This window comes from Felis catus, chromosome C2, assembly GCF_018350175.1.
Source record: "Felis catus isolate Fca126 chromosome C2, F.catus_Fca126_mat1.0, whole genome shotgun sequence".
Taxonomy (NCBI): Eukaryota; Metazoa; Chordata; class Mammalia; order Carnivora; family Felidae; genus Felis; species Felis catus.
The window spans coordinates 108,003,188-108,075,276 of record NC_058376.1 but is presented as its reverse complement, the minus strand read 5'-3'; the positions used below and the strand labels follow the sequence as shown (position 1 = coordinate 108,075,276).

At 40.3% G+C, this 72,089-nt stretch overlaps 2 long non-coding RNA genes across 6 annotated transcripts in view; one reads left to right on the top strand and one right to left on the bottom strand.

The window, feature by feature from the left end:
- Nucleotides 1-5,063, top strand: part of LOC109491422 — a 37,080-nt gene extending 32,017 nt beyond the window's left edge. Inside the window, exons 5-6 of one of the 2 annotated variants that reach the window (XR_006585369.1) lie at nt 3,498-3,563; nt 3,913-5,063. This is a non-coding gene — a long non-coding RNA (uncharacterized LOC109491422). The remainder of the gene's footprint in view (nt 1-3,497; nt 3,564-3,912) is intronic. The other variant, XR_002144759.3, reaches the window with a different exon arrangement.
- Nucleotides 5,064-35,430: 30,367 nt separating this feature from the next.
- On the bottom strand, nt 35,431-69,662 carry LOC111562282. 4 transcript variants are annotated; one of them, XR_006585368.1, is made up of 5 exons: nt 68,811-69,662; nt 43,394-44,746; nt 41,882-42,004; nt 41,136-41,169; nt 35,431-35,486 (listed from the first exon to the last, which is right to left on the bottom strand). It is a non-coding gene; the product is annotated as an uncharacterized LOC111562282 (long non-coding RNA). The 4 variants fall into 4 exon arrangements; XR_002745388.2 differs by lacking the exon at nt 35,431-35,486 and having other exon boundaries at nt 41,004-41,169; nt 43,394-43,468; nt 44,638-44,746; XR_006585366.1 differs by lacking the exon at nt 35,431-35,486 and having other exon boundaries at nt 41,004-41,169.
- Between the last annotated feature and the right edge of the window lie 2,427 nt (nt 69,663-72,089).

Genomic DNA, 72,089 nt, shown 5'->3' with positions numbered 1-72,089 from the left:
CAGCACCCAGAGGATGCTGGCGCTGCTGATGCCAGATCACATTTGGAGCAGCAAGGTTACAGAGCGTAAGTGCAAGTATAAAGTCATATCAATAATACTACCTACTACCTCTTCACTTCCGCTATGTACTGGGTACTCTTCTAGGTGTTTGACAGATGTTAAATTTATCAATGTTCACAAAAATCCTGCAAGGTAATTACTAATATCTCCACTTGACAAATGAAAATGTAAAAATCAGAATTGGCTCAACGTTTAGTCCTAAATTTTTCCCCCCACAAAGCAAGACACGCGGGCCAAAAAGAAGTAATATTGCTGTCTTTATTTGCATTATCATTTCTATGAAACAAAATAAATCAAGTTTGAGGGACCTAAACCACTGCTCAGCATTGGCCAGGGCAGGTTCTCGGTGCTTGTTCTATTCACATGTCCTCTCTGTGGCCTCATTGTGAGTCAGAAAGTAATCTGGTCCAGGGATCAAAGCCTGAAACATTTTCCCATTTCCTTCCCCACATTCAAAACAAAACAGCTCTGGGCAAGGGATGCATTTCCGTCCCATGGTTATTTGATGAAGACAAAAAAAAAAAAACCCGACTAAAACCCAATTTGGAACAAAAAAGCATTCCTAAAGCAAATACCAATTACCTATGGTAAAATAAATACATACACACATATACATATGCATGCTAATATGTACAATGGTTTCAGCTGCCATTAGGGGAGTTATGTTGATGTCTCAAGTTAATACTACTAATTTATTTCCACATGGAAAATACTGTGAGATAAATACTGAAATATATATATTATATATATAATATATATGAGATGATATCCAGAGAATTGAATTACTCTTTTTAATTACATACACACACACACACACACACACACACATACATATAGTAAAGATTCCAAAGCACCTCATTACGAATAAACCCAAGACAAAATAATTAAAAGCCAGGTTTCTTTTTCAGAGGGTCCGGGGCCCTTTGAGGTACAGGAGAGGGAGATCTATTGCTACAGATCACCAAGATGCCTTAGGTGACTTCAAAGGGGAACTTTATTCCTTTTCTGTCTAAACGGTAGATTTCAGAAAACTGAAGGTTTAGGGCTCAATCTGGTCTGCTCAGTCTGGCCTGGTTTTTTGTTGTTGTTTAATCTGGAAGTGTCCATGTAAGTGCAGATACCTGACTTCTTTTGACAATGGAGAGACTTGGGTTGCCTGGGTGGCTCAGTCGATTAAGTGTCCGACTTCTGCTGAGGTCATGATCTCGTGGTTCGTAGGTTTGAGCCCTGCGTCCAGCTTTGTGCTGACAGCATGGAGTCTGCTTCAGATTCCCTGTCCCCCTCTCTCTGACCCTCCCCTGCTTGTTCGCTCTCTCTCCAAAATACATAAACTTCGAAAGAAAGAAAAATCTAAGTGGAAGGACTCGACAAGACTGGACCTACATTCTGACGTTAGCTTCGGCTATTTGGGGTGGAGGAGTGCCTGTCCCTCTTGACCATGTCAGCAAGTTTCACTCATGGCCATTACCTGCCTGACCCTGTAAGCTTTTGAATTAGGAATTCCTGGTTTATAAGTAGGGTTTATAAACAGCCAACATTTGCTCATCATTATCCTGGGAGAAAATCTGGCCCAGGACGTTGGAACACTGAAAAACAGTTTCCTTTTGACAAAGTGAAAGCAGCTGGTTCGCACAAAGATTTATTCATTGAGTCTGTGGATGCCAGTGTGCCCGGTTTAAACACTTTATATAACTCAGATATGCCAGTGACAAATCTTCCATGTTCCCCCCTGCAGCGCAGCTGGTGGTCAGTTGGCCTACTCCTGGCTCACTTTCAATGAACTTCATTTTAAGCACTACAAGTGACTGTAGAGATGGCTCAATAATTTTCCCATGTGGTTTTCTGGTCAGTAGGAGGTGGACTTCCCGAGGGTCTTAAGAGTCAATAGAATGAGGGGAGATTTTCATATATGGTGGAGACAGACGCTATCCAGAGAATTGAGCGACTCTTTCTAAAAAAGCCAACCCTTTTTCAATTTACTTTGTAACTTTTCAACTTGTTAAATTTAGAGGATAGAGAACATCACAGTCATCTGGCTTTTGATCCGTTCCGTAAATATTTACTAAGCACCAACTTTGTTGCCACATACTGTGCTAAACCGAGGACACAATGGTGAATGAGACCGGGTCCCCTGCCCTGGAAAAGCTCAGTCTGGAGGCGGTCATCCAAATATTTATACCCTGATGGCAACTTGCGAGGAGACTGGTGCTGTCACTCAGGTGGAGCAAAGACCTGTCCATCGGGATCCCCAAAGAGATCCCACAACATTCCCATCTGTTTGCTTCCCGACAGACACAGATATATTTGCCTTGAAACGGGTTTTCCAAAGGTCTTACTGTCCCCCACCTCCAAGACATCTCCAACCGATACAAACACCTTTCACAAGAGCGAAACCTCAAAAGCCTCCGGGGCGGGGTAGCGGCCAACCAAGTGGGCTGTGGTGATCTGTAGAGAAGTGGCCACTGCTCAGGTACTGCCAACTGTTGGTAAAACCAGAAACGCTGCCCCAGCGTTGCCAGAACGTCAGGGTTTGTGAGGGAAGCCAGAAATTGCTTGTATTTATTTTATTTATTTATTTATTTATTTATTTATTTATTTATTTATTTACTAGTGTAACATCTTTTTGAGAGTTAGAATTCAAATTTATTTTTGAACCCAGTTTGGGTCATCAAAAATGGGTTTGCAGGAAGGTTTCGGTTAGTGGCCCCCCCCCCCCCCACCCCAGTGTGATCTCCGATTCCAGGAACCCGATGCTCCACCCCCTCGTCGTATTTAAGAGGGAAACGTACCAAGAACTGGCAACCCGGAATTTGCCTTTTCTAGGAAGTCCCACTGGGTCGCTCCTGTTTTTGAGAATCCAACCCAGGGCACTATTCAGACTTCCTGGATCTTTCTCTTTTCTCTCTCTCTCTCTCAATATTTCTCTTTCTCTACTATTCTACCAATAAATACTTATTCTATGAAGGAGCAGAACTTGATTACATTTGTTGATCAGTACAAGTTACGCTTTAAGAGTAATCTTCGTACCCTAAAAATAAATAAATAAATAAATAAATAAATAAATAATTGGAAGGGTCAGAGAATGATTTCCCTAAAATAATCTTTTAAAAAATTTAAAGAGTAATCTTTGTAAGCTATATATAAGATAATAACATAATTTGGTTCTCCTGACACGAATCCTTAACTTTTCATATTCGTGTCATTCTGGTTTGGAATCAAAGTCCTCACCTGGGCCCTTGTCCTTTACTTCTGGCCCCGTCTTGAGCTAAAAAGTCTGAGTGCCTTACCTTTCAGTGCCTACAAAGACTTCATTCTCTACCATCCCCAGGTGTTCTATTAGCCCTGCCTAGATTGTATAAGCTAATTACATGAGAGATTTTGTTTTGCTTTTTCCATCTGCCTGTTCTCAGAGCTGTTTTCTTTTTATCCAACTGCAGTTCAAGAGAAGCAGGATAGAACTGAGAGTGCAAAAGCCTCCCTGATTTTGTTTTTGTTCAGAGAAGGTATTTTCAATCTTTAATTATTTTACTGCAGTTTCTCACCTCATTAGGACCTACTTTAGGCACAATAAGTGGAATTCACTTTAATTAGCAATCCTGGACCGTGAACTTGCCTTAGCAACATCTCAGAAGAGGCCTCAACTTTAAGAAGGCTTCAGATCCCCTGCGTTTCTAAAACTGTATTATAAAAAGCAAAAACAGAACAGATATACAAAGCACTGTCCCTAACACAATATATTTGTTCAAAACGTTTTAACCACCTTGGGATAGTTATTTATAATAATTTAAGAACCTTGGGATGCTTTGACTAATGTTTGGTCTTTTTTTTTTTTTCTTTTAAATCTCCTCATAGTTGCCACAAAAGAGTATGTGTTGCATATAGCCAAACGCTGATTCTTCTCTGGAAATACCTGCCCCTCGGGTGCTTAAAAATGAGCATTTCATCATCGTGACTTCAAACTGAGGCCTCAGTAGTTAGTAATGCCTAAACGTGACCTCATTTTCTGAGAACGAGGAAAGTGACTACAGGACGCAAGACAATAATAACAGCTGGCAGTTTTAACGCGTTTTAAGTGCTTGCTGCCCGCCAGCATTGTTCAGATCACTCTGCCTGAGTCAGCTTATTGAATTCCTATTATCACCCCGTTCTTCCAGGTGGCATAGCTGAGACAGAGAGAGGCAATGTATCTCGCCCAACGTCACAGAGGTAGGAGCAGAGCACGGACTTAAACCCACACCCTCTGGCCCCAGAGTCTGTGGCCTTGACCCCTCGGCTGCCCTGCCTCTTGGGCTTGAAGAAAACAGAGCAGAGACACGGTTAAAGTTGATGGTATTTTCCTTATAAGTTTGCCTTTGGTAGCTTTCGTTCCTCCACTTGTCCCCAGTTCTTCATTTGTAAATCCCGACAGTGTATTTACCAGGATGTTGTGGCAACTCGTTGTTTAAATGTATTCATGGTTCCTTGCGTCTTGGAAGAAAGGCTACATAAATATTACAGAACCATTTAAAAAAATATATGAAATGTATCCACCTGAACATATGACAACTGAATTTCTTACCGTACATAAATAAAGGGGTGCTGACTTTCTAACCAAGTCTTGAGGACGTGGTTGCTCTGGGTCACTCTGCATAGTTCACCATGCAGACTGTTGGGGCTACAGGCCTAAAGATCAGATTCTACGTGAGGCCTCAGGAAACTGCATCCCAGGCAGTGGCTAGGCCTCCGTGTGCCTTTTTCTTCAAACCTTCTACTATACTAAATGCCATAAGAGGAATTTGAGAAGAAGCAATTGAATGGATAGTGATACATTCATATAGTGGAATACTACTCAGCAAGGAAAAAATGAACTAAATACACATACAACATGGATGAATTTCACAGGCATTTATTTATGTTGAAAGGAGGTAGACATACTGTATAGTTTTTTTTTCATGTAGAGTTTAAGAATAGGCCAAACCTATTCCTAGACTAGGAAGGGGCACAAGGGAAACTTACGGAGTGGGGAAAATGTTTCGTGTCTTCCCCTAGGTATGGTTACACACAGCTATATAAATGTGTACACATCATAAGGTTGTGCACTTGTGATTAGTTCACTTTATGCATGTTATACCTTAATAAAAAATAAAATGAAATAAGGGGCGCCTGGGTGGCGCAGTCGGTTAAGCGTCCGACTTCAGCCAGGTCACAATCTCGCGGTCCGGGAGTTCGAGCCCTGCGTCAGGCTCTGGGCTGATGGCTCGGAGCCTGGAGCCTGTTTCCGATTCTGTGTCTCCCTCTCTCTCTGCCCCTCCCCCGTTCATGCTCTGTCTCTCTCTGTCCCAAAAATAAAATAAACTTTGAAAAAAAAAAAAAAGCACGTACATAGAAGACTGTTGAGCTGCAAATACGTGGTGGGATCGGCAGCCTGAGCTGAAGGCAGGCACCAGCTTGTACTTCAAGCTGAGGGCTTGCCCTTTATTCAGTAAGCCCAGGGGCCTCTTGAAGAAGCGACCTGATCAGTTCGGAGTGTTGAAAGCTCAGTCAGCATCACTCTGCGTAGAGAGAGAACTGCAGCTGGGCAAAACAGAAAGCAGGGAGAGAAGATCACCTTCAACAGTCCTCATGCAAGAAAACTAATTCTGTTTCTATCAACTTGGTGAGGGCACACTTTCTGTAAATACAAAGCATCCACCCTTGGGGCTGGGGAAGGAGGCGGTGCTATGTGGATCCGCCTGCCACACCAGGCATGCAGACAATTCAAAAATGGCTTTTCTGTGGCTGCTGAGCCACCGTGGGCTCCCAGGGCAGGCCTTCCTGGCTCGCTGCCCTTCTCAGCTTCTCCTACTTCCCCACCCCCAGCTCCCATCACGGTCACAGTTTTCTTCTCTTAGCGGCATTTGCATAGAGGAGGAGGAGGTCGTCGCTGCTGTCCACACTGACCTAAATAAAATGCAGTGGTCACAGGGTCATTTCCATGGGGAGTGTGTATAATTTGCACATTCTCATGCAGGCATGCTGTCAAGATGCAAGGAATTTTCCGTATAACAATTAAACGTTGCAGAAGAAGGTCAGCATTTTTAAAAAACTGAATTGAACGTAGATGATATTTAATGTGTCTGCATCACAGCTGCAAGTCTTTTAATTTTTAATATTTGTGTCGAGCTCTTCCTACATATTCAATAAACATTTTTGAGACAGATAGAGAGCGAGCACTCACACGTGTGTGGAGGAGGGCAGAGGGAGAGAGAGAGAGAGAGAGAGAGAGAGAGAGAGAGAATCTTAAGTAGGCTCCACGCTCGGTGCAGAGCCAGATGCAGCCCTGGGATCATGACCTGAGCCAAAATCAAGAGTCAGACGCTCAACTGACTGAGCCACCCAGGCACGCCTCAATAAACATTTTTAATAAAGGGGTCCCTGGATGGCTCAGTCAGTTGAGTGACCGACTCTTGATTTTGGCTTAGGTCACGGTCCCAGGGTCGGGGGATCGAGCCCCACGTCAGGTTCTGCGCTGGCAGTGCGGAGCCTGCTCAGGATTCTCTCTTTCTCTCTCTCCGCTCCTCCCCTGCTCATGTGCGCACGTGTGCTCTCCCTCTCTCTCAAAATAAATCAATAAAACGTTTTAAAAAATACATATACACGTGATAGCATTATGTCAGTAATCTGGGTTATCTTCTGATGTAAGCTTCTTCAGGTATGCTTCTGAATGTTTCATCAGACACGCTAAAGTAGCCATGTATGGCCGTTAAATAAGTCAGATATTTAGATTTCAAACAAATATATTTCAACAATGTAATACTCTAATTTAAAAAATGAATTTGCGTGTGTATGTGCACATGCATGTGACATGCAAGTACTTAGTTTGCAAATGGATTACCTAAACCTTCGGGTACTCTCAAGACCTTTAGCACTTCAGATAGCATAACGCCCGATCCAGAATTTGTACAGCTGGAAGAAAAGCTAAAGATCAGTCAGCAGAGCCCACCCACTTTGCCAATGGAGACAGCAAGCTCCGTCAAAGCCAAGGAACTTGCCCAAGGTCACCCTGTTGACGAAGGGTTGTTCCCCTGCACCCCCTCAGGTTTTTTACTTTGCTTTCTTTCTTTCACTTCCAGGTGAGTTGTTTTTAAAATATTTTAAGTCACGATCTCGCGGTCCGTGAGTTCGAGCCCCGCGTCGGGCTCTGGGCTGACGGCTCAGAGCCTGGAGCCTGTTTCCGATTCTGTGTCTCCCTCTCTCTCTGCCCCTCCCCCGTTCATGCTCTGTCTCTCTCTGTCCCAAAAATAAATAAACGTTGAAAAAAAATTAAAAAATTAAAAATTAAAATATTTTAAGTCAAAATTCACCCTGATAACTTGAAGAGAGGAAGAAAGGGATACTGAAAAATAACTACATATGTATGAATAAGAAAATGACCCTCGGTGGCCGTATTAACCCAACTGCTAGCTGGGAAAGACAGGACAATAGGACAAGGTACAAGATTGATCACCTCCCTAGAGAAAGAAGAAAGAAAACACCAGTGAGGTGTGGTCAGTTTTGCGCATAGGCACCAGCTGATGCTCTTAATCCAGCATAACTTGATCACTGCCAGGACCGACAGGAGGGGAGATAGGTTGGAATTTAGATATATAGCAAAATTTTTAGAAAACAGGATTGATGCAAAAACAAAATCCATGATAAGCAATAAAAATTGAAATATAGACAGGATCTGATGCTGCATTTGCATTATCCTGCCTCACTCATTTTGCCCTGATCCTGGCCCTGGTTCCGATAAAACTTTATTTACAAAAATAGGCAGCTGGCCTGTGAGCTATGGTTTGTCAGTTTGGTTTTTAAAACATTGCATTAAAGTATCATTCATCTTGATTGCTCAATTTTTCTGGCATCATCCTTTTAAAGTTTGTGCCCAGAGGAAGTGCCTCACTTACCTCACCTTAGTCCTGGCCCTGAGGTGGACCTGGAAAACTGTACAGAGGCTAAGTTAGATGATGAGGCAGCTCGAGCGTAAACCAAGATGAAGTTATGTGTGCGTTTGTTCATGTGATTACTTTATCACTTAGCTACCTTGGATTCCAGACAGTACATTTTTATGGGTGAAAGTGAACAGAGAAACTATCGTACCTCCCAGGCCTTGTAGAGTGTGCCAGGGTGCAAGAACCTTCCTGATCAAAAGCTCACTGAGCCCATCGGGAGCAAAGCAATGGCGCTAATCGGTCCAGGGCGGAAACTAGTGTTTTAGCAATGCCCACATTACTTCAGTGTCTAATATCCTGTAACCTCCCATTTATACCTCCCCAAGCTTCATGGGAGAGCCCCTTTGGTTGTTTTAAAGTATGCATTATGGTTCAAAAGCAACTCAGGGGTCCAAAGAAAACCACAGGCCAAAGATGAAGTCAGAATTTCTTCAGGATGTGAGTGGTGATTTGTCTCAGTCTTATGACTCTCATACACTCATTTTCCAAATAACCTCCAGTCTGAAAGAACATATCTGAAATGTTACACCTCCTGCAAGAATGTACAGTACAATGATTCCCTGTTCCAGGACATTATATGCTTTAGTGACTCTTTAACAGACTTTGGATGTTTTGTTTTCCTACTAAGGTGTCATCTGAACTCATAGTTGCATTTAGAGTCAGCATGGCTTCCTTCTAACTGATTTTATACATACGTAAGGATTTCCTGGTGTCCAGATCTGAGAACATCATCACCCATGGAGTCATTGCGAAAGTGGTCATAGTGGTCTTTAAAATCTGCAAACAGTTCTCAGAAGGGCTAATGTGATGTTTGCACACATCTACCCCCACCCCCAACAAAAAACAAACCATTAACTTTGGGCTCATCTGTCCATCCATTTATTTTGAGACGAATTCATTCCTTGCCATGAGAATTTTAGCCAGTTGGTATTACAGCTTTTGGATTTTGTTGCTGCCAACTGGGATGATTGTATCCACGAAAGGTTTTTTCCTTCTCTCTTTTTAAAGTTTTATGCTGTTGTCATTGTTGATTCCTGAAAAGATGGTGAGGTTTCTTTCTCTTCGTATCTTACCAGCTAACCTATTTGGTGTATCATAAACAAAGGATACATAGCGTTTTCGTCATTCTTTAAGGAAGCGAAAGGTAAGTCATAATAAATTTCCCGGAGCCAAAGAACACCCCTGCATCTTTTCCCTCAGAGGGCATTTGGGGTATAAAATTAGAACAAACCTGAGGACGTGTTGGTATGCATCTATGTCTATGTGCTGTGGTTGCCAAGCACAAGACGTGAGGTAAGTCCCCGCGATAAATATCTTAGGAGGTACACACTCGTACTGGACAACCCGAAAATGACTGCCCTGTTCTGGAAAGAACAGAGCGCTCCCTTCAGCAATTGAGAGGCTTCTTTCTCTGTTCGAGCCTGCCTGTACTTGCTGAGTAGCTCAGCTGGCTGGAGCATTAAGTACCAACTGCTCCGCAGGAGAGAATGAGCCCAGATTACTCCAGGGGTGCTGAGACGGGAATGCTCTGCATGGACTGAAGGGGCGGGACTCCAGAGGCGAGCCCTGAAGAGCCAACAGACTGGGGGGGGGATGGGGGCCACAGGGAACAATCTGGCTAGCAGGGCCTCCCTGGAGGCAAGGGACACCTGGACCACTTCCATTTTTCTAATGGTTCTGATGTAGTAAAACATAAATGTTTACAACACATAAAAGTACAGACGAAATCGCTTTTTCCTCCCTTTGGTGTATTTCTGTGGTTATTTTACCACATTGGAGATTGTGTCCAAAATCCATACTTGCGGCCCTCAGTGAATGTGGCCTCAGCCAAATGCCTTCCTGGGATGCCTCTGCCCGATAGTTTGCCCCCAACTCAGACAAGACAGCCCAACAGGCAAAGGCCCATGCTGTCCTTAGAGCTAGCTTCTTTTTTACCCTCTACCCTGGGTAGTCTGTGCCCTGAGTAGGCCCTCCAAAAGTATATGCTGAGTAAAGGAACTGGGTGTTCTTGAAACATAACAAAGAAGTTTACCACGTAGTTCTTTTTCTGATATGTCCCCTACTTGGTTCCCCCTAACGATGCATCCTATCTACCTTTGTAGTTCTGGCTAAGCACCATGTTTTTACAAAGTCTGTCTGTTCTAATTATTGTACCCAGTTCCCTCTATATGCTCAGAGGTCCTCCTGGGCTTGGGCTTGGTCAGAACCGTTTAGAATAGCTTGACACTCCCACACCTCCACCCCCACTTCTACCTCTGCCTGGAAAATTCGAGCTCTTTGCAGTCGGGAACCATGTCCTATTCTTCTTTCGTACCTATAGTATAAGGCCTCAATTTCACATGTGGCCTGGACATTGGAGCCTCCTGGGGCCCCAGAGGCTTAGCCATGAATTCTGCTTTGGACAGGTATGCCCCCCACCAGGGAGGAAAGGCTCCCCACTTGGCTGGTTCCCCTAACAGCTGGACCAGCTACACTCCACCTGGGCCTCAATCTAATGTATCTTACTTTCTGTCAGCCTATGAAATTGTTCAAACAAGCCAATCACATTCTCTCATGGGAACCAGAAAGCACCCCACCCTCTTCTTAGCCTGCCTCCCACAGCTCCTGCTGGTTTAGTCAGCTCCCAAGTACAGTCCCCTTGTGACCCTGCATGGTGTGTGATATACTCCTACAGGCTGTGAATGAATATGACTAATAACTGTTGTCAATCTCATCCGTTAGGGTGTGGAATCCCTCCTTCAACAATGAGGTTGATAGGGGGTGACCAGAACGGTATCCCACACAGAAGGATAAATTTATATTGATTGTATAATCTTCATTCTGTGAAGTTCCTAGACCCCCCCCCAACCCCGGCCCCCATAGGAGACTGAAAATTAAATAAATAGATGACAATAGATTTATTTTCCTACAAAGGATCTATTTGAATCACATATCAATGGCTTCCATTCACATAATTATATTTCAAGCAATCTTTTTTTTACTACTCACCATGCTGTCGACCAATAAAAGTAAAGTTGCCTTAGGGCAAATCTGTACTTAATTTCTATACTACTGATCTGGCATTTACATTGTAATTCCTAATTGCTGATAGAAATATATTGTAACACTGTCCGCTTATGAAAACAAGATGCTAGTATCAGTCAATATAATCAAGAGACTAAACTAACTGAAAGCATATGAGAACTCAGACTTCTCCCACACAAGAATTTACTTAATCTGTTTCATTGCCTCCATTTATCTCACTTCTTGATAAGCAAAATTGGCAACAGTGAAGGCACAAAAATCAAATAGAATCTTCCTGGAATCTGCAATTAGCATTAAGCTTATCAGTGCTTCAGAGAAAGTTTCATTGGCATTACTCTGCTATTTTATCACTTGGTTTCCCAAAGTTCGAGAAAAAAAATAGTCACTTTTTTTTTTTTAACTTTTACTTTACTTATTCTAAAACCGTAGGTAAAAAATGTATAATAGCTGGCAATTCTCCTGTCCAGTTTCCAAATTACAATCGTTCCTACGGGGGCCACCTTTCCTCCCAGTGCCCTGCCACTTCCCCCTTCCGCTTAGTGCTGGTGAGTTAGAGACTAAGGCTTTGAGAGGGAAGAGAAAATCAGGAGAATTGATAAATTGATAAATAGATCCATTCCGGTATCACTCTTCCATCACACAGGGAATGCAATGACTTGTTTTCTAGCCTCAGCTATCCAAGAGGAAAATTCCAGGAGGCAAAAGTTAGCAGAGAGTGGTCATTAAACAATTCCAGCAAGCTTCAGAACATAAGCCAAGTGCAGGGCCCTTCTCTAAATGTGCAGCCGGTGCCTGAAATGAGGCAATATCCAGCCTCTCTAACGCTCCTTCTCCCAGAATGGATGGTAAGGATGGAACACTTGGTCTGTACTATGTTTCTTGCTGATCACGTGACAACTAAAAGACTATCGCCAGAAGAAAGTATATGTGCTCAGGGTTGGGAGCAAGCAAGGAAACGGGCTTGCTCCTGGGACTAATCATTTCACTAGGTGTGAGGAGGGAGCCCAGCTGGGCTGGCCTGCATGTGCTTAGTAGTTCCGTGGGCTCCGTGCGCAGATAGATGTCTTGGCTGTTCGCCACTCATGGTCAAGTTCCAAAGGCAGGTTCTCCAGGCTTATGCTGCTCATAGCCTTTGCCTTCAAAATGGGCAAAGGAAGGATGGGCTTTGCTCCCCACAGCGGCCGGAAAAGGTGGAAGGAAGTACAAAATAAAATAAGTTTAATAACTTCTTTGACATAGAGGTGGGGGTCAGGCAGGATGCCAAGCCCCTAAGGAAAAGCAGGAAAGATACCTCCTGAAATAAGAATTCTGCATTGAATGGAGGGGGAACCATCAGGGCAACAGCTGGTTTGCAGTTTTTGTGCCCAAAGTTCGCCTACTTTGCTGCTTATTGCTGCTGGCTTGATCAGGCAAAGAAAACAAAATCTCCACATTCAATCACTTGACATGGAGACCTTGTCAGTCTCCAATATACAAACTTTCCAGATTTATTTAAAAATGTTTAGGAAAACCATAACCAAAGAGGAAAAAGGTATTTTTCATAATCCAAGTATTCAGTACTAATAGTTTTATGCTATAAAGTATGCTAAAATTTTAGCTATTATATATGCTAACAATTGCATATATACATATATGCATGTTTTGAAACCAGATTATATAGTTATATAATCTATTTTTTAATGTTTAAAATTTTGTCATGCTTGTATTTTCATGTTAAGAAATGCATATAGGGGCGCCTGGGTGGCGCAGTCGGTTAAGCGTCCGACTTCAGCCAGGTCACGATCTCGCGGTCCGGGAGTTCGAGCCCCGCGTCAGGCTCTGGGCTGATGGCTCAGAGCCTGGAGCCTGTTTCCGATTCTGTGTCTCCCTCTCTCTCTGCCCCTCCCCCGTTCAAGCTCTGTCTCTCTCTGTCCCAAAAATAAATAAACGTTGAAAAAAAAATTAAAAAAAAAAAAAAGAAATGCATATATATATATATATATATATATACATATTACATAATTTTTAAGGCTACATGTTCTTCCAAATGGATAGATACACCATAATTTACCCATCTATTATTGGGTAGTGTAGATAAGTTCCAGTTTTCTGGATCAATGCCCTACCTATAGAATTGGGTTCTAGAACTGATAGTTCAGACAGGCTTTTTGGCATTTCTTCCAAATTTCTTCCAGCTTTACTACTGATGAACCTTCGCCTCCACCTCCTTCTAAATACTACCTTAATTTCTTCTAAAAATTTTCATCATAATCCACACTGATATTACACAGAAATTCAATTCAGTGTAGTAAGAAAGCGCAGTTGGGAGTCAGGAAATGTGGTGTCTTAGTCTGATCTCTAGCATTGTGATAAGAAAGTACAGTGCAACTATTATGGACAAACTGTGTCCCCCTCCCCCAAATTCATATGCTGAAACACTAAAGCCTAATACCTGAAAATGTGACTGTGTTTGGATACAGGGCCTTTAAACAGGTGAGTAAGTTAAAATGAAGCCATTAGGGTGGGCCTTAATCCAATTGTAACGGTGCCCTTATAAGAGGAAATCTGGATGCAGAGAGAGATATCAGAGGGGCATAAGCACAGAAGAAAGGCCATGTGAGTTCCCCGAAAGAAGGAAGCCATCTGCAAGCCAAGAAGACAGATCTCAGAAGAGACCAACTTGTTGATTGGACTTTGATTTTGGACTTCCAGCTTCCAGAACTGTCTAAAGAGAAGTTTCTGTTGTTTAAACTGCCCAGGCTGTGGTATTTTACTATGGCAGCCCTCGCAAACCAATGCAGCAAACTTTGAATACATTACTTAAATCCATGAGCCTCAGCGTTCTTCAAAGAAACTAGGGAGTGAGAGTATGAAGTCTGCACAATTCTGAAACCTTAAACAGGCTATTTATTTCTAATGAGGTTGGCACTAACGAGAACACTGAGCTTCCCTGGCACACACATACTCATATTTCATTGTCCTGAATGGCTTAGACCTCTCCATTCCTAACTCCAACACTCACCTAGAATTATAGGTACTATGAAAGGCTTGGAGCTATAAGCTAGCTGGAAAGGATGTGGGGAGGCGATTGTAATGTCCATTCAAGTTAGGAGAAAATAATTTAGTTTCTGGTTGTCTATGATTTCTGTATAATCGGGATGCATGCACAGGAAAGTAAGACCATAATCTGCAAATATATTTCAAACATAATAACATTTTAATGAATACTAAACATAAAAATTAATGTATTTGATATGGCTATATGTTTTATAGGCATTCACCTAAATATTTCATGAATTTGGACATCACCATTTTTTTGTGCAGTTAGAAACCAATACAATCTTTTCGGGTTTCAAATATTCAGGCCCCAGAGTGGGGTGGGGGGGGGGGGAGGTGGTAAAATGCTCTTAGACTCTAGGCATTGTGCTTAATGAATGAAAACACCCCGGAAACAATATGGAATATGATGGTAATCAAGAAAATACAAGAGTGTGGTAAGCTTTTGTGTTCTTTGACTAAAGAAAAACTATGTTTATAGGACTAGAGTCCCCCTGAAAGCTAGGAAGGCGGGGGGGAGAAAAATGGCATAAATTTTCAATGTGTATGTGGTGCGATCCAGGGAAATAAATTTGAGCAGTAAAATCAAAGATGTGGGCAGGCTTTACTAGTTCCCTTTTCCTTACTAATATATCCTCATAGCATGATGTACGACAAAAACGAAAACCAGAACCAAAACCACCACCACCAACAGCAAAATCAAAAAGAACTACATTTCCCTCTGTCTCTTACAAGCCGTGCTATTTGACACAATACTGGTCAAAGAGATTCAAGTGCAAGTCTGCTGGATTTCTGGAAAAGTCTACGTTCCCATCATAGATGTCTCCTTTCCTTCTAATTACTTTCCTTTTCTTCTCCCTATCTGGAATGCAGTTTACAGCTGGAGGTGAATTGGCCACCTTGTGACTACGAAGTGACTGTGAATAGGGGAGCCCCACACCGAGGATGGTGAAACAGGCAGGAAAAGCCTGGAGGTTGCCGATGTCAGGGCACTGCTGCCCCAGTGGGGGACCGGCCTCCTCTAGATAAGTGGGAGAGAGGGGCACTTACCTGAGGTATCAGGCTGTGCTTTCTACTGCATGCAGCTGAGTAGGGTCCCTGATAAATGAAGAGAGCTTCACTGATAGGCAGTGTTTTAGTTGGGCCTAAGGATGAATAGGACTGAAATATGAGTTAAAGGAGAGAAAGTTACTGCAGGCTGAGGAAACGGTGGCAGAAAAGTGCAGCAGAAAATAGCATTTATTTTATAATGAGAATGAGGCAGGGTTCATTCATGTTTGTTTATTGATGTGAAAACATGAGGCTTAAATGCTAGCTTGAGAACAAATTTATTTTATTTTATTTTATTTTATTTTATTTTATTTTATTTTAGAGAAAGAAAGAGCATGAGCAGGAGAGAAGGGGGGGAGAGAGAGAAAGAAAAAGAGAGAGAGAGAGAGAGAGAGAGAGAGAGAGAGAGAGAATCTCAAGCAGGTTCCATGCTCAGTGCAGAGCCTGACATGGGGCTCGATTCCACCACTCCTCATGACCTGAGGTGAAATCAAGAGTTGGATGCTAAACTGACTGAGCCACCTGGGCGCCCTAAGAACAAATTTTAAAGCAGCCTGCCCAATAGAAATATAATATGGGCCATATATATAACCTAAAATTTCCTGGTGGCTACTGTAAGAAATTAAAAAGAAACAAGTAATAGTAACAAGATCAATTACACCTCCCCGCACCCCCCCAAGAAACAGTTAAAATTAATTTTAACACATTTAACCTATATATACACGACATACCATTTCAACATGTAACCAATATAAAAATTATTAACAGCATATTTTATATTCTTTTCATTTAAAGTCTTCAAAATCTGGTGTCTATTTCACACTTGCAGCACCTCTCAGTTAGGACTGCCCACAGTTACAGTGCTCAATAGCCACATGTGACTAGCGGCTACTATATTGGACAGTGAGATTTTAGATCTCAAACCTCAGATTTAAAGAGTGAACTTTGGGGGCACCTGGGTGGCTCAGTTGTTTAAGCGTTGGACTTCGGCTCAGGTCATGATCTCGTGGTTTACGAGTTGGAGCTCCAGCGTCAGGCTCTGTGCTGTCAGCTCAGAACCTGGAGCCTGCTTCGGATTCTGTGTCTCCCTTGCTCTCTGCCCCTCCCCCACTCGCTCGTGTTTTCTCTCTCTCTCTCTCTCTCTCTCTCTCTCTCTCTCTCAAAAATAAATAAACATTGGGGCGCCTGGGTGGCGCAGTCGGTTAAGCGTCCGACTTCAGCCAGGTCACGATCTCGCGGTCCGTGAGTTCGAGCCCCGCGTCAGGCTCTGGGCTGATGGCTCAGAGCCTGGAGCCTGTTTCCGATTCTGTGTCTCCCTCTCTCTCTCTGCCCCTCCCCCGTTCATGCTCTGTCTCTCTCTGTCCCAAAAATAAATAAAAAAAGTTAAAAGAAAAAAAAATAAATAAAATAAAAATAAATAAATAAATAAATAAATAAACATTAAAAAAAATTTTTTTAACTGTGAACTTTAACTATAGAAGTATAAACTAAGCCACAATTTAATTTCTGAGAAAACCTTTAGTATATTCCAAGCATTACAGTATTGTATTTTATTTCAAAATGTGGCTCTGGTTTTTGGAGAAAACCCCCACAAATATAGTTTTTCACGATGGTATGTTTCTGTGGAACAGTAACACCAGTGGTCCGGAACCCCAAATCAGGGACATCTGCTGAGGCCTCTTAGCCTTAAAATACTTCTTTCACAATAACATTCCTTGGAGTATTTTCAAGAAAACACAGAAGCCAATAATAAAACAAGCCACGACAGATAATTATGATCAGCATGTTAGCTAAAGGTCCTCTTGAACTTTTCTTATATATGGCTACTTTTATACAGTTGAGATCATACTTTTTACACTATTCTGTATTCTTAATGTCATTTCATAACTTTTTCGAGTATTAAAACATCTTCGGAAACATCATTCTCAATGGCTGCCTTATACTATTTCTTCATATGAATAAAACAATTTTTTTTTTTACTCTTATCTTAATGTAGCCACTTAGGTTGTTCCCAACTTTTACCACTGTAAATAATTTGTACCAACCATCTTTACACATCAAACGATTCTCACAGCTTGGTTTATTTCCCGAGGATACATTCCCAGAGGTAAAATTACTGGGACAAAAAGTAGGAACACTTCTTGATCTCTTGATATAGATTTGCCAGACTGCTTCCCAGGAAGACTTGAACCAATTTACACTCTTCCCCAAATTGATGGAGCATCTATAGCCCTTCACACTGTTACCAACATTCTGGATTAACCTTTCAAAACAGGCAATGGAGGGAGAATAAGCGTGAGAAATGCTATCTCAATGAGCTTTAATTTTGATTATTACTTAGAACAAACATTATTTCCTTTGCTACGGAGCAACTAGCGTTTCTCTCGTCAATGTCATGTACTATTTATGTATTAACAATACAAATACTTTATCATGCTTTAAAAAATATTTTTCAGCTTGGCGTATCTTTTAATTTTATTCTTTTAAAAAATTTTTTTTCAACGTTTTTTATTTATTTTTGGGACAGAGAGAGACAGAGCATGAACGGGGGAGGGACAGAGAGAGAGGGAGACACAGAATCGGAAACAGGCTCCAGGCTCTGAGCCGTCAGCCCAGAGCCTGACGCGGGGCTCGAACTCACGGACCGCGAGATCGTGACCTGGCCGAAGTCCGACGCTTAACCGACTGCGCCACCCAGGAGCCCCTTATTCTTTTTTTAAAGTCAAGTTTATTGTGGTGTATTTTATGTATAGTAAAATCTGCCCTTTTTAGCGTGAAGTTCTATGAATTTCCATAAACACATGCAGTCGGGTAACCAGCATTGAAATCACATATAGAATATTTCCACCACTTCTAAAAAGTTTCCCCTTGTCTTTATGTAGTTAACTCTTCTCCCTTCTCCATCATCTGGCAACCACCCATCTTTTTTCTGTGCCTAGTTTTGCTTTTCCACAATGTCATATAAATGACATGATACAGAGTATAGCCTTTTGAGTCTTGCTTCTTCCAACTAGCATAAAGCATTTGAGAAATTCAACCATGTTATTGTGTTTGTCAGAACTTTGTTCCTTTTTCTATTACTGAGTAGTATTCTATTGTATATGGAATCTCGCATTTTGTTTATCTATATACTACTTGAAGCACATTTGGGTTATTTCCAGTTTTCTCAATAATGAATAAAGCCACTAAACATTTACATACGAGTTTTTGAACATAAATTTTAATCTCTCTTCGGCAAATACCTCAGAGTGGAATCTCTGGATTCTATCACAAGTATATATTTAACTTCATAAGAAACTGCCAAATTATTTTCTAAAATGGCTCTACCATTTTGTATCCCTGCCAAGACCATAAGAAAATTTCAGCTGTTTCACAGCTTTTTAAAAACTTATTTTTTATTTTTTAATTATTTTTTAAAATGTTTATTTCTGAGAGAGAGAGAGAGAGAGAGAGAGGGGAAGGGGCAGAAAGAGAGGGAGACCGAGGATCTGAAGCAGGCTCTGAGCTGTCAGCACAGAGCCCAATGCAGGGGTCGAACCCACGAACCGTGAGATTATGACGTGAGCTGAAATCAAGAGTTGGATGCTTAACCGACCAAGCCACTCAGGAGCCCCAATTGCTCCACATCTTTGCTGCTCCTTGGTTTTGCCAGTTCTGCTTTTGTTAATTTGTTTTTTTAGTCATTATAGTCGATGTGTAGTGGTAATTTATTGTGGTATTAATTTGCATTTCTCTGAGAAGTGACAAAACAAAAATACTTAGTGCTGTAACTTTTCTAAAGAAATTAAGTGTTTGTGAATTCAAATGTATTGATCTTTTTATTTGTTATTTTTTCACTGTGTGAAAAGTTCTTTCCCAATGAGAAATCAGGGGAAAAAAAATCAGCCATATTTTTAGGGTTCTTTTTTTTTTTAAGGATTTGCTCTAAATTATCCACATTTTAAATCCACCTGGACACATTAGTTAGTTATATGATGGTAGTATATTTATTCACTAAAAGAGAAAGGCTAGGCAGCTTTCTCTATAACCTTTATTGACTAATCCATTCATCCCATTTATTTGTGAAGCCTCCCTTATTAAATAAGAGGGTCTATTCCCAGGCAATCAAATCTGTTTCATTTATCTGCCCATCCATTTGACAATTACTTTTTAAGTATTTTAGTATGTGTCAGGCACTATTCTAGGTTCTGGGAATACAACTGGCAACTAAAAAATAAGGGCCCCATGGGGCGCCTGGGTGGCGCAGTCGGTTAAGCGTCCGACTTCAGCCAGGTCACGATCTCGCGGTCCGGGAGTTCGAGCCCCGCGTCAGGCTCTGGGCTGATGGCTCAGAGCCTGGAGCCTGTTTCCGATTCTGTGTCTCCCTCTCTCTCTGCCCCTCCCCCGTTCATGCTGTCTCTCTCTGTCCCAAAAATAAATAAATAAAAAAAAAAAAACGTTGAAAAAAAATATTAAAAAAAAAAAAATAAGGGCCCCAAACTCTTAGAGATTACATTCTTGTCAGGGGAGCTAGATCATAATAGAAGAAATTAATAATTGTATAATATGGTGGGGGCTGATAAAAGCAAAGAAGGAAAGGAAAGCAGGGTAAGGGGCATTTAATGATGAGCAAGCACCATTTTGAGTAGGCTGGTCAGACCAATCTCTCTGAGGAAGAGATATCTGAGACCTGAGTGTATTAAGGTTGTGGAACAAGGAGATATCTAGGAGAGGAGCATTTCAGGCAGAGTTACCTGAAAAGGCAAAGGCTTTGAAATGATGGCAATGAGCTTGACATATTGGGGAAACATCGAGGAGCCCACTGTGGATGAGGCTAATTGATGGTGATGCTGAGACATCCCAGCCTTCGGCAGTAATTCAACTGTGTGCTGAGAACTGGGAACCAGGGAGAGAAGGATGAAGAATCACAGATAAACTGTCTCAAAGGCACATTCAAGCACAAGTGCCTCAGTCACAGCACTTGTCATTCTGGGAATGGTCTTGTCAACAAGCACTTCAGTTAGCAGTCATGTGATTCCAGGTGTGCTGAGAGAATCTCCAAAAATAGTGCACAAGTCTTGTGATCTAAGAAAGAGTTTGAACACTGCTCTCCTACCCAACTGAATAAACTGAGCAAAATTACGTATTTGGTTTTGAGAAAGTAACATATACCTGGCTAAAAAAAATTCGAGCAGTATGGTGAAAGCATTCAGTTAAAAGTTTAAGGAGGAGATGTATGTACACCTCACTACGAATGTACTAGCATATACATGGAAGATTTCTGGAAAGATGCACAAGAAATGACTTACAGTGCTTGCCTCTAGGGATCTGATGCGTTCTGAAGTAAGGAAAAATAGAACAACTTACAGAGTGCCTGGGTGGCTCAGTTGGTCAAGCATCTGACTTTGGCTCAGGTCATCATCTCCCAGTTTGTGGGTTTGAGCCCCGCATTGGGTTCTGTGCTGACAGCTCAGAGCCTGGAGCCTGCTTCAGATTCTGTGTCTCCCTCTCTCTGTCCTTCCCCTGCTTGTGCTTTGTCTTTCTCTGTCTCTCAAAAATAAATTAAGTGTTTTAAAAAAATTAGAAATAAAAAACAACTTTTAACATGCTGTTTTGTACTTAAAATTTTTTACTGGACCTTTTTGTTATGTGTATATGTTAAATTTTCAATTAAAACAAATTAATTGAAAACACAATTATAGCTTTTGTTTTTATCACTCATGCAAGGGGCCCTTGAAGCTCTCACTGCAGAGGTGCTTAGCCAGGGTGTCTCAATGGTAACCAGGGCGAAATACCTGAACCTCAGCTTCCTAGCTGCTGCTGAGCCAGAAGGGCCCAGAGCTCCTTTCTGGCAACAGAATTTAGACTTACCTGAGGAATGGTGGGGAAAGTTCAGTGGGAATCCCAGCTCTGTGACTCACTGTGGGACACAAGGAAAATAACTACTCTGGGGCTGAATTTCTTCATCTGTGAAATCGGGGAAATAATGCCTGTTGGTGGCTTTTTATGTATTTATTATCTATTATTATTATTATTTTTAAATTTACTAATTCAGTTTGAGAGAGAGAATACGCACATGAGCAGGGAAGTGGCAGAGAGAGAATCCCAAACAGGCTCTGCTCTCTCAGCGCAGAGCCCAACTCAGGCTCAAACTCACAAACTGTGAGATCATGACCTGAGCCCAAATCAAGAGTCAGACACTTAATGGACTGAGCCATCCAGGAGCCAGCCCTGTTGGTGAGTTTTTAATGACCGAGAGAGCTTCTGTGTTGAAAGGAGCACTCCCAATTACTTGTTTTTTAATTAATATCTATTATGTTAAAGGTTTTCATTTGTAAAGCTCATGTCTTTTAGGCCATGAAACATAATACAAAGATTTTTTTTTAATTTTTTAATGTTTATTTTTGAGAGAGAGAGTGAGTCAGAGTGTGAGCGGGGGAGGGGCAGAGAGAGAGAGGGAGGCACAGAATCCAAAGCAGGTTCCAGGCTCTGAGCTGTCAGTACAGAGCCCAATGCAGGGCTTGAACCTGTAAACCATGAGATCATGACCTGAGCCAAAGTCAGATGCGTAACGGACTGAGCCACCCAGGTGCCCCACAAAGATATTATTTTTATGTTGTGTTTTTACGCTACTGTATGTCAGATCTTATGTTTTTATAAATCAAATGGAACACCTTTCACTCACTCTTTGATTGATGTTCAATTCATTCATAAATTTAATGAATGAGAATTTTTTAAACCGTAAATACCTCGTACACAATTAATCAGATTTTCTTTAGACATTTCAAACCACAATTAATGAGTTTACTGCATCTGATTCTCTCACTTAATAACACAGACTTATAAATCTCACAGACAAAATCTTTGAGAGTTTAAACAATTTTCTAATAGATCAGACTTAAGAATTTAATCACATTTTCTTAAACATATAAATATCTTTGAAAAATCATATACATATATGACACAATTATTTTTTTAAAAAACCTACCATTAGGGACGCCTGGGTGGCTCAGTTGGCTAAACATCCAACTCTCAATTTTGGCTCAGGTCATGATTTCATGGTTTGTGAGATCCAGCCCTGCGTTGGGCTTGGAGCTGAGAGTGTGAAGCCGGCTTGGGATTCCCTCTCTCCCTCTCTGCCCCTTCTCCACTCATTCTCTCTCTCTCTCTCTCTCTCTCTCTCTCTCTCTCTCTCTCAAAATAAATAAATAAACATTAAAGAAAAAAGAACTTGCCACTAAACCATTTGCACACAGATATTACTACCTCAAAGTATAAAAATTTTAAATAGTTTTCTGGGATTTTACTCACCTGCCATCATAGGTCAGCTGAGATGACTCAGTTGAAAAATGAATCAGATTTTGAACCCGTATCTTGAGCTTTTATTGCATCCCATTTTGTTTCACAATTTTGTATACCTATTGACTCTCACTCTGGCATTTTATTGACTTTATGAAAATTAAATATGATAAATACACATTCTTACCTAGTATTCAGAACAGCAGAGGTAATCAGTTGTTCATCAGAGTTTCTTAGAGCTCAAAAGCAAGTTGAGGCAGATTGTAAATATTGGTCCTTCTTTCCCAGTAACAAAACCTTGATAGACTACATTTCCCAGCCTCCTTTGCAGCTGGATATGGCCATGCAACTAAGTTCTGGCCCATCAAATGTAAGCAGGAAAAAAGATGCAACTGTGGAAATTACAGGAATTCTTCCTTAAAAGGAAGAGGGTCAGCCTTCAACTTCCAGTTCATCTTCCAACTGCTTCAGAAGGGGGAGCTCCAGCAGTTACCGGGTGCCACAGCCCAAGGATGGCAAACAGAGAAAGCTGGCAGGAGTTCTAGTCCCTGATGATCATGGAACACCATGCTACTTCTGTACTCACCTATAGGTTTCTTTTAAGTGAAAGGAAGATAAAATTCTACCTTGTTTAAGCTGCTATCTTCCATGGCTCTATTACTCACAGCTAAACTTAATCCTGACAGGTGTCCTATGTATCTTAGTGTCCCACATTCCTCACTATCAGAGTTCTGCGTTAAGAGCTAGATAATCAAGAATGCCACATATATTAGATACATGAACACAGAATTTACAAGATGCTTTTTAGTTGTTGCCATATTAAGGTCATAGGTTTATGGGTATTAAAATTTTTCTTTTATAATATTTTACAGATGCCAATTTATCTCATCAATAAGATTAAATTATTTAAAGAATATCCCAAATGTCCCCAGGTAGCGATTTATTGTGAAAATAAAATAACGTGAATCAATGCTGCTTGCCCCATGCCAGGATCAGCAGAAGAGGCCCTCAGCCAAGTTCACTGGAGTCTCATGGGTACTAGCCTGTCACTTATGGACCCTCCCAGCCTTTGGCTCAACCTCTCCTACACTGTGCACTGCCAGATTGGCTTTCCTCATCTATTGTTCCCAAAGAAGCTTGGCAGAAATATCACAAGAAGTTAGAGTTTTCTTTTTCATTTAGTACTTCAAATATTTGAAATTGTGTAAGATGACTCAGTTCCAGGAAACTTCAGGTATCCTGTGACACTTGTTCAGTGAAGTGTTGAGAAAAGACCCACTCCAGGGTCTTACTGAAAGACACGAGCAAGCCAACTTGTAGGAGGCAAGGACAAAATGTAACGTCAGGAAAGTGTCTCTTTCATTCCCTTGCTGTTTGCAGGTCTTCTCTGCCCCACTCTTACATTGTTCTCTTGAGCTCAGCCTCTGTGTGCTTGGCTCCACAAAAGCCCTGCCACTGACTTCCCCATAGCAACTGGCTTGCAAGCTCCTCCAGATTCTATTTATGAATGTGTGTTTAATTATAAACCCTTTCAAATCCTTTGAAGGGAATATTTATTAAATGCTTATTAAAGCCTGTTTCTTAAACACTATCTTTTTTTTTTCCTTTTTTTTTTTTTTAACCTCTCTTATCCTTCAAAGTAGGCTCTGTGAGGCTCATTTTACAGATGACAAAATGGAAACTCGGGGTCCCACGGCAAGTACTTATTGAAGCTGTGCATTAATCTAAAATTCATGCAGTTTTTTTTCCTACTCTTTCCATCAGCCGTGCCAGACAGAAACTGGGTCAATTAATGTCACTTGCTACCAGCAGAATGGAAGGATCACAGTCTTTGGAATCAGACATACCTGGGTTTGATTCCATTTTGGTTATTTCTGAGCTATGTAACCACGGGCAATGTATTTAAACTTGGTTCTCTCATCTCTACAGTGGGAAGAATAATAGTACCTACCTAGTGAGATTGTCAAGAGAATGTGAGAAAGAGCTTGGCACATGCTTAATACTGGATGAATAGTAGTAATGATGGCTTCTTAAAATTAGTTTAACTTTTGGGGCGCCTGGATGGCGCAGTCGGTTAAGCGTCCGACTTCAGCCAGGTCACGATCTCGCGGTCCATGAGTTCGAGCCCCGCGTCGGGCTCTGGGCTGATGGCTCGGAGCCTGGAGCCTATTTCCAATTCTGTCTCTCCCTCTCTCTCTGCCCCTCCCCCGTTCATGCTCTGTCTCTCTCTGTCCCAAAAATAAATAAACGTTGAAAAAAAAAAAAAGTTAGTTTAACTTTTAAGATGATGACTAAGCATCTAGCATATGCCAGGTCTAGGAGTTCCAATTGCTTTTATTTTTTTTTAATTATTTTTTTAAATTGAAGTTTAGTTGATATACAATGTTATATTAGTTTCAAGTGTACAACAGAGTGATTCAACAATTCTGTACATTACATAATGCTCATCCCAATAAATGTAGTTACCATCTGTCACCTTACAATGTTATTACAATATTATTGACTATATTGCCTAAGCTGTGCTTCTCATCACTGTGACTTACTTATTTTCTAACTGGAAGTTTGTACCTCTTAATCCCCTTCCCCTATTTCACCCATCCCCCCCCCCCCTCCCAGTTTGTTCTCTGTATTTAAGAGTCTGTTTCTGGTTTTGTTGATTTTTTTTAGATTCCATGTATAAGTGAAATCATATGATATTTGTTTTTCCTTGTCTGGCTTGTTTCATTTAGCGTAATACACTTTGGGTCCATCTATGTTGTCACAAATGGCAAATTTTCATTCTTTTTCATGGCTGAATAATATTCCATTATATACATACCATACCTTCATTATCTATTCATTCATCAAAGGACACTGGGTTGTTTCCATATCTTAATGTGGCAATATAGGCATGAATATATCTTTTTTTGTTTTGTTTAAAGTTTATTTATTTTGAGGGAGAAAGCAGGGGAGGGCCAGAGAGAGAGGGAGAGAGAGAATCCCATGTAGGCTCCATGCTGTCAGAGCAGAGCCTGATGCAGGGCTTGATACACGATCTCACAAACCATGAGATCATGACCTGAGCTGAAATCAAGAGTTGGATGCTTAACTGACTGAGTCACCCAGGTGCCCCATGAATAAATCTTTTTGAATCAGTGTTTTCTTGGGTAAATATCCAGCAAGATATTCTTGGATGAATAATCCAGTGGAATTACTGGATTGTATGTATTTCCATTTTTAATAAAAAAACATTTTTTTAATGTTTATTTTATTTTTGAGACAGAGAAAGTCTGTCATGCTCTGAGCGGAGGAGGGGCAGAGACAGAGAGACACAGAATCCGAAGCAGCTCTAGGCTCTGAGCTGTCAGCACACAGTCTGTCACGGGGCTCAAACTCATCAACGGTGAAATCATGACCTGAGCCAAAGTCAGATGCTCAACAGACAGAGCCACCTGGGCTCCCCTCCATTTTTAATCTTTTGAGGAAACTCCATACTGTTTTCCATAATAGATGAACCAATTTATATTTCCATTAATAGTGCATGAGGGTTCCTTTTTCTCCATATCTTCAACAACACTTATTATTTCTTATCTTTTTTAAAATGTTTATTTTGAAAGGGGGGATGGGGGGCAGAAAGAAAGAGAGAGAATTCCAAGCAGGCCTCACACTCTCAATGTGGAGCCTGACGCGGGGCTTGAATCCATGAACAATGAGATCATGACCTAAGCCAAAACCAAGATGCTTAACCAGCTGAGACACCCAGGCACCCCTATTTCTTGTCTTTTTGATGCTAGCCATTCTGACTAGTGTGAAGTGATAGCTCATTGTGGTTTTAATTTGCATATCTCTGATGATTTGTGATGTTGAGCCTCTTTTCATGGGTCTTTTGGCCAGCTATATGTTTTCTTTGGAAAAATATCTATTCAAGTCCTCTGCCCATTTTTAAATCAGATTATTTGTTTCTTTGGTGTTGAGTTGAATATGTTCTCTATATATTTTAGATAACAACCCCTTATCAGATATTTCATTTGTAAATATCTTTTGCATTCAATAGGTTGTCTTTGTGAATTGTTGATGGTTTCCTTTGCCATGCAAAGGTTTGATGTATTCCCAATAGTCTATTTTTTGGTTTTGTTTTCCTTGCCTATGGAGACATATCCAGAAAAATGTGACTAAGGTCAATGTCTAACAGTTATTGCCTATGTTTTCTTTTGGGAGTTTTATGGTTTCATGTCTCACATTTATTTTATTTTTTTTTCCTTTTTTTAAAAATTTTTATTTTATTTTTTTTCAATATATGAAATTTATTGTCAAATTGGTTTCCATACAACACCCAGTGCTCATCCCAAAAGGTGCCCTCCTCAATACCCATCACCCACCCTCCCCTCCCTCCCTCCCCCCATCAACCCTCAGTTTGTTCTCAGTTTTTAAGAGCCTCTTATGCTTTGGCTCTCTCCCACTCTAACCTCTTTTTTTTTTTCCCTTCCCCTCCCCCATGGGTTTCTGTTAAGTTTCTCAGGATCCACATAAGAGTGAAAACATATGGTATCTGTCTTTCTCTGTATGGCTTATTTCACTTAGCATCACACTCTCCAGTTCCATCCATATTGCTACAAAGGGCCATATTTCGTTCTTTCTCATTGCCATGTAGTACTCCATTGTGTATATAAACCACAATTTCTTTATCCATTCATCAGTTGATGGACATTTAGGCTCTTTCCATAATTTGGCTATTGTTGAGAGTGCTGCTATAAACATTGGGGTACAAGTGCCCCTATGCATCAGTACTCCTGTATCCCTTGGGTAAATTCCTAGCAGTGCTATTGCTGGGTCATAGGGTAGGTCTATTTTTAATTTTCTGAGGAACCTCCACACTGTTTTCCAGAGTAGCTGCACCAATTTGCATTCCCACCAAGAGTGCAAGAGGGTTCCCATTTCTCCACATCCTCTCCAGCATCTATAGTCTCCTGATTTGTTCATTTTGGCCACTCTGACTGGCGTAAGGTGATATCTGAGTGTGGTTTTGATTTGTATTTCCCTGATGAGGAGCGACGTTGAGCATCTTTTCATGTGCCTGTTGGCCATCCGGATGTCTTCTTTAGAGAAGTGTCTATTCATGTTTTCTGCCCATTTCTTCACTGGGTTATTTGTTTTTCGGGTATGGAGTTTGGTGAGCTCTTTATAGATTTTGGATACTAGCCCTTTGTCTGATATGTCATTTGCAAATATCTTTTCCCATTCCGTTGGTTGCCTTTTAGTTTTGTTGGTTGTTTCCTTTGCTGTGCAGAAGCTTTTTATCTTCATAAGGTCCCAGTAATACATTTTTGCTTTTAATTCCCTTGCCTTTGGGGATGTGTTGAGCAAGAGATTGCTACGGCTGAGGTCAGAGAGGTCTTTTCCTGCTTTCTCCTCTAGGGTTTTGATGGTTTCCTGTCTCACATTCAGGTCTTTTATCCATTTTGAGTTTATTTTTGTGAATGGTGTGAGAAAGTGGTCTAGTTTCAACCTTCTGCATGTTGCTGTCCAGTTCTCCCAGCACCATTTGTTAAAGAGACTGTCTTTTTTCCATTGGATGTTCTTTCCTGCTTTGTCAAAGATGAGTTGGTCATACGTTTGTGGGTCTAGTTCTGGAGTTTCTATTCTATTCCATTGGTCCATGTGTCTGTTTTTGTGCCATCATGTCTCACATTTAGATCGTTAGTACATTTTGAGTTTATTCTCGTGTGTGGTATAAAAAAAGTGGTTTAGTTTCTTTTTTTTTTTTTTTGCATGTAGCTGCTAGTTTTCCCAACACCATTCATTAATGAAACTGTCTTTTCCCCATAGATTAATTGACCATTTACATGTGTGTTTATTCTGAGCTTTCTGTTCTGTTCCATTGATCTTTGTGTCCAGTTTTGCGTCAGTATCATACTATTCTGATTACCATAGCTTTGTAGTATATCTTGAAATCTGGGATTGTAATATCTTCTGTTTTGTTCATTCTCAAGATTGCTTTTGTTATTTAGCAATTTGTTAATTGCTTTTGTGATTCCACACAAATTTTAGGATAATTTGTTCTGATTTTGTGAAAAATGTTGTGGGTATTTTAATGGGGATTGCATCAAATCTATAAATTGCCTTAGGTAGAATGGACATTTTAACGATATTAATTCTCCTACTTCATGAAAGTGGTAATATCTTTCCATTTGTTTGTGTTCTCTTCAATTTCACAATGTCTTATAGTTTTCAGCATTCAGGGCTTTCACCTGCTTGGTATAATTTATTCTTGGGTATTTTATTCTTTTTGATGCAGTTTTAAATGGGATTGTTTTCTTAATTTCTTTTTCATTATTAGTGTATAGAAATGACACTGTTTTCTGTATATTAATTTTGTATTCTGCAACCTTACTGAATTCATTTATTGGTTTTAATGGTTTTTTGGTTGAGTCTCCAATTGCTTTGAAAATGGCAGTGAAAAAATAGAAATTCATTCCTTCTTCATATATTTATTGAACATCAACTCTGTGTCATGACTGTTCTAGGGACTTGGGATCCTTGAGCTTAAATTTGTAGCAGGGTGATGGGGGAGGAAGAGTAAGTATAACAAATAAGTTAATTATATAGTATGTTAAGAGGTAATAAGTGCTATGGGGGTAAAAAAAAAAGTAGAAGAGTGGAGTAACAAGTTTCAGTATTACACAAAGAAGTGATGGCAGGCCTTATTGAAAAGATAAGATTAGAAAAAATTCTGAAGGGAGCAAGGAAGTCAAGCAAGCAGACGTCTGAGAAAAGAAAAGTAGATTTATTATGAAGTTAGCATAACTTCAATTTCAAGATCCCTAACTTGCAGGGGCCCCTTCAAGAACCTGCATCTAATTTTGCATTTGTGATTTCTTAATGAAGTTTTACAAACTTGCATACATATCGGTATTTATCCCTGTGGAAAAGCATTCCCAGCAGAAGAACCAGTTAGAGCAAAGGCTCTCAGGTAAGCCTTTGCTCAGAGAATAGAGAGGAGATCACCATGGCAGGAGTAGAATGAACAGAGATAGACTTTTGGGCATTGGAGGCCACTCCAATGACTTTGGCTTTTAAGGAAAGCCATTGGAGTTTTGCATAAAATTTTGACATGGTATGACTTACATTTCAAAGCCTTTTTTTGCTTGGTATATTGGTATCAGGTTTAAAAGAGCAAGAGCAGAAGTAAGGGAATGGTTGGGAGGCCATGGCAGTAATCCAGGGGAGAAAGATGACTTGGCCCAGTATGGCAACAATGATAATGGAGAAGAGTTTGGATTCTTGATATATTTTGAAGATCAGCTCAACAGGATTTCCAGATGGATTGGATATGAGTTATGAAGACAAGAGAGGAGAAAGCATGGGATCACCATGGCTAGAAGCCATCACTTCTAGAAAGTGAGCCTAGAGAAGGGAAGAGGGCCAAGTTCTGAGGCAGGAGGCATATCAACCTTTCAACAAGAGTTTGGAAACATTGACCTTATATTTCATTAAAATAATTCTTTCATATAAAGACTGATATTTAATTCCTTTAGCATTCACTTGTAAGATTTTTTATTTTAGAGAGAGAGAGAGAGAGTGCACGAGCAGGGGAGAGGGGCAGAGGGAGAGAGAAAATCTCAAGCAGGCTCCACACTCAGCTTGGAGCCTGTCCCAGGGCTTGATTCTATGACCCTGGGATCATGACCTGAGCTGAAATCAAGAATCAGATGCTCAATTGACTGGGCTACTCAGGTGCCCCAGCATTCACTTGTAATTTATCATTTTGATTGTTTAATTAAATGAAACTAAAGTGTACATAAGGCTTAATTTTCCCTCTCTCATTCTGAAATTCAACTGAGATGCATTATACGAGGTCAAAGAAAAAGGCATCAGAATTAGAATCCACAGGTGGGTGTTCTACTCCCAGTTCTACAGGTAATGCAACTGTGAACAAGTCATTTAAACCTCCAGTTGTTGATTTCCACATCAGTAAGACTAGAGCATTGAAACAAATGTTCCATCCCCTTCCATATTTGTATTATTTTTTTGTGTGATGAGTCTGTACTTGGCAACATTTCTTGTTTTCTTTGTTTTATTCTTGATATGGTATAAGGAAAATAATTTCGAGTAGAGGCAACTTAAAGAGTGCTTTATTTCTCTCCCTCACACTCCTCTTGGTCTGCAAGGGAAGGATATAGCCTGAACCAAAACTGAGTTGGAACATGATCCCCTCTCTTTTTGCACGATTACTTGGGGAATATACTACACAGTTCCTGTTGAGAAAGGGGGGTTTCACTGGCCTGGTAGTCTGGGGATATCCTGCAGGTCTTTCATCAGATGTTCTCCCATAAGGAAAATACAGAGCTGGAGTCAGAAACAGCTGCTCTTAATGTGTTGGATCATGAAGCCCCTTGAGAATCTGATACAACAGCTGCTCTATTGGGTCAACAGGAAAAATACCATTGCCACCAAATATTAGAAATGGAACCCTTGTCCTTTAACAAATAAAGAGGCTGAAGATAGAAATAAAGAGATTTTCCCTAGGCCTTGCTCTTAGTAGTAAGTAGTGACTGCAGGACTAGAATCTAGGTGTTGAGTCTCAGCCAATGTTCTTCACATTATATGATGTTGCCTTTTATATTTTCCTGCAAAGCTAGTTTTCTTAAATTTTTTTTTTTTTGGTGGGGGGAATGCATCACGTTTTGTTTTTAATTCACATTCCACAATATTCAACCTTTTAGAGTGGTATATCCAGAGTTGTGCAATCACAGCCACTATCTAATTTTAGAACACCGGAAAGGAAACCCTGTACCTATTAGCATCACGTTTTGTTTTTAATTCACATTCCACAATATTCAACCTTTTAGAGTGGTATATCCAGAGTTGTGCAATCACAGCCACTATCTAATTTTATCACCCGGAAAGGAAACCCTGTACCTATTAGCAGTCATTCCCATTCCTCCCACCCCCAGCCCTAGACAGCCACTAATCTACTTTCTATCTCTGTGGATTTGTCTACTCTGGGCATTTTCATATACATGGAATTATACAGTAGGTTGTTTTTTGGTGACTGGCCTCTTTCACTTAGAATATTGTCTTTAAGATTTATCCATGTTGTAGCATGTATCACTACTTCTTTCCTTTTCATTGCCAAATCATGTCCCATTGTATAGAATATTTGGCTACCTGTTCATCAGTGGATGAACATTTGAGTTTTTCCCACTTCTTGACTACTATGAATAATAATGCTATGAAACTTGTGTACAAGTTTTGTGTGGATATATGTTTTCATTTCTCTTGCTATAAACTAGGAGAATTGCTGTATCATGTGATAAACCATGCAATGTTTAGAGCGATGTCTACAGGTTCCAATTTCTCCACATTCTAGCCAATAATTCTTATCTTTTTAAAATTATAGCCATCCTAGTAAGTGTGAAGTGGTAACATATGTGGTCAGTGGCCTCCACATTGGACAGAGTAGAACTAAATAGTAAGTAACTAAAATGGAATTCAAAGGCAGATCATAAATTCTACCGTCAATTTTTTTTCCCCAAGCCAAAACTTACTGAGCTTTTACTATGTGGTGGTTACTATACTAAGCATTGTCTTAGATGATCTCATTTAACTCTCACGATACTTCCATCCACAAGTACTGTTACTGGCCAATTTTATAAATGAGACTGGCTTAGAGAAGTTAAGTTCCTAGTGTCTGGTAAGCGGTAAGTCCAGGATTTAAGTCTAGGTCTATGTGTATCCTGAACTGAAGTCTTTAACTGCTACACTGTACCGCTAAATATTTTATTCAGTAGACTTACTTTTCCAAAGTGAGTCTAATCAATCACTACTTTCCAAGTTTTACCCTCACCACATATTGTTTCTAGCTCTCAGGATATTTGTATACTTGTTCTCAAATTTAGGTATCAGAATCACCTACTTTAATATGCTTCATTAGCTTTGTAGGTGTGTCTGACATATTCCAAACCTGGAGAACCACTGAGTCTGTTAGAATGAAGTTCAGCCGCAATTAACAGAAATGGTGCCCTAAACGAGAGAAATGTATTCTTCTTACCCACTAAGGAGCCCAGAGATAGTTGGTCACTCTAGGGTTGATATCTAGCTCTGTGGTGTTGGGAACCAGGCTCCTTCTACCTTGTTCCTTGCTTTGTGTGGCTTCATTTTCCCCAAATCATCTCATTGTCCAATTGGCTGTTGGTGCTTCATCTATCACATCTGCATTCCATCAGGCAAGGAGGTGGAAGGGGGAAAAAATACACACTTTCCCTTTAAAGGTTGTCCAGGAATATGCATGCACCATTTCCTCTTAATTCCACTGGCAAGAATTAGGACATGAGGCTGCGCCCTGCTGCAAGAGAGGCTGGGAAAAGTAGTCTTTATTCTGAGCGGCTATGTAGTCAGCGCAATATTGGAGGTCTCTCTTGCTGGAGGAATTAGGAGGGGTGAATACTTGAGACAATTAATCTCTGTCACACCCAGGAAAGAGGAAAAATTTACCTAATTCCTATCTCTACTTTTGACATGAGACCTAAGAGTAATTCTTTCTATGAGAGATTTTAGATCCCATAATGAAGGTGATTATGGCAGTGGCTATCAAATGTTGCAGCACACGGGAATCACCTGGGGAACTTAAAAACTACTGATGCCTGGCTTCCACACCCAATCATTCTGATTTAATTGATACGGAATGGAGCCTGGGCATCAGGTATTTAAAACCTCCCATGGCGATTCTAATGTGCAGCAATGTTTGGGAACAACCCTCCCTAAGTTTGGGGGATCTTCCACCTAAGATCCATTGAGTGCGGATTTTCTCCATTCATGGCCTTTCTCTGAATTAAAATCCCAGCAGTTGGACTGGTGTATGTTCCTGGTGTTAAGGTGAAGTATGATCAGCGTAAATCTATTGTCAGCCCTGCAAAAGACAATTCAGAGGGCAAGTCCTTCTGACAATAGCCAGTGACATTTTCATGTACAGAGAAGAACATGTTTTAATTGTATCTATATTTAAACACACGCATTATTTCTGTGTGGCATGAAAATAGGTATCCTGGTTGTGTGTGCGTGGCAGGGCTCAGACATGATGGTGAATCATCCTTGAGCACAACATTTACATTTCAAACACAAGAACCTATTCAGTTCGAATTCGGAGGGCCCTCTCTATTTGGCAGTATGCTTGCCATCTAAAAGCTCAAAATAGCCTTTTAGAGATCCAAACTGTGTGAGCTATAATCTCAAACTATTACTAGCTGTCAGATGTTTTATCCATTCAAGCAGATAAGTGGGCAAAGGTTATGTTTTCCTTGAATTGTTAATGCGAGGGTCTGTCTTTTAAGTTGAGATGTGAAATGAGAAGAGGAATAAAATAGAAAATTTTCAAAGGAGAAATCTAGCCAGGTCATTTCACCCACCTCTTCACCTTCAGAAAGAATGACATTAAAACATTGTAAATAGATGAGAATCTATACTATTTTTATAGCTCTTAAATGACAGGATTGCACAACCCTGTTCTCACTGCACTACATTTCATTGTAACAATTGGCAGCTAGGAAATTCTTCTTTGCATAAAACCCTTTGCATCAAGCTCTGGCCAAGTTAATCCCATTTCCTCCTTGCTAGTTTTCCAATTCAGATGGACAGTAGCATTCTTTGGAAATTTTTTCACACACTTGGAAACTATAATTAAATAGGTGTCCAGGTTTCTCTTTTCTAGTCTAAATAACTGCCTCTTCCAGTTTTCAGGTGCGATCAATTTCATGGCAATCTTAACAGTGGGGTTCTCCAAACTGTCTACATTTAAAATCACCTGAGGAGTTTTGGCATCTACTGATACCTGTGTCCCACCCCCAAATATGTGATTCAATTGTCTAGAGTAGGTCCTGAACTTTGGAATTTTTGGAAGATTCCCAAATAATTCAAAATTGCAGAGCCACTATCTGAACCTACCCTATTACCTTCCTTCTTTCCTCCTTGCTTATAGAACTTCCATAACAGTCCCAGATAAAGGATCATGATTGGCCTAAAACAGTGGTTCCCAGATCTGACTACATTAGAATCACTTGTACAGCTTTGACAATAGGAATGCCTGGACTCCACTAACAAATTAAATCAGAATATCCAGGGGTGGGACTCAGGGAAAAGTGTCTCTAAAAATTGCTCTTCTTATCTTAAATTCCACATATATTTGTCTTTCTCTAATTTGCTTAGCATAATACACTCTAGTTCCATCCATATTGTTGCAAATGGCAAGATTTCATTCTTCTTGATTGCCAAGTAATACTCCATTATATATCTATATACCATGCCTTCTTTATCCATTCATCTGTTGATGGACATTTGGGCTCTTTCCATAATTTGGCTGTTGTCAATAGTGCTCCTATAAACATTGGGGTGCATGTGCCCCTTCAAAATATCACTCCTATATCCTTTAGATAAATACCTAGTACTGCAATTGCTGGGTCAGAGGGTAATTCTATTTTTTAACTGGTTGCACCAGTTTGCATTCCCACCAGCAGTGCAAAAGGGTTCCTCTTTCTCTGCTTCCTTGCCAACATCTGTGGTTGCCTGGGTTGTTAATGTTAGCCACTCTGACACGTGCGAGGTGGTATCTCATTGTGGTTTGGATTTGTATTTCCCTGATGATGAGTGATATTGAGCATTATTTTCATGTGTCTGTTAGCCATCTGGATGTCTTTTTTGGAAAAGTGTCTATTCATGTCTTCTTCCCATTTCTTCATTAGGTTGCTTTTTGGGTGTTGAGTTGGTAAGTTTTTTACAGATTTTAGATACTAACCGTTTATCTGATATGTCATTTGCAAATATCTCCTCCCATTCCATTGGTTGCCTTTTAGTTTTGCTGATTGTTTCCTTCACCGTGCAGATACTTTTTATCTTGATGAGGTCCCAATAGTTCATTTTTCCTTTTGTTTTCCTTGCTTATGGAGACGTGTTGAGTAAGAGGTTGCTGCGGCCGAGGTCAAAGAGGTTTTTGCCTGCTTTCTCCCCTAGGATTTTGATGGCTTCCTGTCTTATGTTTAAGTCTTTCATCCATTTTGAGTTTATTTTTTCTTTCTGCATGTCGCTGTCCAGTTTTCCCAACACCATTTGATGAAGAGACTGCAGATGAACATAAGGGAAGCAAAAATGATATAGAAACAGGGAGGGGGACAAACCACAAGAGACTCTTAAATACAGAGAACAAGTTGAGGGTTGCTGGAGGGGTGTGGGCTGGGGGGATGGGCTAACTGGGCAAGGGGCATTAAGGGGGACACTTGGGATGAGCACTGGGTGTTATATGTAAGGGATGAACCACTGGATTCTCCTGAAGTCATTATTACACTATATGTTAACTAACTTGGATGTAAATTAAATAAATTTAAGAAAATAAAAAAGTGCTTTTTAAATTTATATTTAATTAATATTTTTAATCCACCACTAGGGTTGGAAGCCATTGGTGGGAAGACTGTTCTAAAGTGTTTTCCTAAAATCAGCAGCATCAGCGTCAGTTGGGAATTTGAAGTAATGTAAATCCTAACCCAGGCCCACTGAATCAGAATCTTCGTGGAGGTGGAGCTACCAGCAATCTGTTTTAACAAGCCTTCCAGGTGATTCCAATACCTACTAAAGTTTGAGAAGCACTAGTCTAAGCCTATTTTGATGAGTTTGTGTCCTGATTTCCCAGCCTCCCTTTCAGCCACAGGTGGCCATGTGACCCAGTTCCGGCCAATGAGACCTAATAGAGATCTAGGAAGAGGTGGTTTCTGAGAATGCTTTTACTTTCTTGACACAAGGGAACAGACGAGACTGGCAGTGTGCCTCTGCTTCTACCTCCCTTGCATCTTGAAGGTAGGTGATCCCTGGAACTACAGCTGTCATTTGGGGGGCATGAGGCAAACAGACCCAACTAAAGCCCAAGAGAATCACAGAGATGCTGACTCTGATGTTCGCACATCCACATGTTAGTTATTGCTGACCAACACCAGCAGTAACCTACCTCCAGACTCCAGTTATGGGAAAAATAAACCCCTACTTGTTTAAGCCATTGCTAGTAAGGTTTTACGTTGATTGTAGCACAACACAATCTTAACTGATAGAGAATCAGATCTTTAAATGCTTTGTCATGGAGAAAACTCAAAATTGAATAGAATATTTATACTTAAAGCTGATCATGCTGTATTTAAGGAAGCGTCACCTTCCAATTGTGGTACTCTAAGTACTACATCTGTGGATGCCAGTGTGGCTGTATACCAAGATTAACCTGAAGGAGCTTCTTTAAAATGATTCGTGAACCTCACCCTAGGTGTACTGAGTTGGAATCTCCCAGATTTGGACTGGGAGACTCTGTAACTTAACAAGGTGACTATTTTTGCCTCCAGCTGGCCTGAGTCTACAGCATGGCTAAGGCTAGGGTAAGGTACGTGAAGAGCCTAAGGTGCAAAATTGAAAGAGGTATTCAATCTTAGGGTTGTGTAAGTGTAGGGCTGGCAGTTGCATGACCCTGAAAGTAAATGCCTCCTTACATTTTGTGCCCTAGGTACCTCATTTAGCCTCACTCTAGCCTCCACTCTGATTCAGGTAAAATTCAACCGGTGGTACCTCTCATTACAGAGGAAACTCAAGTCAAATAATCCTTTATACAAAACAATCCATTAGATCAACTGAAATGTTTAATTTTTCAGTGACTGGTTCCAAGCATCATAAAGCCAAACACATTTACCTAAAAATGATGCCACATACAGTTGCATTTCAATTTGGGGTATGCATCTTGGAATCAGATGACATCAATATCCCCCTGAGTTAAAAAATAACTACAGCACTGATTGTCTCAGTCCCTGTTCACCCACATGAAAACAGGAATGTGATCCTGTGAGAAAAGAATTTAATTAGGTGAGTCAATGGGTGTCAGATAGCATGGTGGTGGCAGAATCCAGGACTAAGATCCTCCTGTAACTACTAAGTACTCAAGTATCTGTTACTCGAATTAAAAGTGGAAACTAGTAGGTGTTTGTAAAAATGTGTCGAGCTTGGCTATTCCTGTTTCCCAAAAGCATTTTAGGACACACAGATGCAGCAGTCTCCCAGAAATAGAAGTGTGGGTAACTTAACCCAAAGTTGTGGTTCCTGTGTCCAGCCTGTGTTGGATGGTGCGTCAGCAGAATGAATGGTGAAGAATCTCAGTGGGCTGACGTTCTGGAGCTTCCTGAGCATGCCTTGTTAGGGCTGGGAGGGAAGTAAGGGAAGTTAGGGCTGGGAGGGAAGCTGGTTGGGCAGGCTAAGGGAAGCCTGCACGTTGAGGCAGGGAGAAAGACTCGGACGAAAGCTTTAGATTTACCTGCTTCACTCCACATTTCAGGTCTCTAGCTTTTGCTTTTATAGGTGCAGGACTGATGGAAGTAGCTGGTGGCTAGTAGCAGGAGGGCAGCCTCCACCAAGTGAACTATAAAAGGGCCCTCTTGTCACACCCTCCTTCTTGCCGCAGAGGCATTATTAGAGCACTTCTCATTTTAGTGTGGCTGGTGGGCACTCCAGCATCGATGAGGCAAATATTTAACAAGAAGTTGCTAAAAATAATGACTCCTCTTTCCTGCCTGATGTGTACTAGGCACTCTGACTGACTCCTTCTCACTCTGTGATTGGCTCAGATTTATGGCAGAGGGACTGTGTGTCCTGTACCTTACTGTGGGGAGGGGACTGGCTGTGGTCCTGTGAACCAAGAACTGAGTAACTGTTGTCTTAAGGCTGCTTCCCTACTTCCTTTTCTGACCGTCCTTATGCAGGTAAGGTGGCACTCAGCAGCAACTGGCAAACCAGGACTGGATCAAATCAATACCTGAATGTGTCAGCGGGTTTGGAGGGAGTCCAAAATGTGTTTGTCAGCCAGGGTGATTGAGAACACACACCTGGTACCAGAGTGCAACACAGACCAGCCAGTGCACTTGGACAGATACGTGCTGCTTGCTGGAATCTGTGCTCCTGGTACAGGGAGGTCCTAGGCGGCTCTGCCTGCAGATTCACACTCCTTCCGACACAAAGTCTGGGTGTTTTTGTGAGATGCATTCTGAGGCATGAAGGGAAGAAATTACATGTCTGGGATTTGCTTTAAAAATATTTAGGGACATCTGGGTGGCTCAATCAGTTAAGTGTTTGATTCTTGATTTCAGCTCAGGTCATGATCTCATGGTTGCGAGATCAAGTCCTGAGAAGGGCTCAGTGTGGAGCCTGCTTGGGATTCTCTCTCTCCCTCTCTCTCTGCCCCTCCCCTGTTTGTATTCACTCATTTCCCCACACACCCTCCTCTCTCCCTCTCTCAAAATAAATAAATAGACTTAAAAATGTTTAACTATAAGAACTTCAAAGAAAAAAGGGATTCAAAGGGCTATGTGAAAGGTGGCAAAACTGTGTTGAATCACAATATTGGGTAAATGGCAGTTTATTATGCTATTCTTCCTAATTTTTCTGATTCTAATTTTGTGTATTTGAACATTTTCATAGTTAAATCTGTTTGAAAGGTTAAATTGATCATTATAAACCTTATAAATCTTACAATAAGTTTATGTATGCCTTTGCACACTACCCACTTGTTTGAACTGACATCAAGAAATGGGGAGCTAGAGCTGTGTGGAATCTGATTGGGAACATCCTTTCTACCCAGTCCCATCAACCCCTTGCCTGGGCTCAGGACCTTTATTGTACAGTGAAAAGATGGCAGGACTGGGGCTCCAGAAATCTGGGTGCAAGTTTGGTCTGTTCATTACAAGGAGACTTTAGATAAGTTGCTTGCTCTCCAGCTTCTTTTTTTTCCTCTATAAAGTGGGGATGATCCTATAATAACACCAGCCTCAAGTTACTGGAAGATCATATGAAATAAGGTACCTTGTGTGTTAGAGAAGTGTTACTGACACCAGCAGCACGACCTTGGACCAGGTGGCCAAGTCCTCTGACGTCAGAGTCCTCAGTTATAGGATGAGAGGGAGAGCACATCAGCATTCCCAAGGCTGTGGGAGAACAACCCAGGAAACGTATGCAGCTGATTCTGCACTGCAGCCCAGTTGGGGGACAGCTGAACTAAATAATGGTAGTGGTTCTCTCATGCTCTAACGGTGAAATGGCTGTCGGAGGATTAGGAGTCTATTGTGCCAAGTTGTTTTGACAGTTAGGTGCGGGTCACAGTTTTAGGGTTATTCCATGGTGATAACTAGTTAAAGAGAACCATCCTAAATGAGGAGGAGGAAGTCTGAACTGCTCTGGTGAACCAAGGCCTTTATCGAGGGGTAGGCCCGCAGATTAAGAGAGTAGAGGGGGTCAGCCGTTCCGCTCATGCAGCTGTTATGTAAAATGACTGGTAAGGGGGCTCTCCTAAGCTACCTGGGAGAGCTGATAGCAGGAGAACAACTGCCCAGGTGAGGGCAGCGCCTATAATTTCTGCAGTCTAGGGGAACTTTGGGGTGATTGGTCCAGACAGCAGGGCTACATGTGGGAGGGTGACCTTGTAGTCCTGGCTGTAGGCCTGAGCCTCCTTCACGGCTAGGCCCAGGAGATTGGCTGCCCACTGTGCCCGTGCCCATCTCATTGGCTGCCTCTCTGCTTTTCTTTGCAGCACATTCCAACATTTGTACATATTTGCTTCCAAGTCACTTTTCCCACATTCAGACTTCTTTCAAAATTCTTGTTTGTCTCCTGTGAAGAGTAATCCAATTCAGGATTTGTTGACTGCCTGTTAGGTTCAAGACCTTGTGCTACTGACCTCAGACGGTACAAAAGGAAAAGGGAGGTTTTTCCCTAAAGCCCCAGTATATCGTGCAGAGGGAATAGAGAGTAAGACAAACACACAGGTAACACCAACACACAAACAATCTGGCAAATGCCACAAGAATAGTGAGTTGTGAAACTATTTTAAGGAAAATAGGCCACATTTCCTTTTTAAGGCCACGTTTCACATCACAAAGAGTTGATGGAGAAAGTGCATTAGAGATGGGTCTTGAATGGTAAGTTTTCTAGAGGTAGAGAAGGATGGGATAAATACTTAGGGAGGAGCAGGAGTAAAGGCAGGAAAGGTGGTGCATGTTTGGAGAATGGTAAGCAGTGCCATTTTGTCCCGGCCCTGGGATGAGTAGAAGACCAAGAGGACACAGTCGCAGGTTTGGGCCATTCAGAGGAAGCACTTACTTCAATTTGCTCGGTGATAAGGGCCCCTGAAGGTTTCTGAGAAAAGGCCACAGATGAGGACTTCAAGAATGCTAACTTAGCTCCAGTGTGTAGACTGGAGAGCCAGATGGACCAGGCTACCTAGTGTGGAGATAATGAGTGGTGGCCCTCAGGACAGGCCACAGGGGCCACCACACGTTGGTACACAGAGTCCAGGAAACCATGGAGTCAGGCTAAGCAGGAGGTGTCTTAAGGTATTCTTCTGCTACTTTTGTTTTTTACTGTTTATTTATTTATTTGGTGGGGGCGGCGGGGGGAGGGACAGTGAGAGAGAAAGAGAGAGAATCCCAAGCATACTCTGTACTAACGCAGAGCCCGATGTGGGGCTGGATCTCACAAACATGAGATCATGACCTAAGCCAAAACCAAGAGCTTAACTGAACCACCCAAGCTCCCCTCGAGGTGTTACTCTTAAGACTCTAGATAGTATGAGGTAAAAAGCTCTCTGTTTTACATATATCCTTGAGGTCTGGAGAGGTCAACATTTTCCTGTCATACACTGGAAACACAAAATCAAGTTTTCTTCCCAACTGGGTCTTCTTTCAACATTGACAAACTCACCCTCCTCTAAAATCAACAGCTATTCCACAGGGATCTGTAAGAAAAAAAACAAAAAAAAACCAAAAGTGGTTGAGCTGAAGGCCAGGGTAGCCTGCCTTCTTCTGCCTCAAAGCTTCTAAACCGCCCCTGAGTGTGGATGATTATATTCTTCCATGTTACAGTTTCCTTGCTCCTGCCCCTGTGCTCTCAGTTCTGTTCTTCCCTGCTTCTTACACCGTCTGGGAGGTCTCCCTCTTGAATGGCTCCATCCCTCCAACATCCATCTTGCTGCTGCTCCCTACATTCCTCCTGCTCCAAACCACCACCTCTCACTGCTACCACATAAGAATCTCCTCACTGTCTGCTTGTGCCCTTGTACCTTTCGTGGCCCCACCCTTTAAGCCATAGCCAGACCTCTAGAGTGATCCTGTTCAGAGTGAAGTAACACCATGTAACTGTCTTGTTTCAACCTTCCAAAGAGCACGCCCCCACAGGCTAACATCCAAAATCCTTAGCTTGGCCTATGTGGTTCTTCATGACCTCGCCCCTGGCTCCCCCTTTCCCTTGTTCTGTAGCTACTCTGGCCTCCTTTTTGTTCTCATACCTACCAAGCATGTGCCAGACTGTCTTGGCCCTTGCTTTCCCCTCTGCCTAGAATGTTCTTCTTCAGATATTTTTATGGCCCACTCCCTCAGTTTAGGGTTATGTTAATGCCACCTCCTCAAAGAGGCCTATTTGGACCACCTTGTCACTATCTGTCCACTTACCCTGCTTTGTTTCTCTTGGTAACTGACCACGATCAGTCTTTGTGTAATGTCTGTCTTCTCCAGCAGGATGTAAGTTCCATCAGCATAGGGTCTCTGTTTGGCCCACCTCCGTTTGTTCAGGGCCTGGATAAAAGCTAGGTTCTCAATAAATACTTGTTGAATGAATGAATGTGGAGATCCTCTTTCTAGAAAATACTACTTTGGCTCTGCTTCTGTTTCTTTGTCCTCATTTGCTGTGGTCTTTGAAGGTTGTGACAACACTATGGCCTTGCCCCTTGCCCCTTAACCAGCATGGAGCTAAATGTTTCTCTTCCTCCATATCAGACCATTTGTGATACTTTCATGGACATCCTAAATTTAAATTCGCCCTAAGATTTACTCTTTACTCTCCTTCTCTCCCTCCCTCTTCCTTTTCTCTATCTTCATCTCTCATCTTTGTGCAAGATGATACCCTAGTATTACTTTCAGCCTACACCTCTCTAAACGTCAGTCCTTCCAGTGCCTACTGGGCAACCTGATGGCACCTCATATTTCATATACTCAAAAATTTCTTCTTCCTCCTCACCACTATCTTCTGTGGCTCCCAAGTTAGGAGTCTTAGAATCATTTTTTTTATTCCTCCTTAAGACTCCCTTTCCTAGTAGCTACGAGCATCACTGGAACTTTCTTCTAAATGGCTTTTACATCTCTCCAGCTATTTCCATTCCCACAACCACCACCTTGGCATTACCTTTGCCTGCCTGGCCAGCACCAGCTCTGATGGTTCCCTTCCTGCTTGTAGGCCCTTATTTAAGGGCCTTGTGTCTCTGCTTCAAAAAGTCCCTCTAGGCTCTGGGCCAGTTAGCTTCACCTCACTGATGACCATGCATTTCCAGTCCAGGTTTGGCTTTCTACTTGTCCTTGCACTGCCCAAGGCTCCCAATCCTATTCTTAACTGCATGTCTGGAGGCCGTGTAGGCCAGACCCACTCATTTCACAGCCTAGGCCCAGCTTCCATTTCCTGAGACAATGAAATTTAAGGTTACCCCTTCATCAGCCCCCTGCCTCCATTCTCCCTTCCTCATCCTTAGTTTCAAATAAAAGTCAGAATCATTTTTGAAACAGTTGCTTTAAGCCTTGGCTACCCTACTAAAAAATTAATGGCTCTCTATTTCCTATAGAATGAAGACCAAATTCCTTAGCCTGAAAGTCAAGCTTGATTGTGGTTTACCTTTTTAGCCGCAGAATTCCTAAAACAGACCTAAGATGCAAATGCATAGAGGGGCTGGGAAGGCAATGGAAGTGAATAATATATGGGTCCTGTATAACATGATAAGGAGTGGTAGAGACTGTGGCAAAGTGGAGAGCACATGCCCTGTTTAAAAAATTTTTTTTAATGTCCGTTTATTGTTGAGAGCGAGAGAGACAGAGTGTGAGCAGGGGAGGGGCAGAGAGACAGGGAGTCACAGAATCCAAAGCAGGATCTGGGCTCTGAGCTGTCAGCACAGAGCCTGACACGGGGCTCAAACTCACCAGTGCAAGATCATGACCTGAGCCAAAGTCAGACGCTTAATCAACTGAGCCGCCCAGGGCCCCAGAGCATGTGTCCTGTTTAAAGAATAGAGTCAGATTCTGCCATGAAGGAATTTGAGCATATTTTGATTATTTAACAGAAGCTTGGAATCTGGGGTTTTAGGCAAAATTTCTGGAGTTTCTAAATGTTGGCCCAAAATATATATAAATATAAATATGGCATGGTGAAAATCGTATCTGCAGGCTGGATTCAGTCACAGAGCCACCAGTTTGGAATTCAGCCTCTGTATCACCTAAACCAGCCCAAGGCTCTTGACCTATACTTATTAAACAGTAATAATAGCAATAAGCAAATGTTAGAACAGTGTTAAAGATCTAGTTCCAAACCAGGACCTTGTCTTTGGTATAATCAGAAGGATAATTAGAATGGTGGTAATATTTTCATGATAAGTCAATGGCATTTGCTGCCCTGTTAGTGTACAACCTAAAACCATCCTGGAGCACCAGCAGCAACGGCCCAATTTATGAAAGCACAGACAGAGCATTTCCCAGACTGGTGTAAGATACATAAGAAATGCTTGTGGTAGTAAATGGGTATAAGACACCATTCTTCAACGAGTCTGTGTTCTAAACATTTGTTTGTCAGGATTTTGTTTTCAACACAGTCCCAGAAACAATGATATAAGTGGGACCACAGAAGTGATACTGCCAATGGATTATTTTACATTTGCAGTGAAAAAGAGTAGCAAAGAAGGCTGGTGCAGATGTACGCTGTGGTGGTCCAACCCCACAAACTTCCTCTGTCCTAGTGGCCCTGGTCAGAAATAAACCTCTGATAGGCAGGCCTTCAAGGAGGAGCATGGACACAAGGGTTGGGTAGGGTGGTTGATAAGAGTGCCAGCCTCTGATCTGAGACTTCCCAAGTCCCTCTAACCTGGACTTGTCAGCACTGCCCCAGGAACGGCCCTTCTTTGAGGCTGGGGGCTTTTGGGGTTTGCCTAGAAGTAAAGAAGGTAAGAGCACAAATGTGGGGAACATCCTTCTAGCTGTACTAGAACTGAAAGGGGCCACAGGACAAGGCAGTTTTCCTTCCTGTCAGGGGCACTAGTGCTGTGAGGTTGAGAGTGGGAAGGGAGCCACGCTTGGAAACGTCTCCAACTTATTCAGGTCAAGGGTCCCTCTCACGTCCCCACTCCTCCCAGTCCTGCCTCTCCCTAGGAGCAGGCTGGAGGCATTTCCTTTACCTAGTATTTCACTCTTTCTCCAGAAGTTCAGCAAGTGGAGCTGACAGCACCCCAGGGGACTCCTACCATTTCCTCCGTCTCCAGGGAGATGCCTCCTGAATGAAAGGATCTAAAAAGAGATACACACACATTTATATATACGCCTTCCTGTTCTCTCAAGCACCAGAATATTTTCTGCTCTGGGCTCCCACACTCCACAGCCTCATTATCTTCTCTGAGATTTTTCTCTCCTTCCTCATACCACTGCCTCTGCTGCCACCCCCACCACACACACACACACACACACACACACACACACACGCACACACAGAGTTTCTGCTGTTATCTCTGAAGGCTAGGAGAGCTACTAAGAAGAGAGAAGTGTTTCTAGAGCTTCATCTACCTCACAATTTGTTCTCAGCCTCACTGTGTGAATATTGAGGCTGTTCCCAGAAGTGCTGGAAGGAATATTTTTCTTTCCCCTCCCCTGTTCACTACCTTCTCCTAATCGATCAGTGAGCCCACAACTCATTTCAAGGTTTCTATTTCAACCTAACTTTCTTCAGTCAAGACGGCACAAAAACTTCCAGCTCCTTTTCCTCCTCCTCCCTCTCCTACCCTTTGCTCTACTCTCCCATCCCCCTAGTTTGGGAGACTCTCTGGCTTTTCTATTTTTTGCCATTGACGAAATTTAAAGCTAACAGTAAGACACCACAGGATGTTCAAAAAGTCAGATGCAGGGGCTCCTGGGTGGCTCGGGAGCGTCCGACTTCGGCTCAGGTCATGATCTCACGGTCTGTGAGTTCCAGCCCCGCATCGGGCTCTGTGCTGTCAGCTCAGAGCCTGGAACCTGCTTTCGATTCTGTGTCTCCCTCTCTCTCTGCCCCTCCCCTGCTCATGCTCCGTCTCTCTCTCTCTCTCTGTCAAAAATAAATAAACATTAAAAATTTTTTTTTAAAAAAGTCAGATACATTTGTTTGTAAACAGTATTTTAGTTACTTTCCAAATAATATGCTAAATGTTTTTCTTCAACCTCCAAACCCCTCTCAGGTGAAGCATCTCTAAATGTAATGTAGTGGGTCCAATTGTTAATCTGAAAAGTACAATAAACACACAGAGTATCCAAAAATCTGGAAACCGAGATAAAATTGTGTATTTATTGTACTTGTTTAGATTAACAGTTAAGCCCACTGTTGTAAATGGAGAGATTCCTCACCTGAAATGTAGCTGTAGTTGAAAACAGAAATGTAAGTTTCTCCTGTGCTTTCTGACATGACAAACACCTCGCATATTTCCCTGTGATTTAAAAAACTTAACAAGCGGACCATATGATTAGTACACATTCCCCTTACAGTCTTTGGAGCTAAATGGATTAACATAAGAGCTATTTATCTACATGTAAATCCTCCCATGAGGATGACCAATTCAGATTCAGAGTAAGCTTATAATATATTTATCAGGATATACCAAAAATAAAGATGATTTTGAATTTTGCATTTTAATGAAATTCTGAAGCCTCCAACGAGAAGCTGAGTAGACAAGGGTCATAGTGTCCTATTTCTCCTTTTCTCTAAAAATAGAATTCCTTTTACATAAATATTCTATCTGTATTATACAATAAATCTAAATAAGTGAGGGAGAATTTGTGCTCAAAATGTTGTCACCTCAGCAGAGCTAACTGTGCATTGACCCTGTTCCCTTCTAGCTCTGGTGAATAGTTGCAATGAGTGCATTTTCCCATTTTCAATTAAAACTATCTCAGAAGCATGTTCTATGTTGCTGTGTAGTCCTTGTGATTTGAATTTTAATGCCTACACCATATTTTTAATTATTCCCCTGCTATTGGGCACTTATTTTGTAATCTTTTCCATAACAATTAACACTGTGGCTAATCCTTGTTTATTTAGCTTTTTTCCTTAGGGATTATTTCTTCAGAGGTAGGATTAAGTAAAGGTCAAAAGCCTAGATGTGAGGGGGTTTTTTATTTCACCCAGGAACCAGCAGGCTCTGAGCGCCCCACCCATGGTCTCCCACCTTTCCCATCAGAGACAGACACTTCTCCATCGGAGGTTTATCAAGTGGCTGCAGTCCCCTCCCCCCGCCCCCCCCCCCACCAGAATGCCGCGACAAGCTCAGAGTTCTTTCAGAAATATATAGGCTTAAGCATTCTGACCTTTCACCCCATGAGCTTGCTATATGTTGCCACCACGTGATTCTCGACAAAAAGTAATACCAGTACTATCAGATTATAACAATTTCACTGAAAGAATGAAAAGTGACCAAGTAATGACATTTAGAAAGTTGTATGCCCCTTTAAACAATGTAAAATGGTTCTCATTGTTTTAATTTGTTTTTATCTTTTACATTAGTGAGATTGAACTAGTTTTCATGTACTTGTTTACTAGTTATATCCTCTTGAATGAAACATCTATTTCTTTCCCCAGCTCATTTACTTGCAAGAATCTAATATTTTTTGTATGAGCATTTTATAAAACACAGATTTTAAGCCTTTTAAATATATGCTAATATTTTCCAGTTTATTTTTTCTTTTTGATAGAATTCTAATATTGTGTTAATAAGCTATACTCACGTCTGATTTCATAGCATTGTTTCAGAAAGCTTTGAATATAGATTTTGGTTCAAAGGGCAATTTGGTTTTTATAAATCACTGACATACAGGTTTCCAGAGGAAATAATAATAAATTGTCAAGTGTTGGATTTTTATGACATGCCAGGATTAAATGATGGAAATATCTGTGGTCACTGCTAAATGTAGTAAACTCTTTTTTCTTGGACCATATAAACAGAATAATCAATACAGACTGGGACTTGAGGGAACCTCAATATAGGTAACAGGGTTGGGGCCTTTGGAATGTAGAGAGACAGGAGCTGGGCTTTCTTGGGATGACATGAGATAAGGTCATGTGATAGGGGATGGACAGATGAGGTGTGGACTGGGAAGAACTGAGTTAAGAGGAATTTCTCTCCTTTCCACATCCAACCTCTTTCTGATCGCCAGATCAGATTTCCATAGGAAGTAGTCATTTATAAATATTTTTAGGGTCTCCCTTCATTTCCTTTCTCCTTGCTATATTCCTTCCCAAACTCGATCACTCCTTCCTTTTCCTTTTCTTATGGCAGAATAGCACAATTACAATGGGGTCAGCAAAGCTGGATCCAGGCCCTGCCATTTGATTATTACTTGGCTTTTGCCACATTACTCTCTGATCCTCAGTTTCCTCTTCAGCAAAATGGAAACAATAATAGTACTTATTTCTAGAAGGTTGTTAATGAAGATTAAAAGAGAAAGTGTTTGAATGCTTAACACAGTGTGGTAGACTATTTTATTCACAAATATTTGGTGCTCCCACCTAGGGGAGGATTAGACCCTCCAATCCTACTGATGTCAGCCTTGGCCATGAGGCTTGATTTAGTAAATGAAGTATGAATAGAGGTGACATATGACACTTTGAGGCAGAAAATTTAAGAGCCAGTACACAGTTTGCCATGTTTTCTCTCTGCCATAATGACCAGCAGTCCTCCAGACAGAAACCGTTCTATCCCTCTAAAGTCTCAAACAGGACACAGAATAGTCACAGTCAACATGCAGTGGGCATGTAACATGAGCAAGAAAAAAATCTTTGTGACAAGTTTCAAACCACTGGCCTTTGGAGGTTGCTTGTTATCACAGCCTAACCTAGCCTATATCGGCTGATAAATATAGTATATGGCATATTGTAAGAGCTTATATAATGACTGGTGAGCTGTTAGCCAATGTCCAGTGCTCAGACAGGCCTAAAGGACATTGGGGTTCTGACCAGCCAGAATGGAGTGTCCTTGATCATACATAACAACAGCTTCAAAATACATAAAGTAAGAACTAATAGAACTTCAAGGAAAAATAGGCAATTCCACGATTACAGTCAGATATTTCAATACTTCTATCTCAATCGGTTGAACAAACAGAAAATCAATAAGGGCATAGAATACTTGAACAACAACCAACTTGATCCAATTGGGATTTACAGACTATTCCATCCAACAGTAGCAAAATACACATTCTTTTCAAGTGCACACAGAACAATTATCAAGATAAACTATATTCTAGGCCATTTAACAAGACTTAATTAAAATCATTCAGTATATTCTCTGACTACAAAGGAATTAGAAATCAATAAAAGAAATATATCTGGAAAATCCCTAAATATTTGGAAATTACACACTTCTAAGCCTATATATCAACAAACACAGGAGGATTAGAAAACATCTTGAACAGTATGAAAATGAAACCAGAACACAGAGAAATTTGTGGGTGCAGCAAAAGCAGTGCTTAGAAGGAGATCTATACCTTAAAATTTTATATTACAAAAGAAGAAAGGTCTAAAATCAAGAATCAAAGCTTTCAACTTAAGCTGTAAGAAGAGAATTTAAACCAAAGTAAGCAGAAGGAAAATAAATAATATTAAGAGAAATAATAAAATAGAACACAAACAAAAGGGAAAATCAATAAAACCAAAATCTGGTTCTTTGAAAAGATCAATGAAATCAATAGACAAGAAGACACGGATATTAGAAATCAAAGAAGGAACATCACTACAGATTCTATAAATAGTAAAAGCATAATAAAGTAATATGAACAACTTTATCAATAAATTTGACAACTTAAATGAACAAATTCCTTAAAAGACACAATCAATGTTGATTCAAAAAGAAATAGAAAACCTGTTTAACTTCATATCTGTTAAAGAAGTTGAATTCCTAATATCTATTTTAAAAATTGAAGTCTTGGGGCACCTGGGTGGCTCAGTTGGTTGAGCATCTGACTTCGGCTCAGGTCATGGTCTCACAGTTTGTGGGTCTGAGCCCTGCGTCGGTCTCTGTGCTGAGGGCTCAGAGCCTGGAGCCTGCTTTTGATTCTGTGTCTCCCGCTCTTTCTTGCCCCTCCCCTTCTCATGCTCTCTTTCTCTCAAAAACAAACATTAAAAAAAAAAAACTTAAATAAACAAGTAAATAAAAATAAAAATTTAAGTCCTAATCTGAGCCCAAGTCTAGACACAGATCTACTAGTGAATTTCATCAAACATTTCAGGAAAAATATAAACTATATAAACCCCTTCAAAAAACAGAAGGCAGGAAGGAATATGTCCCAACTCATTTTACAAAGCCAGCATTACTAATATCAAAACTTGTTAAAGATATAAGAAAAACACTGACCAATATCACTCATGAATGCACATGCAAACATCCTTAGCAAAATATTAGCAAATTGAATCCAGCAGTGTTAAAAATTATACTATATCATGATCTAGTGAGGTTTATCCCTGGAAAAGGAGGTTGATTTGAAGTTCAAAAACTGATAAATGTAATTCACCATATTAACAGAATAAAGGACAATACAATATGATCATCTCAACAGGTAAGAGAAAGCATTTGATAAATGTTTCACTTATAATAAAATCTGTTAGCAAATCAGGAGCAGGGAACTTACTAAAGCTGAGTAAGGACATCTACAAAAGTCTGCAGTTGACTGCATGAGAAAACATGGGAGAAAAACTTTAAACCTGGGATAGGCAAAAATTTCTTAATAAGAGAAAATCATAAAAAATGAAAAAACTGAACTTCACTGAAATAAAAAAACCTCTGCTCTGAGACCATATTAAAGAAATAGATAAGCCCCAAACTGGAAGAAAATATTTGCAACATGCACATTTCACAAAAGACAGGCATCCAAAATATGTAAAGAACTCCTAAAACTCAATAGTATGAAGGTAAAAGAATCCAATGAAATAAGGAGCAAATGATTTGAACAGATACTTGACAAATGAAGATCTATAAATGGACAGTAAACACATGAAAAGATGCTCCATATGATTAGCCTTCATGGAAGTGCAAAGTAAAATCACAGTGGGTCACCACTATGCACCCATTAGAAAGGCTAAAATTAGAAAGACTGAAATACCAACGGTTGGCAAGGACATGGAGCAATTAGAGCTGCCATACATTGCTAGTGGGAACATAAAATGCTATAAATGCTTTGAAAAATAATTGGGTGGTTTCTTAAAAAGTTAAACATTCACTTACCATACAACCCATGAATCCCATTCACAGTTATTTACCCAAGACAAATGAAAACATGTATCAGTATACATCTGTACATGAATGTTTGCAGCAGCTTTATTCATAGTATTCAAAGCTGCAAACCCAAGTATCTAGCAACAGATGAACTGATAAGTTATATCCACACAAGAGAATATTACTCAGCTATTAAGAGGAACTAACACATGCAACACTATCAGTCATCTCAAACAGTATCAGAGCAAAAGAAAGTAGACATAAAAGAGTGCATATATACGATTCTATCTTTGTGAAATTCTTTTTTTTTAACGTTTATTTATTATTGAGAGACAGAGAGACACAGAGCGTGAGCAGTGGAGGGGCAGAGAGAAAGAGAGAGACACAGAATCTGAAGCAGGCTCCAGGCTCTGCAGAGCCCGACGTGGAGCTCGAACTCACAAACTGTGAGATCATGACCTGAGCCGAAGTTGGTCGCTTAACCAATTAAGCCACCCAAGTGCCCCTATGATATTCTAAAAAGGCAAAATCTATAGTTACAGAAAGCACATTAGCGGTTGCCTAAGGTGTTAGGGGTGAGGGAGTCTGGACTGAAAACAAGTACAAGGGAACATCTTATCGTGATGAAAATTTGTGGTTTCTTGACTGTGGGTGTAGCATGGTTGTATTTGCTTGTTAAAATTCATTAAACCATTTCTTAGGTGCATTTTATGGGAATTATACACCAATAAAATTTATCTTGTAAAAAGTTACAGGTAGGGGTGCCTGGGTGGCTCAGTTGTTTGAACATCCAGCTCTTGCTTTCGGCTGTTATTATCCTGGGGTCATGGGACTGAGCCCCGTGTTGGGCTCTGTGATGAGCTTGGAGGCTGCTTACAATTCTCTCTCTCCCTCTGCCTCTCTCCCCTGCTTGCTCTCTCACTCTTTTTCTAAGAAAAGAAAAGAAAAGAAAAGAAAAGAAAAGAAAAGAAAAGAAAAGAAAAGAAAAGAAAAGAAAAGAAAAGAAAAAGAAAGTTACAGTTAGTGCTTTAAGGGCACATAGTCTGAACTTTGGGTTGGAAATTAGCTTCCACTCCTATCAGCTGTGTGACCTTGGACAAATTCCTTAATCTCCCTTTGCCTCAGTTTTACCACCTGTGGCAATAAGATAATAACAGTACCTACTTCATAGAATTGTCGGGATTAAATGAATTAATATACGTAAAGCTCTTAGATCAAATGGCAACCATTAATATTATTACTGTTATTTTCATTGGTCACCTGCAAGGCACAAATATTTGAAAATGGACCACTGTGTGGTTCACTCTTCTTCATATCTTATTCATTGCTTATCTCCAGTATCAAGCACAGGATGATATACACAGTGGGTATTTGATAAATTTTATATATATATATATATATATATATATATATTATATATATATATATAATATATATATATATTATACATATTATATATATTATATATTATATAATATATTATATATATATTATATAATATATATTATATATATATGTATGTATTTAGTGGATGAACTGTTTCATGAATAAACACTTTTTGAACATGTTGCATAAAGTATACAGTGATACTGTTTGGAGTGATAGAAAGGTTTTGATAATGGTTGCACAACATTGTGAAGGCAGTAAATGCCACTGATTTATATGGTTAAAACATATCATTTTAATGATAATAGAAGATAAAATTTATACATACTCCTAATGAAAAAGAACCTACAGCTTTGGATTTCAGCTCTGCAGAGGCTATATATAATCTCAGAAGAGTCACTACAGTTCTTTTGTCTGTGGCTAAAATGTAGAGGATGTTCATTTTTAGTGTCCTTTACAGTCAAGATGGGGATGTTTGTGGAACATCTTGACAGAAAAAAAAAATCTGTATTCATTGTGTGGTGCATTAATCAGAAAAGCTTGATATATCAAGCATTTGTCTAGTAAGATAAAATTTCTACCAAATGAACTATAGCTTACTTCCCACACTAAAGCTATAAAAATATAGGAGATTCAGCACCTGTTAGTAAAATTATGAATTGAAACATCTTGAGTTCCGGTGTTAAATTGTTCAGTATAACTATATGATTAGCATTCCTCTTCTTCTTTAGAACTTACATAACATGATTTGCTTGCTTATCTTGAATAGTTCCATAAAAATACCAATTTTGTTGATATGGTCAGTTTTTAAGAAATGTTCTCAAAGTGACAAGTTGACAAGTATCAGTTTATTTCAGATACTTACAGCACTTGAATGAGTGTTCATTTTATGGATATAAAACATTTACATGTTTCTCCTTCCCTTAATGGAAATTACTTAAGAACTAATAGTGTCTAAAAATGATTTAAATAACCTAACAAGTACAGAGGATAAAGAGGTTTAGTGGTTAAATTAGTTTTGACGAGTACATACTATTACTTCCTATCCTAAGAACAGAATAAAAAGATACCCAATAGTTTACTCTAGAGGAAAGTTTTACTCCTTTATTCCCTTTCCATTTCCTTCTCTACTACTGCATGGCAACCAATGGAGAAAGGAGGAATGTGAGATTCCACGGTGGCATCTGCCCTGATGTAGAGCAGTGTTCTGGCGTCTATTGTATTTTGGCTCCAGTAGACTACCTAAACTTCCATTACCTTATTATCAAAATACCACAATGATGAGTTTCTCTCCCCCAAAGAATCCAATTCACTTTACAGTTAATAATCAGCAAAGAGCCACAGGGAGATTTTTTTGAAGAAAAGATAAATGAACCATGTGTATTATTTTCTTTACATAGACTAAAGCTTTGAATAGAATACCAGGTGGGAGTTTGCAAGATATTTTAAATATTTCAAAAACCCCAGTAAAAATTTTAATAATACTAAAACAAAGCTACCTGGCCCTACTTTGGCTTCCAATTTTCATAGCATGCTGGTTAAATGCTCTAAATAGGGGTTATATATGTCTAACTAGAAGTGGAAAAGTAAATTATTACATGATGAATGTAGTTTGTTTACTAGACAGGTGTTTTTAAAAATATGAGGTCCTTATAGGAAGAGTATAACGAATCAAATCCTTATGATGAAAATGATGGGAATCAGGAGTCTATACTAACCATTTGGTAAGTAGTCCTCTTTCTTTACTGCTGCTGTGTAAGTGGGTATTTATTATTTGTGATTTATACCCTAACTTTTTCTGAAAGCATTTAAATTGTCCCATGCTGGCTAAATAGTCTTTCAATATTTTGGTTACTTTCTTAACTGCACAATGAGGGGATGGTAGAATCCCTAAGGAAAAGGAGGACCAACTTGAATGTCTCTCTGAACTTCATTCTGTTTTTTTTTTCTTTTTTTAATGTTTGTTTATTTTTGAGAGAGAGAGAGAGAGAGAGAGAGAGAGAGCGAGCAAGCAGAAGAGGGCAGAGAGAGAGGGAGACAAAGAATCTAAAGCAGGTTCCAGGCTCTGAGCTGTCAGCACAGAGTCCGACGTGGGGCTCGAACTCACAAACCGCGATATCATGACCTGAGCTGAACTTGGATGCTTAACCAACTGAGTCACCCAGGCATCCCTGAACTTCATTCTGTTTTTCTAACAGGCATTTTCTGGCACAGAGTAAGTGGTTTCACCTTGTCCCACTCACTAACCAATGGGTTGTTGGAGGAATTTTCAGGTCAGATCCATTTGTTGCCCTATTTCAGGAAATACTTACTGAAAGCCTACTCTATGTCAATCCCTGTACCTAATATCGAGTGTAATTAGGTGAAGGGAATACACATTAAAGAAGTAGGCAGAGTGTTCAGGAAAGGGAACAGTTTATGCAAAGTCCTCAGGCAGGAAAGAGCTAGGCTGGTCTGGGGAACAGAAAGGACAGCAGGTTTAAGTTCTGTGGGTGCAGGAGAGCACAGAATGAGATGAGTTTGGAGAGGCCAGCAAAAGCCAAAGCATGCATGGCCTTGTAGGCTATATTTGGAAGCTCTTAAGAGTTTACTCTCTGACTGTTCTGGATGAAGAGACTGGCGTTGAGGTAAAGGTGGTAAGAAGTGTGTCAGAGAAATCAGTTTGGGGACCAGGTGTTAGCTTAGACCAAAGTAGTCTAAGGGAGATAAAGAGAAGTACATTTGACATTTATTGTGAAGGTATGAATCATTAGGTTTATGGATGGATCAGCTGTAGGAGATGAGGGAAACAAAGAAGTTTCTGGCTTGGGCAATTGCATGAAATAAAATATCATTTATTGAGTTGGGAAGACTGGGGAAGAACAGGTTGAGCTGGGAGGACTTGAAAGGGAATTAAGAGTTTGGTTGGGGCTATATTATGTCTGGAATGCCGAGAGTCATTGAGAGAGATGTCAAATTAGTAATTACTATTTACAAGTCTGGAGCCTATTTGATATGTGGTTGATCAACATAGACTGATGGTATTTAAAGATATGTTAAAGGAACTCCATATTTTAGAGACCGAAGAGGAAAATGTAAGGAGACAGAGAAGAACAGGGAAAGGAAGTGGAAAAGAAACCACAATGTGTAATATACCAGAGGTCATGAAAGGAGAATGGTCAGCTGAGAAGTATGCAGCTTGATACTACTGAGCTGGGAGCATGAAGAGAGTAAAGTGACTATTAGACTGGATGCCACAAGGGTCATGGAGGTCTTAAGCAGGCAGTTTCAGGAATGTGAAGGATACTGAAGACAGACTGGAGAGCAGGTGACATGGAACAGTTGCATTTGTGAAAGTACAAGCACATAACTCTTTGGCAGTTTCGGAGAGCATATAAAAGGGGAATTTGGGGTGCCTAGGTGGCTCAGTTTGTTGAACGTCCAACTTTGGCTCATGTCGTGATCTCAAGGTTCGTGAGCATGAGCCCCACATCAGGCTCGTTGCTATCAGTGCAGAGCCCACTCCGGATCTTCTGTCGCCCCACCCTTTCTGCCCCTCCCCTGCTTGTTCTCTCTCTCTCAAAAATAAATAAACATTTAAAGAAAAGGAAATTCAAGAGGAGACAGATATGGGGGTGGCAAACGGGGCTGAGATGCACTAAGGTTTTAGGTATGGTGAGTTTCACGTAGCTGCAGAGCATCCAAGTGAAAATGTCTAGTAGAAGGCAAGATTATGACTGGAGAGAGTTTGAAACCATGTATGTGCAAAGCTGGGCAAGAATCTCTGGCCCAGATGCTTTTTTAATGAACCCTGCTCATGTTTAAGGTTTGATGTAAAAGATTTAGTACATAATCCCTCTTTTGAACGTTCATCTTGGACTACTCGGCTCACCTAGTAACTATTCTGTCCTCTCTCTAGAATCTGCAAGCCACCTTAGTCCTTTACTTGGCCCTTTGGGGGTTTTCTGTAAACTAAATTTCTAGAGGGAGAATTTCTAGGTTGCAAGGTATATCTTGAACCAACCTCTTGGTTGAACCACCCTCTTAGGGACTGTGGCAGGTTTTAGATAGCTTAATGAGATATGCTGTGAATGGAACTTTGTCTTTCCTGGAGTCAGTTAGTGTGAGCTCTTGGGCCATGGGATGGCCCAAGATTTTCTTTCAATAATGGGAAAAAGAGAAGAACTATGAGAATCAGAGGATGGGAGGGCTTTTGGAAATGGAAGCCATTACATACAACTGCCAAGAAGTTTTTCAGCCCTTTAATGAAGACTGTTTAAGATTCCTCATGGGAATGCTTTCATGTGAGAGCAGCGCACGAGTATATTTTATAGGCTTCTTTTCCTTTTTTTCAAAATAACTTTCACATACACCTACTCTAATAAGTTACCGTCTTGTATGAACTGATTCATTTGTCAATAATAATTGTAGAAGCCAGTGTGGGGGCTCAAAACTCCAACAAGAACACAAAGTATATTGTATTTCAGCTTAAGTAGGTGGAGAAGCAGTGAACTTTTTCTTGTTCTAGTGGCATCCATTGACTTATATATGGTTTCTCTGTGTCCTGAAACTGTAAGTTCAGTAGAAAAGGGCAGGGACACATCATGGGCAGAATGTAAGAGATGATTTATAGCACATCAAAAAAGGAATATCTCATTGCATTAGTTTCCTACGGCTGCCACGATAGTGTCATAAATGGGTGGCTTAAAACAACAGAAATGTATGGTCTCCCAGCTCTGGAGGTCAGGACCCCAAAATCAAGGTGTCACCATGGCCTTGCTTCTTCTGAAACTTGTAAGAGGATCCTTCTTTTCCTCTTTCTAGCTCCTGGTAGTTGGCCAGAAACCTTTGATATTCTGTAGTTTATAGCTGTGTAACACCAATATCTGCTTTCATGATCACATGGCATTCTATGTCTTCACATGGCCATCTTTTTTTTTTAAGGACACCACTTGTGTTGGATTAGGGGCGTATCCTACTCTAGTATTACTTTATCTTAACTACATCCATTTCTAAATTTTTGTGGTGCTATTTCCAAATAAGTTTACACCCTAAGGTACTAGAGATTGGGACTGCAACATATCTTTTTTTTTGAGGAGACACAAGTCAACACCCAACACTCAAAAATTTTCACAAGAGAGCTGAAGGGAAGGAAAGAGGGAGGGAGGAAAGTGGTAACTATGGATAATGAGTTAGGAGGCTATTGTCTCCATTACTGTTTCCAGACCACCACTTTCTTAGCCTTTTATAACAAAAAATTGCATCCTAGGGGCCCCTGCTATTTGGCTAAACTACCCTCTCTTCCTTTCTTCTGGTAGATACTGTTATATACTAACCAGTTACTTCTCTCCACTAAATATTGGGGGGTGGTTCTCAAACTTTGTTGTATATTCCACATCACCTGGGAACTTAGTAAAAATAGATAGAAACCCTGGCCATATCTTACTTCAACAAGACTGTCTCTTTCAATGGCCCTCAAGGTGATTCTAATACACTCCTAAGTTTAAGAACCACTTGCACAAAGCTTATAGTCTTTCTACCCCAACATTTGGCATTCATAAAGATGACTCATCCAACACCAGACCTCTCATTTCTTGGCCTCTTCACCCTCAATGACCTTCTATTCCACTCCTTCACAGCCTGCCCCACCCACAGCCACACTCTGGACCTTGCCAGCATTATCTCACTAATCTGGGGTAATCAGTATTACAGTGAATGAGCTGCAACTCTAGAGGGCAGAATTATAAGGTGAGTTCTTTTTTGCTCCCAATTGCCCTTTCAACTCCCTCTCTAAGCTAGTTTTTGTTTTGTTTTCCTTGTTACTAGAGCAGACCACTAACTTTTCTGGCTTTCAGGTTATAAAAATTCTTCTTGGAACTCTCTGTCACAAGAAAAGTCTCAGTGCAATCATTAAAATGTTCAACAGAATTTGAACCATATTCAAAGCTAAAGCTCCTCTCCTCCCTCATCTTGTTCCTGCTGCTCGATGAAAAGCCTGTGGAGGGAGAGAGCTTCTCTTTCCTCTCCATCCTATTCCAGTTCAACTGCCTCTGTATCCTCCCGGATTGGATCAAGAGGAGAGAGGAGAGGTTGTGGTTTCACTTGATTGGCACAGACACAATCCATCATTGCAGCCTTTGGGATGGCAGAATCCCATTGTTGACTCTTTCCTTTGGCTATTTTTTGTGAGTTTTGAAGAGATATTTCCCACTTGGATCACTCCAGTAAGCTGCCATGATGGAGGCAATGTCCCTCACCTCCCACTGACCTACAATTTCTTCCTCAGCCCCTGGCCATCTTGTGGCCGATCCCTCAAGCTAGTCATGCAACCTGAGATAGCTCCAGACTGGCTCCTCCCATAGCCCTGCATCTGACCCAGGAGAAATACTCACTTTCCCCTTGCCCAGCTGCTGGTGGATGTGTGTAGCCTGCTCCCAATACAGCTTTACATACCGCCCTCCCCTCAATCCCATCCTGCCACCACACAAACCTAATTTGGTAAGAGCTTCTCTTACCAGCCCTTACACTCTTCAAACTCAAGGAGGCACATTTGAAGCTCTTCAATGGTTTCCTTAAAATATCTCTCTCACCTGGTATAAGAGGAGCACCACTCCCTTCACCTAGGATAGAAGGGAAGAAAAAGAAAAAACCAGGGTACTCCAACAGTTCTCCAAAGAAAACTTGTCTCTCAACTTTTCAACTCCAGTGCTTACACAGACTCCAGGTGGTTGATGGATTAACCTAATTTAGAAAATGGCTAGTTTGCTTGTTAAACAATTCTCATTAGGACCATTACTTGACCTCAAGGGGAGCCTTCTCTGATTCATGGTCTCCTTTACTTTCTCTCATCACTAGCCTTCTCCTGCTTCTCTTACTCCCAGGTTAGATTTCATGGTCCATACTTTCAGTATTCCTCTTGCCAATACCATAAGTTCCTTTGTCTCTTTATTGTTTCATAACATCAATCTGGAAAAACTTCAAGCTTCGATGAACTCAACGGCCCATATCCTCCATGCCTGCACCCAGGCAACTGTGCACCACAACTGAGAAACACAAAAGGGCAAGCTGATATGACTATAATTTTCAGGTGACTAGCTCTTGGTCCTCAACACTGCTAACAATTCTGTTATACTTCTTTGGTCAACTGCTCTCTTGCTCTCTAGAAGGGCCATTTCAAGTGTCCTCCTACTCTTTTTAACTTCTAATCCCCTATCTTAGTGTTCACTCTCCAAAAATAACTCCCCTTTTATTTCCTGGAGAAATCAGAAGTCATTGCCTTGTAATACCTTCTCCCTAGCAAATTTATTACCCAACCTATACCTTTAGCCATCCTATTCTCTTCCCCCTCCTGTTAAAATAGAGATATTCTTTAGTCCAAAACCAACTCCTCTGTTTCTTTGGACCCCATCTCCTCCCACTTTTTTTGAACTATATCCATTAATTGTCCCTTCTTGCAACTTCAACCTCCCTCTTCTGGATTCTTATTAATGTCTAAACATACTAGCCTCCCCTATCTTAACAAGCCTGTAACAGCTTACACTATAGTTATTATATACCACTATTGTTCTAAGTATTTCACATATGCAGATTATTCAATCATTATATTGTCCCATATAATAGGTAATATTTTTATCTCCATTATTTTTAAGAGGAAACAGATTCAGAGAGATTATATAACTTGCCCAAGATCACAGAGCTGATGGATAAAGTGGGTTTCAAACCCAGGCAATTTGATTCCACAGCCTTTTCTATTCTCTGGATATCCTGTTGGTTTGTTTTTATTGTCTATTGTTTCTCTAGGTTTTCTATTGCATTGTCTTGTCTCCTCATGACCTACTTCCTTCCTTCCTCCAACTTTTATTATGGTAAGTTTAAAATTTACAGAAAAGCTACAAGAATAGAACAATGGGCACCTCTATATCCTTTATTGAGATCCACACACATATCTAGGTATACAAACACACATACAGGCAGTTACACATGGCATGATTCAAATTTCTGTTACCATAGTATACTAACTATACTTGCATAAAGGACAACTTCACTGCCAGAGCTTCAATCTTCAAATCACTCTATAATTATCAGAATCCCATTACAATCAGTCACAGTACCCAATCAAGACACTTCTTTCAAAATTTGTCAATGATTGGTCCCTCCCTGCACATCTGTTATTCAGTTCAAACACAGACAGCAAAGCATGCAATTGTGTTGCTTCCTTTTCTCCCCATGATAAACTCACATGACCCTTTACAAAAATGATATTTGAAAGAGGAAATTGGCCAAAAAGATGAAAGTGCAGGAAAGAATTAAAAGTGATAACACTGAAAGTGAAATCTGAATCAAGCACAAATAGAGGTACAAAAGAGACAACTGGGAATATTGACACTGTCACCATTAGTAACACTCTAGATATACAGCCAGAGGAACTCAGTGGATGCAAAGTTACTGAGATTAAGGAGGAAAGTGGTTACGATGAAAAGCTTGAAAATGTCTTGGAGGAAGTGACATTGGCAAAAACTTCACATCAAAAGAACTTCTGAAGATATTTCACAGCATTATAAGCGCAAATGATAAACTTGTGCAAGCTGATCCAAACTCTGAAGTATGACCATTTGCAAAGGGACAGAGAAGATGCTTGATCCAAATAGCTATATGATCAGAAGAACTGTTCAAATTATACTTAAGTTTTTCACAAAGAAATGCAATACTTCAATCCTCAATGTTTCTATTGTTTTAAATGCTAGTGTGCCAATTAAAAATTAGTTTTACTATTTTCTTACTTTCTTACATTTATAACTGGCCATCATAATGTTTTGACAAAAATGTTTAAAGTTCATGGAACACTGGTAATTTTTTCCACTGATAATTAAAATTACTTAGCATAATTTCACTTCACATGGTCACTTGAGTGCTGCACTACTATGCAAAGTGAGTACTGCATATATGTATATTTTTTTCCTGAACCATTTGAAAGGACTCTACAGATATCATGGTGCCTCACCCTCTGAATAGTTCAACGTGTATCTTTATCTTAAGAACAGAGATACTCTTCTACATAATCACAGTACCTCTCATCACTCTCAAAAAATTAAATATTGATACCATAATATATATATCTAATATTCAGCACATATTCAGATTTCCCTAATTGAATGATATCCTTTATAGCATTTTCTGAATATCCAGTATCTACATAAAGATCAAGCATAACCTTTGGTTTCCTTTAATCTAGAATAGTTGTGCTGCTTTTTTTTTTCTTTTCCTCTTATGACATTATTATTTTTAAGGAGTTCTTTAAAATGTTCCATTATTTGGATTTGTATGATTGTTTTCTCTTGCTTAGAGTAAATATTGATGTTCTAGAACTGGTTTCTTCCACCTGCCCTACTCCTACTCCCCAGACAGGTTCTAGGTAGCTATGGCAAGGTATGGTTAAATTTCTGTAATGTTCTTCTCTCCCTTTTACTCTTTAACCTCTCTCCTTAACCAACCAACACGTAACCAACCAATCTTCTTCTCTGCAAAAAAAAAAAAAAAAAAAAAAAAAAAAAAAGAAATAACTCCACAACTAAATCCCTCAACTCTCCCATACTTTCTTAACAATAACAGAAAATCATCATCCATTTTCTTCACTCGATTGTTTCAAAGAAAACCTCTCTTTTTATGCCTTGGGTGCTCAAATGCCCTCATGTTCTCTATCCCAATCAAAATCTACTCTCAAGATGGAAAGTCCTTAAACTAAAATTGAAATGACTACCAGCAGTTTAAAAAGATACATCTCCCAGGGGACGATTTGCCTTTTAGCAAAGTACTATGAAGATGTATGCCCAGTGCCCATAAAGTTCCCAAGGCATAACAGACTCTGACATTTTGTTGAAGTAAATTGACCTATATATAGCTCAGTGGGCAAAATTAAAGATTTCCAAATCAAATTGTCCTAATGAAAGCACTACTTTCAGAGTTATAACTGTTTCTATTGACAATTGACAATAGTTTATACAGGAGAGTGCTAGAGTCTTGGATAACCAGGTAGGCATTTGAAAAAAATCTTTGAAATCTTGGCAAATAAAATAATTCTTGTAATATAATTACATTGGATGGCTTATCTTACCAACTAGCTTATAAACTTGAATTTAAAGAAGACATTACTATACTATCTTAGGTCTTATTCTCCACAGCTCCTAAAACAAGTCTAATTTTCTGCAATTAGACTTCAGTATATGCTTGCCAAATTAAAAAACATATTTATGTATATATACTTTATAGGAATAATACATTGATGATGGTTTGTCCTCCTCTGTTCACCATATCAGAAGGCATATAATGTCAGTTAATGGTCATTTTAAGTGTGATCATTTCATTAAGGTGGTGTGTATCAGACTTCTCTACTGTCAAAATACCTCTTTCCTTTTGTTATTAATAATACATAAGAAGATACTTGGAGACTATGTGGATATCCTATTTTCCAATTGTTTACCCAGTGGTGTTAACATCCATTAATAAGCATTTCCTTATCACTTACTATTCCGGTGGTTACAAAATTATTTTTTAATGCTATCAATCCATCTACATTATTAACTGGCATTCCTCTGTAAAGAAGAGTTTTCCCTCCTCTCTTTGCCCTTTGTTTGAGTATTTTTATCAACTCATGGATTCTTCTGTGTCCTTTGACATATCCCATCAGTTTGTGAATGTTTATCTGATTATTTTTAAGTGAATGTCAGATATTGCATTTAGATAACTGTAAAAATAGTTTGAGGTCTAAAATAATATCTTTGGCCAAGGAGGGTTTATATTTGCTTCTGGCAAAAGATTAAGGTCACTAGCAATCCTAGATCACCTTAATCCAATTGAGGGACCTGAGAGGATTTGAAGCTAGAAGGGATAGTCTATTTCTAGTTTACCATTACTGCCAATGTAGTCCTTTGGTTCCCAACTTATTGCATGTTGTCACGCCCCTTGACCTTCCTCAGACTTCAACTTTTATACCCCTTCCCCTGTTAATCTGTCAAAAGTTTTGTTCAGCTTCTCCGCCACCTCTTTGGGAAAAGTGGCTCTAAATATTCTCACCTCTCTGGGTTTCTTTCTCTCAGATCTTGTTACGTTCATTCTTCATGTTAGCTCCTAGAATGATTTTTAAAATATTTTGTCCAACTTACGTGGATTTCCTCAGTAAGAATATTAGCCTGAATTACCAAATCTATTACTGGAAGTGAAAGTTCACTTTACCCCAGAGTTGACTTTTAAACTTTTTTCTTAAAATGTTTATTTATTTTTGAGACTGAGAAAGAGAGAGAGAGAGCAAGAATGGGGGGGGGGGGGCAGAAAGAGAGAAGCACAGAGACAGACCCAGAATCTGAAGCAGGCTCCAGGTTCTGAGCTGTCAGCACAGAGCCTGATGAGGTCCTTGAACTCACAGATTGCAAGATCATGACCTGAGCTGAAGTCAGATGCTTAACTGGCTGAGCCACCCAGGCGCACCCCCAGAGTTGACTTTTAAAAATAAAAATATGGTCATGTCATTTTCCTAATGAAAACATTTCAATGACTACCTATTTTTGTCTTCTTTTTATAAATACTTTAAAAAATTTTTTTAATCTTTATTTTTTTTTGAGAGAGAGAGAGAGAGACAGAGCGTAAGTGGGGGGTGGGCAGAGAAGAGGCAGACAAAGAATCCAAAGCAGGCTCCAGGCTCTGAGCTGTCAGCACAGAGTCCAACATGGGGCTCAAACTCATGAACTGTGAGATCATGACCTGAGCCAAAGTTGGATGCTTAACTGACTAAGCCACCCAGATGCCCCTGAAGTTTTTTTTTTTTTTTAATTTTTTTTTTAACGTTTATTTATTTTTGGGACAGAGAGAGCCAGAGCATGAACGGGGGAAGGGCAGAGAGAGAGGGAGACACAGAATCGGAAACAGGCTCCAGGCTCCGAGCCATCAGCCCAGAGCCTGACGCGGAGCTCGAACTCACGGACCGCGAGATCGTGACCTGGCTGAAGTCGGACACTTAACCGACTGCGCCACCCAGGCGCCCCAGCCCCTGAAGTTTTTAAGTAATCTCTATACCCAGTGTGGGTCTTGAACTCACAACCCCGAGATCAAGAGTTGTATGCTGTACCAATTGAGCCAGTCAGGCGCCCCTATTTTTCTTTAGAATCCTTAATTAGGCCTGAAAGTCTACATCTCTAGATTATCTCCAACCACTCTCCTTCTCACTTTCTACTTTCTAGACCCAGGAGCTCTCTTCTGCATGCCACACCTTCACAATTCTGGCTTTGCACTTGCTGTTCCCATCCCCTGATCATTGTTAACTGCCCCTGCCCATCTCCCTCTGATCTAGTTAATGCTGAATCATCAGAACTCAGCCAAATGTGGGGCACCTGGGTGGCTCAGTTGGTTAAGCGCCCAACTTTGGCTCAGGTCATGATCTTGCATTTCATGAGTTCCAGCCCGGCATCAAGCTCTGTGCTGACAGCTCAGAGCCTGGAGCCTGCTTCGGATTCTGTGTCTCCCCCTCTCTCTGCCTCTCCCCTGCTTGTGCTCTCTCTCTGTCCCTCAAAAAATGAATAAATGTTAAAAAAAAATTAAGAAAGAACTCAGCCAAATCTTTCTTCACCAAAGATGCCCTTCCTGGCTCCCCTAGCCTAAGTTGGTCTCTGTCATGGCATCCTGTTCTTCTTCAAAGCATTTACTGAAGTCTGTAATTATATGTTGATCTGAGTAACTATTTGAGTAAAATTTGTCTTCTTCCATATGCTAAATGAAGGCAGGGATTTTGTCTGTTTTGCTAACCATTGCATGCCCAGTAACTACTTACAGCAGGTATTCCATAAATGCATAAAAATGATCATCAATCAACAAATCCTTTTCTGGGCCATTTATCTATGCAAATAGCCCAACAACAGGACTGCACCTAGAGTTTTGGTGATGCAGCTAAACTTTCCTGGTTTTTAACTTTGAAGCCTGATTTAAAAAAAAAAAAAAAGTCAGTTTTCTTTTTTCTTATGGTCTCATTGATTTCACATCAAAAGAGCTTTATTTTTAACCAAAGAAACATTGTTTTTTGGTGACTTGGCAAAACTTTAAAACCAAGAGGTTACTTTGGCTTCAGTGTAAACATGCTTATTATTGAGAAAAGTCATTCAGATTCTTGACTTCTAATTTAGCTAACTCCTCAGAAAGTGAAAAATAAGAGTTTCAGGCAGGAGATGAAATCAAAATAATATAGGAAATAATATTGGAAATATTTTCTTTTGCTTAATATAGATTTTCCTGATACAGCAAATTTCCATCTGTTTTACATTTGAAAAAGAAAGACAATTGCTTCTTTAGAGTCTGTAGGCAAGTAGTCAATAAATAATGGGAACTCTAATTGATAATATAAGATTTTGCTTCAGAATGAGATGTATGCTTACATTACTAGAAACTTGTATGAGTCTTCACTGACTTTTTAATTTTCATATTTTAATATGCTTGACTTGGAGTTGGCTATTCTTTCCCTCTAAACCCATAGAACATATAAATAAATGTCAACTGTTTCACTTCTTTAGTAGCCTCAAAGTAATTTCTTATTCAGTCAGCTTCCCTGCGTGGGATCTTCACTGACAAAGTTGGGTAACAGGAACTATAAGTTAGCTTAGGTTTATAGGAATTAGAGTTTACCTTTGTTGGAGAAACGAGTGGACAGATCACCACTGGACAACACCTCACTTCCAGGCTTTGTGAAAATAAATCTCCTTCCTCTGCAAATGCAGAATACAGCCCAGTACTTATTTAAAAAGATATATTTTTAAGCCCTCCTAATTAACCTTGTCAAATGAAGCAATCAGTGTGTTTGTTCTGTAGGTTTAGAAATGCGGATGTTCTTAGACATGGTAGCAAGCAATGTAGCTTCTCCCCTAAGCGCTAGTCTTCATTATCCAACTGCCTCGTAACCATCTCTACTTCGATATCTATTGTATCTCAATCTTTGTTTTAATGTTTGTTTGTTTATTTATTCATTTAAAGAGAGAGGAGGGGAGGGGCAGAGAGAGAGGGAGAGAGAGAATCCCAAGCAGGGTCTGCTCTGTCAGCATGGAGCCCAATGGAGGGCTCAACCTCACAAACTGTGAGATCATGACCTGAGCTGAAACCAAGAGTCGGACACTTAACCAACTGAGTCACCCAAGCATCCCTATTATGTCTCAATATTAACATGTCCAAAACTACACTGTTTCCCCTTGCTCTCAAAAGTCTGCTTCCCACAGTCTGCACCATCTCAATGAATGACAACTACATTCTTCTAACTGCTCAAGCTACAAAGTGAGGGGTCATTCCTGTGTCTTCAGTTTCCCCCATAACCCATACCTAATTCAATAGCAAATCCTCTCAGCTCTACCCTCAACACATATCCAGAATCTAATCACATCTTATCACTATCATGGTTACCACACTTGCTGAACCACAATAATCTCTTCTCTAGACTATTAACTGATCTTCCTGCTTTCACTCCTGCCATCTTACAAGGTTCTTCTACAGACAGCAACCAGAGTTATCCTTTTAAAATGTAAATTATGTAGTAAATTATATAGCTTTCTGTGTCAATGTAGAATCCAAAGTCCTTACCATGGGCCTAAAAGGTATGAAATCTGGCCACTCCTTTGACTTCTTCAACAGAACTCTATTTTGTTCATTCCAATCAAACTGGCTTCTGTAATTTTCCTCTGGCATGCCAAGCTTACCTCTACCTCAGAGCCTCTGCATATGCTGTTCTGTTTACCTGGAATGCTCTTACTCTAATATTTTCATGGCCAGCTCCTGTATCTCCCTCAGGCTTCTGCTTAAATGTTTTCATTTACGAAATGCCTTCCCTGCACAGCACATCATTTTTAAAAAGCACCTCATTCCCTTATAGCTTTTTAATACCTTAGCCAGAATGACTATGTATCTCAGTTTATCCAGGGCAGTCCTGGTTTCATCTGCATTATCTTGGCATAATTATAAATAATTATTCTCAAAGTGTTTTTATTTGATAAATTATGTGGTTGTATACCCTTACCGTGTCTTATTTTTAGAGCTTTCATCATCACCTGATACTACTTGTCTATTTCTTCCCATTAGAATGTTGATAAGAGTTGACCATTTTATTCTCTGCTCTGTCCCTAGCACTTAAAAGTGCCTAGAACACATGCTCAAGTGTTTGGCAATGAATAAACAAACGAATGAATGAGTTGGGGTCATAACTATTTGATTATGTCAAGTGTTTTCCTGGGAATTAGGAAAAAAGTAAATATAGTTCCTGTTCACAAGCACAAGCCCCACCTGAGAGATTCTGATTTGACTGGTCTTGTGTAGAGACTAGTGATGTTCATTTTTAAAGTGGCTCAAGTAATTCTCATGTATAGGCCAAACTGAAAACCTATGTCCAGGAGACATCTGCCTAGGGGGAGAGTCCAAACAAAAGGCAGGTAGGCATGAAAACCATCTTTCCTCAATGAATGGCTAGTGTGCCAGTGTGCCAAATCACCATTTTTGAAGTTTAGACATCAACGCGAAAACTGATATTGTGTACACGATACTGCCCAATGTGGCTAGCCAGGGCTCCTGATGAATTAAATTCCTAAATTCCATTTTTGTTACTAAACAAAATCTTGTGTATTGGCTTTGTAGAGTCTGAAGAGCAGAATAGGAAACTATCATGGCCTCACAATAGTATGAGTGGGGACAGGAAAGTTGTCCCACAGAGAACTGATTCTGGGACTTGATGAAAATGAGCACTTGGGCACGATTTATTTGCAGGGAACAGCTCTGTAACCAAGCCTGTGCTTATACCCTAATTATAGCCTTTTCCTTCCCCCTAAAGTTTATTTATTTTCTGAGAGTATGCACGTGGGGGAGGAGTAGAGAGAGAGTGCACATGGGGGGGGGGGGGGAGGAGGAGAGAGAGAGAGAGAGAGAGAGAGAGAGAGAGAGAGAGAGAATCCCAAGCAGGCTTTGCACTGTCAGCATGGAGCCTGACATAGGGCTCAATCTCATGAACTGTGAGATCATGACCTAAGCAGAAATCAAGAGTTGGACACTTAACCAACTGAGCCTCCCAGATGCCCCACCCTAATTATATCCTTAAGATAAACTCCTACAAGTAGAAATGCTGTTAACTCAGATGGATCTCTGAACATGATTTTCAAGATCATCTTTAATTGGGAATTCATTTTCAAAAAGTAATTGCGTTTTTTTAGTTGTACTCCAAGTAGACAAGTGAGTTTCTTTTTTTTTTTAAAGATTTTTTTTGTTCAATGTTTATTTATTTTTGGGACAGAGAGAGAGCATGAACAGGGGAGGGGCAGAGAGAGAGGGAGACACAGAATGGGAAACAGGCTCCAGGCTCTGAGCCATCAGCCCAGAGCCCGACGCGGGGCTCGAACTCACGGACCGCGAGATCGTGACCTGGCTGAAGTCGGACGCTTAACCGACTGCGCCACCCAGGCGCCCCACAAGTGAGTTTCTTAACATGCTAAAGAATAATAATTCTAGGTACTTTAAGAAATCTCCTGTTGGCAATTCTCTCCTCTGACATTATGCAGTTAGGCTTAACTCCTCCTCATATATTCTCAGCACTTTGCCTGTATACCTCTATTTTAGCACTTAGCACACCGTAGTGCATTTGTTTGTTTTCCTATTTGGCCATACTTTCCCCCTCCCCCCAAGTCTCTGTCCCCTCCCGATCTCCCACTATCTCAAGTGTTTTAAAAGATTATGAACTCCTAAAGCAACAGTACCTAGGGAACATCTTCAAAGCGCAGAATCCCTAGCCTCTGAGATTTGGGTTCAGGAGGTCTGGAATAGGGCAGGAGAATCTGCAGCAGACTTCTGCAGGTCATCTGTGTGGTCAGTTCACAGACTTTACTATAAGAAGCTGACAGAGAATAGGGACTATCTTAGTCATCATTGCATAACTAGTACCTGGCACACACACACCCAATAAATTGTACTGAATCAACGGAATGAATGATCTGGAAAACATCTGGGCACTCCTCCAAGGGGATCATTGTATATAGACCCCAAACCAGTTAGATCAAATAGCACTTTGATTATGTGCTGTAGGAATTACACAACAGGTCCAAAACTTGAAGGGGATTGAAGAGCACACTTGATTGTCATGCATCCTGTAAGAAGAACAGTCGAGCAGATGATTAGGCAGTTGACAAATGCAAATCTTAGATAAACAGAATAGTTTGTGATCTGGCATAAACATTTTAGAACTCAGGCTATTCCTATTTTATGCTTAGTTTTCTCTAGGCCTTGTATCTTCACCTTTCCCAGACAGAGGTACCTTACTGCCTCAGCAGAGGTGGAGAAAAGTGAGTCTCAAGAAAGAGATTACAAAGGAGAAATATTTTTAAAATTTGAAAATAGTCCTTAAGGTTAATATTTTATCACTTTATGAAAATATGAATCTTAAGTTCACATTTATCAAAGCATGTTCATGTCTGGCTCTAAACCAACCTACCTCTGAGCTTTGAATTAATTCACCCTTATTTCATGCTGATTAAATTCCCTACACCTTTAGTTTCTCTGACATATCCTCTAGCAGCATTTTCCAATCTTTGTGCATCAACACCAAATTTAAAACCCACCTGAGGGGCGCCTGGGTGGCTCAGTCGGTTAAGTGTCCGACTTCGGCTCAGGTCATGATCTCGCGGCCCGTGAGTTCGAGCCCCCGCGTGGGGCTCTGTGCTGACAGCTCAGAGCCTGGAGCCTGTTTCGGATTCTGTGTCTCCCTCACTCTGACTCTCCCTCATTCATTCTCTGTCTCAAAAATAAATAAACGTTAAAAAAATTTTTTTAAACCCACTTGATGTAAATAAATTGCAGCCCAAAACTTTTCTTGTTCTAGAATGCCAAGCGTGCAGCACCCCCTCAAAGGGAAGTTAGGTAAGTTCCAGGGGCTGACCCATTAATAACAACATCAAAACACAATTTTCAATAATAGATTGTATGTTTAAAAACAATAGTAATTCTTTTGTCTAGATAAGAAGTTCAACTTTTCTTTCACTTTGACTATATTAGATACATTCACATATGAATTTCATTTAAGTTAAATAATAAGTTGTCTTTATATACATAGTCAGAAAACATTATAGCCTGGACTTAGCACTCACAGATAAGGAATTGTCAGTCTGCCATTTATGCAAGTTGGTTGTGTTCTCCATGTAATCTCAGTATAGCATTGCTAAGAGCTAAGGCCTCTGTTTTCAAATCTCAAGTCTTTCACTGTGCTGAGTCACATTAGTCACTGTTTCCTTCTCGGTGTGGTAACCAGAAATGATTATCTTTCTACCATAAGGATGTTGGGGAATTAACTATTACTAATAATTGTGAAAACAGAAAAGCAACAGATACTGTTACTTATACTTTATAGCATGTCTTATGTTAATAAAAATGGGAAGGAAAAAAATGGGAGGCCTTGGGTCACCTGAAATTTCCAGTAAGTAGTCTTGGCTTTTGGATGAGTAAGTTGTTCATTGGAAGTGCTCTACTGAATTGATCAGCCATGCCAAGGCAAATCCAGTGGACACGGGTAACAGAAATTAGCGACAAAAGGAATACACAGAAAGGAATTAGAACGTTTCAATCCTATAAATATATTTAAAAAGAATTAAATGTCTTAGGGCCATATATAGGGCCATATGTAAATAAAAAGTGTACACCTACCTATACCCTATATGTTGCATGTATAGGTTTCTTTTGTAGTTTTGAAGAATATTTGAGAGGAGCCACTTATTCATGTATGTTTACTTACAATATTTAATCCAGTGACTTGAATGTGGTAGATACTCAGTGAATAAATGATTTTTTTTTTTAAAAGTGAATTGACAAGTTCTATGACAAGGACCCAGTAAAGTAAAACTTGTTATAGTTACAGACTATTAAATGGCTATTTGTTCAAAAGATTGTGTTAACATGGACAGCTATTTGTAGTGTTAAACAAAATACGAAAATACAATAATAGTGATAGAAAAAAAAAAAACCTTTGAATAAAACAGACCACAGCAAAATGTTAAAATAGGACTTAAGAAGGTTCAACTATGGGTATCCTTGTCTCCTCTATACTTTCTATTTTTTCTTTAATAAACCTATTTCTTAGTTATACAATTTGGTATACCTGTGAAACTGGCAGGGAATGTTCTAGGAGTTGATTACTTTGTGACAGCTTATATTTCTGACATAAGGTCATGTTGCTATCTAATTGATAGAGCTTCCAAGCAAAAAGACTAGTTAGAAAGTAACTTATCATAGTCTATGTATTAGCTAAGAACATGTTTAGCTGCACATAACAGAAAACACTCTAACCAAATTGGGGTTACAATGAGTTCAGGGGTAGCCAGTCTAGGACTGCTGCTGCAGCTTCAAGATATCATGAATGACTCAGATTCCTACCTTTCTGCTCCAGAATCCTTATCTTGGGGATCTCTTCTTTATATTTCCCACATCACGTTCACTTTCATTTTTGTCATGAGGCTCCATCTCCATCCTTACATTGTGTTATAGGAGAAAGAAGAAAAGAAGAAATGGAAGGGGTGTCTATATATGTTAAGGAAGAAGTGGTTTTCTAGAAATCTTCACCATGTGTCTAGAATTATATGCCATGGCCACTCATAAGAGTATGAAATCTAGGAAAATGAGTTTTTTGGCTAGCCACATTGCTAGCCCTCCCCCTTCCTCTAAAAAGTATCAGGCTCTTTCTGATAAGGAAGGGGCAATCATTAGTATCTGCTAACCCTCTTCTCATATAAGGAATATACTTATCCCCTCCCTAAGAGAAACAATCTCAAAGTTTCATCCAGTTATTGTAATGAGCTCACAGTCCAGGATCCAGAAGTTCCAATGATATGGAATACTCCCATTGTGTGGCTCTTCATGCTCTGGGAACCAACTTTTAAAGAAAAGTTATTTGCCTCGTACTCCTAATAAGTAACGGTGGATAGACAAGGTACAGGATGGTGGTAAAAGTCTCATCAGAAAAGGGGAAAATGGGAAACGCACAGTGAGCACTG